A 72,089-nucleotide genomic window follows, 5' to 3' on the forward strand; every position below is an offset into this window, starting at 1 on the left:
CTCCTCTTAGCCAGGGGCATTCCAAAGCTAACTCGAAAAACTAGTTTAGGCCATGATAGAAAGGTGGGGTTGGACATGACTCATTTACACCCTCCTCCCTTTTAGAATTCAGGCACAACTGACCAGGATTAATAACAAAACGCAGACCCTAAGACTGACAAAACAGACACTTTGTAGCAACAAGATACCAAATTCCAGCCTGATGTTTAGTATAGCATCACATAACAGGTACCAGGCCCTGAAAGAAAGCAAAGTATTTTACCCCAAAATTTTATGACCTACTATCAGACAAGATAGGTAGAATTTTCCTTTTGGTTTACAGTTTAATCCACCAATGAGGAACCCATGGATAAGGAGGGCCAATTGTATATTGTAATTTCACAAAATGTATTTATTTGACATATTTTGAAATGGCCCTGCAAAGCTGTCTCTTGTGGGAAAACAAACATTCTGCAGAGAATCCCTTTCCCTTTCCAAGTCCTTTGCTGATCCGGGAGATATTTAACTAAGAGTCTGGCTCCTGTTAGGGTTGGATAAGAGACATTTACCATCTATTCTCTGAAGCCTGCTACCTGGAGGCTTCATCTACATAATGTCCCTTATCTTGACTGCCAGCATTTCTTTCTGCTGACTTTAACTCTTGAGGCAGACCTTAACCTTTTCAACTAATTGCCAATCAGGAAATCTTTGAATCCACCCATGACCTGTGGATCATGTAATCCACAGTGCTGCCTTTAATCTCAGCACTTTGAGAGGCCAAGGCAGAGGGTCACTTGGGGCCAGGAACTTGAGACTGTCCTGGGCAACATAGTGAGAACTTATCTACAAAAAATAGAAAAATTGACTGAGCATGGTGGCGCACACCTGTGGTCCCAGCTACTTGAGAGGCTGAGGTGGGAGGATTGCTTGAGTTCATGAGGTTGAGGCTGCAGTGAACCATGATCGTGCCAGCCTGCTGGGTGACAGAGCAAGACCCTATCTCAAAAAAAAAAAAAAGAAAGAAAGGAAGGAAGGAAGGAAGAAAGGAAGGAAGGAAGGAAGGAAGGAAGGAAGGAAGGAAGGAAGGAAGGAAGGAAGGAAGGAAGGAAGGAAGGGTGGGCTTGGTGTCTCATGCTTGTATTTCAGAACTTTGGGAAGGCCAAGGTGGGAGGATCCCTTGAGTCCAAGAAACTAACCTGGTGTGGTAAGACTCCATCTCTTAAAAAAAAAAAAGTAGTAAAAGTACTTTTAATAGATTATGGATGTGTGTATACAATTATACAAATATATTATCTCAGGCTTCACAACAGGGTAAAGTTTCTGTAAGTTGTCCTTACTGAGATTGGACATAACTTAAATTCCAGAACAGGAGTAATGTGAGGTTGGATACCCAGAAGCATAAGAGGCTGAACGCTATGCCTCTGTAGTCCTAGTTTTGAGGGAGGATTGCGCAGGAGTTTGAGTCCAGCCTGGGCAACACAGAGAGACCATGTCTCAAAAAAAAAAAAAAAGAAAAAAAAGAGAGAGAGAGTTGTGTTGGGATCCTACAGCCTGTTATCATTCTATGGAGGGAAAAGATTATACCAGATTTCATGGGTTAATTCAATCAAAGCCATAGAAGTAGAAAATCAAAGACAGAGTGGGCTGGGCACTGTGGATCTCCATCAATTCCTCTTGCAGACAGGACCTCTTTTGAAAGTCCCAAACTGCATATATGGGCCCTCATTGTCTGACCTTTGGTGACATGCCCCTGACACAGATAATAACTCGACTAGCGTCAACATATGTGAGTTCTAACCAGCTGTGTGTCCATGGCCAACTTACTTTGCCTTTATTGAATATTTTCTCATCTTTATAAGGGCAATAAACATGTCTATCCCTTTAAGACTGTTCTATTGATCAAATAAGAACATATATGTGAGTAAAAAGTACTTTGCAGAGATATTCGACTGAAAGGAAAGTGAATTCCAGTTCTTTTGAAATGAGTGCCAGTTTAGCAGAAAATAATAAAGTAACACTGGGTGTGTTTGGCATCATTTGGGGATTAACGAAAGTGAATTTTTGGGTCAGCTAACCTCTTGAAATGCCAGTGTAAGAAAATTATACTGTACACAACTGACCGTATACTACATGAGAATGTCCCAAATGGTCCCAAGGCAGGCACTTCATCCTCCTCCTCCATTCCTTGGAGCCAATTACCAATTAAGTTATATTCAAATTCAGAATTTTGCATTATTGTGAGGTTTTATTGTGTATGTACTTCTGTGTTTATTCCTTGAATAGGTGAAAATAATTTAAAATGCTAGGGGTCTCGGTTATTATAAATACAGTTGGGGTCGGGGACGGTGGCTCAAGCCTGTGATCCCAGCACTTTGGGAGGCCAAGATGGGTGGATCACCTGAGGTCGGGAGTTCAAGACGAGCCTGACCAACACAGAGAAACCCTGTCTCTGCTAAAAATACAAAATTAGCTGGATATGGTGGCACATGTCTGTAATCTCAGCTACTTGGGAGGCTGAGGCAGAAGAATCGCTTGAACCTGGGAGGCAGAGGTTGCGGTGAGCCGAGATCACGCCATTGCACTCTAGACTGGGCAACAAGAACAAAATTCTATCCAAAAAAAAAAAAAAATACAGTTGGGATATGGAATAGGATGTTCTGTCTCTACTGTGCACGACCCAGACCATTAAGTATTTTTTTTTTTTTTTTTTAAGACAGAGTCTTGCTGCTCTGTCACCCAGGCTGAAGTTCAGTGGTGCCATCATAGCTCACTGCAGCCTCGAATTTCTGGGCTCAAGGGATCCTCCTATCTCAGCTTCCCTAGTGGCCGGGATAACAAATGCGCACCACCATGCCTGGCCTATTGTTGTTGTTGTTGTAGAGACAGGGTCTCGCTCTGTTGCCCAGGCTGGTCTTGAACTCCTAGCCTCAAGTGATCCTCCTGCCTTGTCCTCCCAAAGTGTGGGATTACGCATGTGAGCCGTCGTGCCCAGCCCACTTTCCCTTTTTTGTCTGTGAATCTTCTTCCACCACAAGTGCTGGAGCCTTTCTGAACCTATTCAGATTCAGGGGCTGCTCAATTCTTGAATTATTCTTTGCTCAATTGAATTCTATTTAATTTAATTTAATTTGTCTAAGGTTTTTGTTTTCTTTTTTCTTTTTTTTAGACAGGGTCTTGCTCTGTCACACAGGCTGGAGTGCAGTGGCAAGATCACAACCCACTGCAGCCTTGACCTCCCAGCTCAAGTCATCCTCCTGCCTCAGCCTCTTAGGACCAAGGTGTGCATCACCATGCCTGGCTAATTTTTTTGATTTTTTGTAGAGATGGGATCCACTTCATTGCCCAGGCTGGTCTCAAACTCCTGGGCTCAAGCAATTCTTCTGCCTTGTCCTCCCAAAGTGCTAGGATTATAGGTGTGAGCCGCTGCACTTAGCCTAGGTTTTCTTTTTGCAGTTGTTACAGTGATGACCCCAATGAGTCATGTGTCTGTATCCATGCTCCCTTCCCATGTAACTTCCCTGCTCCTCCCATCAAGAGTAGAGGCTACTACGCCACCTCTTGTATCGAGGCTGCTTTGTGACTTGCTGTGACTAATGTAATATAGTGGAAATGACACTGTGTGACCTCTGAGGTTAGACCTTATAAGGTCTTGTACCTTTGCTTCTACTCTCTTGAGACACTGCTGCCTCACGAACAAGCCTCGGCTTGCCTCTTTGAGGATGAAAGGCCACATGGAAAGAGGCATAGCTGTCCTGGTCATTTCAGCTACCTCAGCTGAAGTCCTGGACATGGGAGTGAGGAGGCTGTGGCCCAGCCACCCTCCAGTTGTCCCATCCACTGACTGTAGCTACATGGAGAGAAAGTGCCCAGTGGATCTCAGCCCAATTGCAGAACTGTGAACAAATAAATGGTTTGTTGTTTGAAGTAACTAAGTGTTGGGATGATTTGTTATGGAGCAAAAGGTAACTGGAACAGGAAGTTAGAAAGATACTTCTTTCCTGTCAGCCTTCATGGTGCTTGTGTTACAACCCAAAATGCTTCCTAGAGTTATCTTTGTTTTGATATGGACAGGAGACAGGGAAATACTGGGTAGAAGAGGGTGGTTCTCTGGCAAAAGGCCCCACCCTTAAGCCTGGATACTCGCCACCATAAATGAGGACAGGCCTTTCTGTTTTTGTGCCCAAAAAGTTGCCTTTTGGCCTGCCATGCCCCACTATCCTGTACCCATATAAACCCCAAACCCCTGGTTCCAGGAGAAGATGAGCAGACAAATAGAAGAGCAAAAGAGCGGCAGAGAGGGAGAGAAGAGAAGGAGCGTTCAGAGAAGTTCAGCTGGGGATGGTCAGAGAATTGGCTGCTAGATTGCCAAACTACAGAGGAAGATCATCTTCCCACTCTATCCCCTTTCCAGCTCCCCATCCATCTTGCTGAGAGCCACCTCCACCACCCAATAAAACCCCTGGATTCACTGTCCTTCAAGTCCATGTGTGACCTGATTCTTCTGGAATGCTGGACAAGAGTTCAGGATACAGAAAGCTGTCACACTGGTTCCCTACCCTTGCAAAAAGGCAGAGAGTCCACTGACCTGCCAAACACTTAAGCCGTCCGCAATGGCAAGGCTAAAAGAGCATACTGTAACACACGAGTGTCACTCACTTGGGCTCCAGGAGTTGCAGGCTCCCACCTCTGGATGCTGCTGTGGGGCTGGAGCCCAGTGCCCTAGCTCCTGCACCTGTCCATCTGCCTGCTCCCTCTCCCGTAAGGAGTTTGACCAGTGACAGCGACTGAACAGATGAGCCACATCCCTGTTGCACGTCCTGCGAGGGGGGTCAGGGAACTCTCCATTTCAGTTTCATACAGAACACATGATGAAGGTTTTGTTTTCCTTGTTCTTCTGTTATGCTTGGTGGTCCCTAGAGCCTGGGCTCTTTGCATTGGAGGGGAGGTTTGGCTGCCATCTGCTGCCATCCAGCCTTTCTGTTTTTCAGAGACTATGCTTGACTTCCCCACCAGAACATGCCCACAGTGACAATGGTGGCTCTTGTCCCTTGGAGCTGAGGGGTTCTTACTCTGAAGATGGCTGATAGATCTCAAATGGTTCTTAGGAACTAGAGGAACTGAGACATAGCCAAATATACCTTCCCAGATACTGATGAATTCCTCAAATATTCTCAGTTTTGCTCTGTACACTGAAATTTCTTTCCTTCGATGTAAACTGAAGAAAAATGGACTGATGGTAAGGCTCAAGTGATTCTCTTCTGTGCAAGATATTTTATCTTCCTCTTCTTTTTTTTTTTTTGCACTGTTCAGAGGCCTTTGTGGATTAAGTCAGGTTACTTGGCTATATTCTGATTAGCTAAGATTGTTAGATAAGGGATGACCTCCAGATAAATTGTTTGCTGTGTAAGAAGGCTCTATTTTAAAACCAGAATTTTTTGTGGTCTTGTCACTCGATGATGGAGATGAATGAGATTTCGTCCTCATGTAACTGGGTAGGAAATGGCTTTATTAGATAAACCTTGGCATACCCTTGTTTTAGAGTAGGAATAAAGGTATAAATCATCATGTAAAAATTATATGAATTTTAATCTTATTTACTATTATACTTGTAAATTTGCCACTAAAATATTAATCAGGGAAAGACATAAATGCAGCTAGTAGTAAAACAAAAAGGTAGTTTTGTTCTTTTATTATTGAGATGGTAATAATAGATTAGAAAGAACACTCTGAAAATATAGATAATAAAACATTTTAAAAAGAAAATAAAAATCACTCAATCGCACCTCCAGAGATAGTCATTGTTAATATTTTAAAATACATCCTTCTAGTTTTTTTTTTGTTTTTTTTTTGTTTTTTTTTGTTTTTTGAGACAGGGTCTTGCTCTGTCGCCCAGGTTGGAGTGCAGTGGCGTGATCATGGCTCACTGCAGCCTCAACTTCCAGGGTTCAAGTGATCCTCTCACCTCAGCCTCCTGAGTAGCTGGGATTACAGATGTGCACCACCACACCCAGTTTTTTTTTTTTTTTTTAAGTGGAGACAGGATCTCATTTTGTTGCCCAGGCTGGTTTCAGACTCCTGGACTCAAGTGATCCTCCTGCCTCACCTCCCAAAGTGCTAGGATTACAAAGAGCCACCATGCCCAGCCTGTCCTTCTAGATTTTTAATGTACATATACTCACTTTGAGGAGTGTCTTCAAAAGATGGAATGCATGCTATTTCCCCCCTTCCAGCACATATTTTACTCCACTTATTAGGTTAAAAGTCACAAAGAAAGTAACTGTGTCTACTTCATTTTAGACAATTACATAAGTTTTGCAGTAGTATACTGTTCCTACCTTGGGGAAGAGGGTAAAATAGCTGTCTGGGTTCCATCATTCTGCAGTGGAACCTGCACACCAAGCAAACACTTGTTAATTCATTTAAGCCAGGAGGACATTAAAAAAAAAGAAACTGGCTGGGAGTGGTGGCTCACACCTCTAATCCCAGCACTTTGGGAGGCTGAGGCTGGCGGATGGCTTGAGGCCAGGAGTTCGAGACCAGCCTGGCCAACATGGTGAAACCCCATCCCTACTAAAAATACAAAAATTAGCTGGTTGTGGTGGCGTGTGCCTGTAACCCCAGCTACTTGGGAGGCTGAGGCAGGAAAATCACTTGAACCCAGGAGGCGAAGGTTGCGGTGAGCCGAGATTGCGCCACTGGGGCGACAGAGTGAGACTCTGTCTTAAAAAAACAAAAAAACCCCCCCAAAACCCAGACCTACTGGTAGACATCAAGTCAACAAACCAGCTTGTCAGTTGGCTATGTTGTTCCTTTTCCAACTATAGACCACATGGGTATTGGTTAGTGTTCTGAAAGTGGTGAGTACTACGCATAAAGAATCACATTTTCTCAGCCTGAGGCATGTGTGCTTCAAGGCAGTCACAATGTATTGGAATCCAAAATGAAATGAAGAAAGTGAGTAAGCTGCTCTAATAAACAGACGGCTTTCATTCAGTGTAGCCATTAATCTTGTCCCGATCATTTACTGGAATGTGGTAGATTGCAATGTTTCCTTAATCTATTAATGAACTATCACCACAAAATATGTCACCAAAGTGAAATAATTGTTGATGTGTTCATGAAAACCATTGGATAGACGAGAACCCTCCCCTCCATGGAATTAGGCAAACGAAGAACTTATTTGAGAAGGAAGAAGGGATTGTTGTAACCCCTCTGGAGCAGTTTTTAGGACCACAGAACAAAAGCCCAAAGCTTGTAAATGACCTGAAGAATTATAGGAGTCTTTCTAATTAGGCACTTTATAATGAAAATCTGAGTTTTAGAAAAGCAATTTTAAAGGGATAATTCTTCGTTTGACAAATGATTCACAATAGAATTTTAAAGGATTAATCATCTAGTAAATTTATTTTTTATTATTTTTATTCTTTTATTTAAAACTTTTTTATTTCTAATTTTTGTGGGTACATAGGAAGTGCATAATTATCTAGTAAATTTAACATAGCATTTAGATTTTAAAATTCTATCTGTCTGTAACATAATGTGCACATGTCTTAAGTATAAAGTAAAATGAACTGCTATGATATGCAAAAGTTTCAAACGGGCTCGGTGTGATGGTTCAGACTGGTGAATCCCAGCACTTTGGGGGCCAAGGTGAGAGGATCCCTTGAGCCCAGGAGTTCAAGACCATCCTGGGCAACATAGCAAGACCCCATCTCTACAGAAACAAAACAACACAAAGCAAACACACACACACACACACACACACACACACACACACACACACACACACACGGTTTAAATGGCGGAAACAGGTTGGATTGGCGGGCATCTGAAGTCCCTGAGTTTCATCTGTTGGGTCCAGAGTACTTTTTGTATGCTGATTAACAAAAGAGAGGCTGGGCTTCAGCTATATTTCCTCTTTAATTTCACATTTCATACATAGATGGGACCACAGAACAGGCTTAGTAAATCCCTGCTGATGAATTGGCAGATCACAATGATCAGAAGCACAAGTCCTGGAGTTTGACTGCCAAGCTCAAGCCCTGGCTTCTCACTCTATTATCTGCATATCCTTGGACAAGTTATTTCATTTCTCTGGATCTAGTTTCCTTCCTTTCTTCCTTCCTTCCTTCCTTCCTTCCCTCTTTTCCTTCCTTCCTTCCCTCCTTCCTTTCCTTCCTCCCTTCCTCCCTCCCTTCCTTCCTTCCTTCCTTCTTTCCTTCCTCACTTCCTTCCTTCCCTCCTTCCTTTCCTTCCTTCTTTCCTTTTCTTTCTTTCTCTCCCCTTCCTTCCTTCCTTCCTTCCTTCCTTCCTTCCTTCCTTCCTTCCTTCCTTCCTTCCTTCCTTCCTTCCTTCCTTCCTTCCTTCCTGAGACAAGGTCTCACTCTGTTGCCCAGGCCAGAGTGCAGTGGTGAGATCACGGCTCACTGTAGCTTCAACGTCCTGGACTCAAGTGGTCCTCCCACCTCAGTCCTCCAGTAGCTGAGACAACCACCATGCCTGGCTAATTTTTTATGTTTTGTAGAGACAGGGTCTCGCAGGGTTGTCCAAGCACTTCAGCCTCCCAAAGTGCTGGGATTACAGGCATGGGCCACTGTACCCGGCCTCTCTGGGTCTAGGTTTTCTTATCAGTAAAGTTGAAGCTAGGAGTATTGACTGTCTAGAGTAGCTGTGAGAATTAAATCAGATTATCCACATGCCATGATCAGTGAGCTGCCTTATGCATAATAAGCACTCAATGGTAGCAGTGATTACTGCTTTTTTTTTTTTTTTTGGAGACCAAGTCTCCGTCACCCAGGGTGGAGTGCAGTGGCACGATCTCAGCTCACTGTAACCTTCGCCTCCTGGGTTCAAGCAATTATCCTGCCTCAGCCTCTTGAGTAGCTGGGATTATAGGCACCTGCCACCATGCCTGGCTAATTTTTGTATTATTATTATTTTTTTGGTAGAGACCGGGTTTCACCACGTTGGCCAGGCTGGTCTCGAACTCCTGACCTCAAATGACCCACCTGCCTCGGCCTCCCAGTGCTGAGATTACAGGCGTGAACCACCATGCCCAGCCAGATTACTGCATTATTCTTAATAATAAAAACAAGGACCATCCAGGACCTTTTCCTCTTTATGTGTTATCACAGGTGATATTCAAATATTTATCATGGCCCAGGCACCAACCGATCAGAATGAACACACACAACCTGGGTAGCTGCATGGTACCCTCTGACAAGAAATGCCCCTTGAGTAATCTCACTACAACACAATACGATGGGAGGCTCTATAGCTCCATGGTTCTTGGACAGGGATGTGTGGATACCTTTTGTCTTATTTTAGGGAGGCATTAATGACTACTGGAAGTAGAATAGAAATTACTTGTTGTGGGACTATCACCGGCTGTGACATCTTGAATGAACTACACATCATCTCTGTGGCTCACTTGCCACAGTGCTTAATATTCACACTTCAGGCAAAGTTGTTATGGGGATCAACAAGGATCAGAAATGTAAAAGCCCTTTGAAAAAGAGTAAACCATTATACAAGTGCAGGAGATTTGCAAAACCTCCTTCCAGAAAACACATTCCAGGGGGAAATCGCTGCAATCTACATGCCTCTTCCATTTTCTTGTAACATTTCATACTAAACCTGTCTATGAGATTTAAAACATCACATTACATTTCTCCATTTTTATATTGGCAAAGTCAATCAGAATGAAAGGTTTTCAGAAAGTAGAATTAACTTCTTCCTATTAATGAGAAATGATAAACTGGGGATCATTTCCCTGATATTTTGCTTCTCTCTAAAATGTAGGTACTACTTTATAGAAATTTAGGTTAATTAAAATATTATAAATTATGCCTATAAACTAGAAACTCTTTATATTCTTCAGTAAGTTTTTTCTTCAGCCTGACCTAAACTTTTTTCACATGTGAATGGCGAATGTCTAATCCCACTCAGGTTATTAAACACAGTATTGAATTGTTTTATAGAGTTGGTAATTTTTAAACATTGCAGCAGCGTGGCAAACGGTTATAACTGGTGGTGCACATCTATTTTCAATTTGTGGCATTTGTGCCTTTTCAATAATGTTGGCCTTTTTCCTCTTCTGACTCAATTTCCTTTCTGTTTCTTATTCATTTTATAGATTGTTTCAATCTGTCTCACTTCTGAGCCAACATTTTTGAGATTAGGATCCCATTTGGGATCCTTTACTCACCCATATCTTGCACTCACATGCTTTTCCAAACACACGCACACACATGCACACACATGCACACAGAGCTAATTACACAAAGGCTCAGAGCAAACATTTAATCCCACGTAACCCACAAGTAGTGAAAGTGCTACTAGGAGATAATGAAACAGTTTTCATAAACTAATCACAAAATCTGCTTCTTTACAGTGACATCTCATTTAGATCTCCTCTATTTAGATTTACAGGGGTGCAAAAACTGTTTCTGCCAATACATGTAATTGTAGAATGAAATTAGTCTTTTACAGGCCCTAACTCTGCCCAGAGGGTGACATCCCACATATATAAAAACAACATAAAGCAATTGATGGAATGGCGGGGCACGATGGCTCAAATCTGTAATCCTAACACTTTGGAAGGCCGAGGCAGGAGGATCCGTTGAGCCCAGGAGTTCGAGACCAGCCTGGGCAACATGGTGAGACCTTCTCTCTACAACAAAATTTTAAAAATTAGCCAGATGTGGTGGCTTGCACTTGTGGTCCCACCTCCTCAGGAAGCTGAGGTGGGAGGATCACTTGAGCCTGGGAGGTCAAGGCTACAGTGAGCTGTGATTGCACCACTGCACTCCAGCCTGGGCAACAGAGCAAGACTCTCTCAAATAAATAAATAAATAAAAATAAAGCAATTGATAATGTTTAGGATACATTACCCTAAAATATGGCACTTTGGCATACTGAGTATTTTAAGCTGAAGGAACTTGAGAAAGCACCAGAAGCAGAAAGCTCTCCCTGACCTTTCCCTGCCGTTGTCAGTTGAAGCAGAGTGTAAGACCCTCAGGTGAGAGGTGCCCTGCCTACACCGAGAGGAAAGGGACATCCTGATCTCTGAAGACACAGGGTCACAGGGAAGAATCGGAACAAACAGGCCTGGCTTAGTTTCCCGCAGTTTATTACCATTAGATCATTCTCTTTTTGCCTGCTTATATTTCTCCACAACTGTCCACTCTTCTTCAAACCTACTATAACAAACACTCAGGTTGACTCTTTTATTGGGTCTTCATTTGTTTGTTTGTTTATTTGTTTGTTTTGAGACAGAGTCTCCCTCTATTGCCCAGACTGGAGTGCAGTGGCTTCATCTGGGCTCACTGTAATCTCTGCCTTCTGGGTTCAAGTGATTCTCCTATCTCAGCCTCCTGAGTGGCTGGGGTTACAGGTGCGTACTACCACGCCCGGCCGGCCGGGTCTTCATTTCTGAAGGCTCCTTTGCCATGTAAAACTTACATTAAATCGGTCCGGCGCAGTGGCTCACGCCTGTAATCCCAGCACTTTGGGAGGCTGAGGCAGGTGGATCACGAGTTCAGGAGATTGAGACCATCCTGGCTGACACAGTGAAACCCTGTCTCTACTAAAAAAATACAAAAAATAGCCAGGCGTGGTGGCATACACCTGTAGTCCCAGCTACTCGGGAGTTTGAGGCAGGAGAATTGCTTGAACCTGGGAGGCGGAGGTTGCGATGAGGCGAGATCGCGCCACTGCACTCTAGCCTAGACGACAGAGCGAGACTCTGTCTCAAAAAAAATAAAACCAAAAAACCCCAAACTTATATTAAATCAATTTGTATGTATGCTTTTCTCTTGTTAATCTGTCTTTTGTTATGGGGGTCTTAGCCATGTGTGTGGAAAAGACAGTTTTCCTCCCCTACAAAATAAAATAAGAATACTTTAATTTTCACAATGAACCCCAATTTTGAGATTCCCTTTTTTCTCCTTCTCTTTTATTTTGAGACAGAGTCTCTCTCTGTTGCCCAGGCTAGAGTGCTGTGGCACGATCATGGTTCACTGCAGCCTCAAACTGCTGGCTTTAGGCAATCCTTCTGCCTTAGCCTCCTGGGTAGCTGGGACTATAGGCATGCACCACCACACCTGGCTAATTTTTACATTTTTTGTAGAGATAGGGTCTTGTCACTATGTTGTCCAGGCTGGTCTTGAACTGCTGGACTCAAGCAATCCTTCTGCCTTGGCTTCCCAAAGTGCTGGGATTACAGGAGTAAGCCACCATGCCTGGCCTCTTTTTCTCTTTAGCACCATTGCTTTTTTTTTTTTTTTTTTTAAAAAAGATAGAGTCTTGCTCTGTCACCAGACTGGAGTGCAGTGGTGTGATCTCGGCTCACTGCATCCTCTGCCTCTTGGGTTCTAGTGATTCTCCTGCCTCAGCCTCCCAAGTACTACGATTACAGGCGCTTGCCACCATGACCATCTAATTTTTGTATTTTTAGTGGAGATGGGGTTTCGCCATGTTGGCCATAGTAGTCTCGATCTCTTGACGTCGTGATCCACCCGCTTCAGCCTCCCAAAGTGCTGGGATTACAGGCGTGAGCCACCGTGCCTGGCCTAGCACCATTGCTTTTCTGTGCCCAAGGTGCACACTTCATTTTTTGTTTGAGAGGTAGTCTTACTTTGTCACCCAGAGTGGAGTGCAGTGGTGCAATTTCAGTTCACTGTAACCTCCACTTTTTGGGTTGAAGCGATTCTCCTGCCTCAGCCTCCCAAGTAGCTGGGATTACAGGTACTTGCCACCACACCCAGTTCATTTTTATATTTTTAGTAGAGACAGGATTTCACCATGTTGGCCAGGGTGGTCTCAAACTCCTGACCTGAAGTGATCTACTTGCCTTAGCCTCCCAAAGTGCTGGGATTACAGTTGTGAGCCACTGCGCCCAGCCCCAAGGTGCACATTTGATCCCCCTCTTGAGTCATTAAACCCCACGTGTGCATTCACAGCCAGGCAGGTGCAGTGATTCACTTCATTTCTTCCTAGGTTCCAGGCCTCACACCATTTTTTGCTAGTGTCCGGGAGGTATCTACTCAACTGCACTTTCTCCTCTCCTCCTTTTTTTTTTTTTTTTTTTTTTTTTTTGAGGCGGAGTTTCGCTCTGTCTCCCAGGCTGGAGTGCAGTGGCCGGATCTCAGCTCACTGCAAGCTCCGCCTCCCGGGTTTACGCCATTCTCCTGCCTCAGCCTCCCGCGTAGCTGGGACTACAGGCGCCCGCCACCTCGCCTGGCTAGTTTTTTTTGTATTTTTTAGTAGAGACGGGGTTTCACCATGTTAGCCAGGATGGTCTCGATCTCCTGACCTCGTGATCCGCCCGTCTCGGCCTCCCAAAGTGCTGGGATTACAGGCTTGAGCCACCGCGCCCGGCCAGTCCTCTCCTCCTTTTTTCTTCTCCTCACCACTCAAGGCTCTTAGCTCAGATACTTCTTCTTCCTGTGCTTCCCATCTCCTTGCTGTTGGGGTTGAGGCCTTTCGGATTTGTGCAGAAGGAAATGATTCTGCGCGAGTGCAGCAGGGAGGAGACCCCGAGGGCTGTGGTTTCATCTGTGCTGCTCACTTCCGCCTCCTAATGATGGGGTGGGCTGAAGATTCACTGGTGCTTTCATTTGTTTATCCATTCATTCGTTTATTCATTTGAAGGTGTCCAGAATATGTTACAATAGCCTAAAGGTTATTTTGAGCTGAAGACATTTGGGAATCAACAGCTGCAAGAAGAGGCTTTTGGCCGGGTACGGTGGCTCATGCCTGTAATACCAGCACTTTGGGAAGCCGAGATGGGAGGATCAGTTGAGGTCAGGGGTTCAAGATCAGCCTGGGCAACATAGTGAGATCCCATCTCTACTAAAAATTTAAAAATTAGCTGGGTGTGGTGGCACAAATTTGTGGTCCCAGCTACTCAGGAGGCTGAGGATGGAGGCAGGAGGAACACTTGAGCCTGGGAGGATGAGGCTGCAATGAGCCATGATCACATCACTGCACTCCAGCCTAGGCTACAGAGCAAGACCCTGTCCTTCCCACCCACCCCAAAACCCCAAAAAAGAGGCTTTTTTTTTTTTTTCAAAACCAGGGAAGACTGACTCTTATCACTGAAGAGAGAAGTCAGCACACATTAGCACCTGGATGAGAAATTACCTAAACAGACAGATACTGTCACCAAACTATTGCTTTATTTATTTATTTATTTATTTATTTATTTTTTGAGGGGGGGTCTCATTCTGTCGCCCAGGCTGGAGTGCAGCGGCACGATTTCTGCTCACTGTGACCTCCGCCTCCCAGGTTCAAGTGATCCTCCTGTCTCAGCCTCCTGAGAAGCTGGGACTACAGGCATGTGCCACCACGTCCTGATAAAAATTTTTGTATTTTTAGTAGAGATGGGGTTTCTCCATGTTGGCCAGGTTGGTCTCGAACTCCTGAGCTCAAGTGATCCACCCACCTCGACCTGGGATTACAGGTGTGAGCCACTGTGCTCAGCCAGCTTTAGATGAATGTTTGTGTCTCCCTCCAAAATTCATATGTTGAAACCCTAACACCCAATATGAGGATATTTGGAGATGGAGCCTTTGGGAGGTGATTAGGTCGAGGGCAGAGACCTCAAAAATGGGATTATGCCCATCTAGTAGAAGCCCCCGAGAGATTCCTTGCCTCTTCCACCATGGGGGTACACAGTGAAAAGCTGACCCTCTGTGAGCCAGAAAGTGGGCCCTCGCCAGACACCAAATCTGCCTGCGTGTAGATTTTTGGGCTTGTCAACCTCCAGAACTGTAACAAGTAAATTTCAATTGTTTGCAATTTTGTTATAGCAGCCCAGATGGATTTAGACAGCTATCATATCTCCTATCTATTCTCCTAAGGCCCATTGGTTTTTCCTAAAAATCACTTGTTCACCCAGAAGTACCCCTCTGCCCCTCCCCATCCCCTATTAAGATGGTATATAAGCCCCAAATTCTAATCATCTCCTTGAATCACATTTCTTTGTGAGCTCCCATGTGTACGTATATGTGTAATAAAATCTGTTTTTCTTTTCCTCTGGCTAAACTTTTGTCTGTTTAATTTACAGGTGCCCTAATAAAGAACCTAAGAGAGTAGAGAAAGTTTTTCCTCCCTGACATATTCATTTATACATGTATTTGTCTTATCTGTCATTCAATGAATGCAGTTTTTTTTCCTGAGTTGAAAAGAATGACAAAAGTTTTCTTTAGCTGTTACAATTATTTACATATTTTTTTTAAAAAGCAGAGAAAAAAACCTACATATAATCTGAATGCTTTTCTTTAAAAAAATTAGTTTATTTGTTTTGTTTTTAAAGTTCTGGGGTACATGTGCAGGACGTGCAGGTTTGTTACATAGGTAAATGTGTGCCATGGTGGTTTGCTGCACCTATCAACCCATCACCTAGGTATTAAGCCCAGCATGAATTAGCTATTTATTCTGATGTTCTCCCTGGTCCCCGCCCTAATGTGTGTTGTTTCCCTCCCTGTGTCCATGTGTTCTCATTATTTAGCTCCCATTTATAAGTGAGAACATGTAGAGTTTTTTTTTTGTTGTTGTTCGTGTGTTAGTTTGCTAAGGATAATGGCTTCCAGCTTCATCCATGTTCCTGCAAAGGACATGATCCCATTCCTTTTTATGGCTGCATAGTATTCCATGGTGTATGCATACCACATTTTTTTATCCAGTCTATCATTGATGGGCATTTGGGTTGATTCCTTGTTTTTGCTATTGTGAATAGTGCTGCAATGAACATACACATGCATGTATCTTTAGAATAGAATGATTTATATTCCTGTGGGTATATACCCAGTAATGGGATTGCTGGGTCAAATGGTGTTTCCGGTTCTAAATCTCTGAGGAATCGCCACACTGTCTCGCACAATGGTTTAGCTAAATTACATTCCCACCAATAGTATAAAAGGGTTCCTATTTCTCCACAACCTCGCCAGTATCTGTTGTTTCTTGACTTTGTAATAATTGCCATTCTGACTGGCCTGAGATGGTATCTCATTGTGGTTTTGATTGGCATTTCTCTAATGATCAGTGATGTTGAGCTTTTTCTCAGTGAATACAGTTTTTAAGGGAAGGCTTTGCTCCAGGTGATGTGCAAAGTGTTGCAGGGAATGAGTGAGGGGAAGTTGTCCAGGACACTGTCCTTTCCTTTGAGGAGCAAACATATCTAAACAATCACATCATAAGGTGTGATCAGCGTGAGTGAGGGGTGAACATTGGAGAGGCAAGTCACTTTGTTTTTTTTTTTTTTTTGAGACGGAGTCTCGCTCTGTCCCCTAGGCTGGAGTGCAGTGGCACGATCTCGGCTCACTGCAAACTCTGTCTCCCGGGTTCACGCCATTCTCCTCCCTCAGCGTCCGGACTAGTTGGGACTACAGGTGCCCGCCACAGCGCCTGGTTAATTTTTTGTATGTTTAGTAGAGACGGGGTTTCACCGTGGTCTCAATCTCCTGACTTTGTGATCCGCCCACCTCGGCCTCCCAAAGTGCTGGGATTACAGGCGTGAGCCACTGCGCTCGGCCAAGGCAAGTCACTTTGTTAGGAGAGTAAGCGCTATCTTTTCCTTCATCCAAGAACACCTTGAAAGGCTGGTCCCTGGGAACCCCTAAGAAGTTCTAATTCTTTCTTAAATTTTTATTTTTTATTTTTATTCATTTATTTATTTTTGAGACAGAGTCTCCCTCTGTCACCCAGGCTGGAGTGCAGTGGCGCAATCTCTGCTCACTGCAAGCTCCGCCTCCCGGCTTCAGGCCTTTCGCCTGCCTCAGCCTCCTGAGTAGCTGGGACTGCAGGCGCCTGCAACCACGCCCGGCTAATTTTTTGTATTTTTAGTACAGACGGGGTTTCACTGTGTTAGCCAGGATGGTCTCGATCTTCTGACCTCGTGATCCGTCCGCCTCGACCTCCCAGAAGTGCTGGGCTTTCAGGCGTGAGCCATCGCACCCGGCCAATTTTTATTTTTTATATTTTGAGACAGGGTCTTACTCTGCTGGAGTGCAGTGGTATGATCACAGCTGACGGCAGCCTTGTCCTCCTGGGTTCAAGAGACCCACCTCACCTCAGCCTCCCGAGTAGTTGGAACTATAGGCCTGTGCCACCATGCCTGGCTAATTTTTCTATTTTTTGTAGAGATGGGATCTCGCCATGTTGCCCAGGCTGGTCTTGAACTCCTGAGCTCGAGCAATCCGCCCACCTCTGCCTCCTAAAGTGCTGGGATTGTAGGCTTGAGTCACCGCGCCTGGCCAGAAGTTCTTATTCTGACAGAGGAGGGACAGAAGGAGCAAGGGGAGCCCCGAGGAAACAATGCCAGTGTTCGCTGGGTTGCTCTGAAGTGAGTCTAAATTCAGATCTTTCTGGCCAACTGAATTTCCAACTGTTTCAAGTTTTTGAAACAGGAGGGTTTTCAGATGTGCAAAAACGATTTGCTTACTCTTACCTTCTCCTCCTTAATGGGCATTTTTCCTTTAAATGCTATACAGATGACAGAAGTATTCCCACTCCGAGGGTAAATTGGAAAGTACATGTCATAGTTCGAGACGCGTTTGATGTTGAGTTTCGCTTTTGGATGCTCGGCTTCATGAGCTTATATATCTAGGCCCTTCTAAATCAGAAACGGATCCTTAACACAGGGTAGCAGCCTCGCCGGCGAGATTCAGGAAGGGAGGCACAGAGGTTCCATTTGGCTTCCTTTATTGTTCTACGGATGGCATGAAAGATTTCCTACAAAAGAGAAATCAGAAACCAGAATAAGTCACCCTGTTTGTTATCTCTGGTCAGGCAAATAGCATTTAAAAAATTCTTTTTCAACATTAGATTTGCATCGCATGTGTTGGAGTATCTTATGAAGACCAAACAAATGGTTCGTGAGGAACTAGGTGAAAATAGTTTCTCATGAGATTTGCTTTGTTTATACTCCTAGGGTGGAGTGTTAGAAAACTGGAGCCAGATAAAGAAAACAAAGGCAGATTTTAGGGCTTATAGAAGTTCAGTTGGGTGTTGTTTTTTGTTTTCTGTATTTTTTTTTTGAGGTAAAGTCTGGTTCTGTTATCCAGGATGGAGGGCAGTGGTGCAATCTTGACTCACTGCATCTTCGACCTCCCAGTCTCAAGCGATACTCCCACCTCAGCCTCTCAAGTAGCTGGGACTACAGGCACACACCACCGCACCCAGCTAATTTTTGTATTTTTATGTAGAGATGGGGTTTCACTATGTTGCCCAGGATGGTCTCAAGCAATTTGGCTACCTCGGCCTCCTAAAATACTAGGGTTATCAACAAAACCAAACCCAAAAAAACCAAAAAAACCCAAAACCAAAACAAAAAAACTTGAGGAAAATACAGTAGTCCCTCCTTCTCTGCAGTTTCGCTTTCCAAGGTTTCAGTTACCCGAGGTCAACTGTGGTCTGAAAATACTAAACGGCAAATTCCAGAAATAAACAATTCGTAAGTTTTAAACTGCGTGCTGTTCTGAATAGCATGATGAAATCTTGCCTGGGTCCCTGCTCTGTCCCATCCTGTTCCAATCATCGCTTTGTCTAGCATATCCACATTGTGGATGCTAGCTGTCTGCTAGTCAATCACATATTCTGCTCCTGATATCCGACCATCAACATGGTCATGGCTGTGTGATCCAAGATCACCTGAAGCAGATCATCCTTTCTCTGACATATTATCAGAAGGTCAGTAGTTGCCTAGCATGACATCACAGTGCCTATGTCATTCACCTCACTGCATCTCACCAGGTAGGCAGTGTATCATCTCACATCATCACGAGAAGAATGGTGGGTATAGAACAGTAAGATATTTTGAGAGAGAGAACACATTTATGTAACTTTTATTGTAGTATATTGTTAGAATTATTCTATTTTATTATTAGCTATTATTGTAGCTTTTTTCTTTTTTTCTTTTGAGATGGAGTCTTGCTCTGTGGCTCAGGCTGGAGACGGAGCACAGTGGTGTGATCTCTGGTCACTGCAACCTCTGCTTTCTGGGTTCAAGCAACTCTCTTGCCTCAGCCTCCCCAAGTAGCTAGGATTACAGGTGCCTGCCACTATGCCCGGCTTTTTTTTGTTTTGTTTTGTTTTTGTATTTTTAGTAGAGACGGGGTTTCACCATGTTGGCCAGGCTGGTCTTGAACTCCTGACCTCAAGTGATCCATCTGCCTTGGCCTCCCAAAGTGCTGTGATTACAGGTGTGAGCCACCAGGCTTTGCCCTATTAGCTATTATTAATCTCTTACTGTGCCTAATTTATAAATTAAACATCATAGATTTATATGTATAGGGAAAAAAACATAGTATATATACATAGGGTTCAGTACAATCCATGGTTTCAGACTTCCATTGGGGGTCTTGGAATGTATCCTACAAAGATAAGCAGGGGGCTGTTGTACCATAATTAGAACTAAGTGAACCACACATTCTTTCCCTGAAGGAGATAAGGTCCCTCAATATCAGAGACAGTTTAGAAAGGATAACCCAGGACATCGAGTACCTTTCAGGTTTACCATTTATTCCTTTTCTTAACTTTTTTTTTTTTTTTTTTTTTTGGTGAGTGGGAGAGGTTTGGTTTAGGCCTGAATAACTGATCTTTATCTATCTAGACATCAAATGCTTATTTTCTTGGTTGCAATTTCATCACCTAAAATGTCTCTGTATATATAAACATTGCTCTTCTTTAATAGAAAGCTGATGAACTTCGAAATTCATTTGAAATATGTATTCAATATAAACCACTCTTCATTTCTTGCAAAAGTAGAGTAATACAGCAGCCTCTTTTTTTTTTTTCAAAATTATTTTCTATTCTCTCATCTCATTTTTCATAGCACCCCTGTTCAGACTGAATGGGAATATTGATAAACATGAAACATGCTCAACTTCTCTAATAATCAAAGAAATACATATTAAAATGAGATGCCACTGTTTCTTCTATGACTGGGACTGAAATGAAAGGTATTCATCATATCCATTGTTAGTGAGAAAGCCGGACAGAGAAAGATCAGAGAGAGCGCCACCCCCATTCCCCACAGCTTTCCAGCTCTGGCCCTGCTCTGTGGCTGCCCCTCAAGTCTGAAAATCACCTCATATTCTTACAATAAATCCCTTCTCTTCTCTTGCTGCCATTTTTCTCTACTTATTTGCAAGTAAAGAGAATTAACTAATTAATGAATTTTTTTTTGGCTTTCATTTCAACCTGTTTTCTCTCTCTCTCTCTCTCTCTTTTTTTTTTTTTTTTTTTTTGGAGACAGGGTCTAGCTCTGTCGCCCGGGCTGAAGTGCAATAGCGCGATCTCGGCTCACTGCAACCTCCACCTCCCAGGTTCAAATGACTCTCCTGTCTCAGCTTCCTGAGTAGCTGGGATTACAGGTGCCTGCCATCATGCCCGGCTAATTTCTGTATTTTTTGTAGAGATGGGGGGAGGGCTTCACTCTGTTGGCCAGGCTGGTCTCAAACTCCTGACCTCAAGCGATCTGCTCTGCTCAGCCTCCCAAAGTGCTGGGATTACAGGCGTGAGCCACCGTGCCCAGCCATGCTTTCTCTTTATAGCATTTGTTACTTCTACAAATTGATCACTTGGAGTTTCTTGCCTTGACTATATTAAGGATATCTAATGGCTTCCTAATTTTTCTCCCCTGGATTCTGCATTGGATCATTTTCAGTTGTAGGCCTTTTCTGTGAACTTGTGTGTATTTTTCCCTTTTCCTTTGTCTAAGTGTGATTGTGCAGGCCTCACCTTTTTTCCTCTTCCCTTTTCTGAGCTTCAAGCAAAAGGTAAATCTGTTCACACTTGATGATTGCTAACAGACTAAAGAATTCATTGCCCTTGGCTCTATTCATTATATACTTCTTACAGCCATAGCTGGGGGCAGATTGATGTGCTCAGCCCCCTACTCATGCCCTAAAACAGATTCATTTGAGGGCTCTTGCGGTACTCAGGTAGGAGGACTTCCTAACAGGGCCCCCTGACACACCCTTTGATTCTTTGAACCATCAGCTGTAACCCTCAGTGTGAACTCTAATCCCCAGGGAGGACCACAATCTCCAGGGTAGATTGCAATCTCCATGACAGACTGCAGCAGGATCCTTCTGTTCTCTAACTCAGGGGTCTCCAACCCCTTGGCTATGGATGGGTACTGGTCCATGGCCTCTTGGGTACCAGGCTGGATAGCAGAAGGTGAGCTGTGGGTGAGCGACCATTACCACCTGATATGGTTTGCCTGTGTCCCCACCCAAATCTCATCTTGAATTGTAGCTCCCGTAATTCCCACATATTGTGGGAGGGACCTGAATGGCGTGAACCTGGGAGGTGGAGCTTGTAGTGAGCCAAGATTGCGCCACTGCACTCCAACCTGGGCGACAGAGTGAGACTCTGTCTCAAAAAAAAAAAAAAAAGAAAAAGAAAAAGTAACGTCTTTTCCTCACCCATCACAAGGTTCATGACTGAAACTCCCATAACAAAAGGCATTAACAAGAGAAAAGCATATAAACTTAATATAAGTTTTTTTTTTTTTTTAAGGTGGAGTTTCACTCTTGTTACCCAGGCTGGAGTGCAACCTCTGCTTCCCAGGTTCAAGCGATTCTCCTGCCTCAGCCTCCCAACTAGCTGGCATTACAGGTGTCTGCCACCATGCCTGGCTAATTTTTTGTATTTTTAGTAGAGGTGGGGTTTCACCATGTTAGCCAGGCTGGTCTCAAACTCCTGACCTCAGGTGAGCCACCCGCCTCGGCCTCCCGAAGTGCTGGGATTACAGGTGTAAGTCACCACACCCAGGTAAACTTAATGTAAGTTTTATGTGACACAGGAGTCTTGAAATGAAGACCCAAATAAACAGGGAAAACTGGTTTTTCTTTTTGTTTTTAGAGATGAGGTCTTGCTATGTTGCCCAGGCTGGAGTGTAGTAGCTATTCACAGGCATGATCATGGCACACTGCAGCCTTGAACTCCTGGGCTCAAGTGATTCTCCTGCCTCAGCCTCTCAGTAGGTGGGACTACAGGTACACACCACCGCACCTGGCAAAACTGTATTTTTATGCTTAGGTTTGCTGAAGAGTGGATATAATATGGACAGAAGACAGGGAAATACTGGGTAGAAGAGGGCAGTTCCCGGCAAAGGCCCCACCCTCAAGCCTGGAGGCCCATGGCCCTAAATGGGGACAGCCATTCGTGTTTTTGCACCCACAACATTGCCTTTTGGTCCACCATGCCCTTTATTCTGAACCCACATAAACCCTAAACCCCAGGCTCCAGAAGCAGATGAGCAGATGAAGAGATGGGACAAGCAGATGAATGGCAAAATGATGCAGCAGAGGAAGAGGGAAGAAGAGGAATATCTGAATGCCGAGGGGAGTTTTGCTGGGGGTGGCCAGAGAGGAATTCGGCTGCTGGACAGCCACGCTCCAAGGGAAGATCATCTTCCCACTCTATCCCCCGCCTCTAGTTCCCCATCCATTCTGCTGAGAGCCACCTCCACCACTCAATAAAACCCTGCATTACCCTTCAAGCCCGTGTGTGACCCGATTCTTCCAGGATGCTGGGCAAGAGTTTGAGATACAAAAAGCTGTCACATTGACCTTCTGCCCCTGTGAGAAGGCAGAGGGTCCATCAAACTGGTTAACATTTAATTCATCTGTGGATGACAGGGCAAAAAGGGCACGCTATAACACATGCCCACTTGGGCTCCTGCATCTGTCCGTCTGTGTACTCCCCCTACCCTGAGAGGTTTGACCAGCAGCAGGACTGAACAGGTGAGCCACGCCTCTGTCGCACATCCTACGAGGGGGATCAGGGAACTCTCCCATTTCAGATAGTTGTGTAGAAGTATAACTGAATCCAAGCTTGTAACACTTGCTGCACAGCAGCCAATAAGTCAAGAGACAAAGCATTGGGGCAAGGAAAACAACTTCATTCTGAGAGCCAGCAAACCGAGAAGATGACCAACTAGTGTTCAAAACAACCATCTTGGCAGGGCATGGTGGCTCACACCTGTAATCCCAGCACTTTGGGAGGCTGAGGCAGGCGGATCACTTGAGACCAGGAGTTTGAGCCAGCCTGGCCAACATGATGAAACGCTGTCTCTACTAAAAATACAAAAATTAGCTGGGTATTGTGGCAGATGCCTGTAATCCCAGCTACTTGGGAGGCTGAGACTGAAGAATTGTTTAAGCCCAGGAGGTGGAGTTTGCAGTGAGCTGAGATTGCACCAATGCACTCCAGCCTTAGTGACAGACCGAGACTCTGTCTCAGAGAGAAAAAAAAAAAAGAACCATTTTAAGTCAGTACAAATTTCAGGCTCTTTTTATGTTAAGGGCAGGGGCAAGAAAAGGGGGTTTGTGATCAAGAGAAGTATCTGATGACCACAGACATCTGGGCACCAGCAAGGGTCCGAGGAGGCTGGGAAACCTTTGTGCTGGGTCAGGTCACAATGTTTCCATGAGTTTTTAAAGTAACTTTTTTTTTTTTTTTTTTCTGAGATGGAGTTTCACTCTTATTGCCCAGGCTGGAGTGCAGTGGCGTGATCTCAGCTCACCGCAACCTCTGCCTCCCAGGTTCAAGGGAATCCCCTACCCGAGCCTCCTGAGTAGCTGGGATTATAGGCACGCACCACCGTGCCCGGCTAATTTTTCTGTATTTTTAGTAGAGATGGAGTTTCTCCCTGTTGGTCAGGCTGGTCTCAAACTCCCGACCTCAGGTGATCCACCCACCTCGGCCTCCCAAAGTGCTGGGATTACAGGCATGAGCCACAGTGCCCAGCCTAACATGTCTATCCTCCTTATTTCCTCTTGGGTTAGTTTTGGGAAAGGGACTGTAATCATTTTTTTCTAAAGCTAAACTATAAACTAAATTCCTCCGATACTTAGATGGTATACATGCAAAGTTAAGCAGAAGCTTTTGAACCTAAAGCCTATGACCATGGTGGAGGGGGTAGACAGAGATAAAATGGAGTCAGTCATGCTAAGACTCCATCCACTGTTACAGAAGTATGATTGCGGCTGGGTGCGGTGGTTCACGCCTGTAATCCCAGCACTTTGGGAGGCCGAGATGGGCAGATCACCTGAGGTCAGGAGTTCGAGACCAGCCTGGCCAATATGGTGAAAGCCCGTCTCTACTAAAAATACAGAAATTAGCCGGGCGTGGTGGTGGGTGCCTGTAATCTCAGCTACTCAGGAGGCTGAGGCAGAAGAATCGTTTGAACCTGGGAGGTGGAGGTTGCAGTGAGCCAAGATTGCGCCACTGCACTCCAGCCTGGGTGACAGAGCAAGACTCTGTCTCAAAAAAAAAAAAAAAAAAAAAAAAGGAAGTATGATTGGACAAAGAAGGTATGATCTAACGGTAATAGACTAGGGGAAAATTAGTAAGGCTTGTTTGCTGAGATTCTTCTTTGTTTCTCTGTCTTCTTCATTTCATCTGAATATAGGAAGGACCCTTCTGGAATGACCTATTTTGGGAAGTTCAGAGAATTCTTTTACGACCTGCTTCAGGAGAGAAGGGCAGAAGGTCAGAGAGATCTTCTTGCTTCTGCTGTTTTCTCATATGCCCAAGTATCATATTTTGGGGGAGCATGTCCTGAACCCCATTACTTTCATAGTACTTAGTTGGGATAGACCCCTGCAACAAAAGGCAGGTTAACAAGGGAAAAACAAACAGAAGCTTATTAACATATATACCTAATGTATACACAGATGACATCCAGAGAGATGAGTACAATCTCAAAGAGGTGGCTTTGAATTCAGGATTAAATACCATTATCTGCAGAAACAATGCAGGAGAAGGCTTATGGGGATGTGATCAGAAAAATTATGGTAAATAAGAGAAGAGTTTGTTATGCAGATTTAGGTGGATGCCTCCAGTTAATACAGAATGTCTGGGCTCCTGGCTAAACTTCATCCTCAAGCCTGGAACCTCAATTCAACCCTAAGTGAAAACAGCTGACCCTGATACAGAATGGCTGGGCTCTTGGCTAAATTCCACCCTTAAGCCGGGAAACTTGGCCCCATTTTTCACCCAAATGATTGCCTTTTTGGTTCACCTTTCCCCCTATCCTCTGCCCATAAAAACCAGAGCAGCTGGCAGAAAAAAAAAAAAAGAAGGCCGGGTGCGGTGGCTCACGCCTGTAATCCCAGCACTTTGGGAGGCCAAGACGGGTGGATCACGAGGTCAGGAGATTGAGACCATCCTGGCTAAAACAGTGAAATCCCCTCTCTACTAAAAATAAAAAAATTAGCTGGGCATTGTGGCGGGCGCCTGTAATCCCAGCTACTCAGGAGGTTGAGGCAGGAGAATGGCGTGAACCCGGGAGGCGGAGCTTGCAGTGCGCCGAGATCGCGCCACTGCACTCCAGCCTGGGCGACAGAGCAAGACTCTGTCTCAAAAAAAAAAAATTAAAAAAAAGAAAAGAAAAGAAAAGACAACACAAGCAGCTGACCAGCAGGAATACAAACTGCTGAGCCTCGGGGATGCAAGCGGCTGAGTGGTGAGTAGAGAAGCAACTGAGTAACTACGGATAAATGTGGCTAACTTCAGACAGTGCAGTTTTGGAGGGGAGACCGGGCAGGGACAGCTGGGTTTCAGGCAAAGATCACCTTCTTCCCGCACTGTCTCCTTTCCAGCTCCCCTTCCACTGAGAGCCACTTTCACTACTCAATAAAGTCCTCCGCATTCATCATCTTTCAAACAGTTCGTGTGACCTGATTCTTCCTGGACACTGAACAAGAACTCAGATGTCAAAAAGGGCAAAAGGGCAGGTGCGGGAGGCTCTCACCCTCACCATTCACTGAGCTGTTAATACTTAGCTGTCCATGGACTGCAGGCTTGGTGAAACCAGCCACTCTACTTCCTGCCCACGAAGGGGGTCAAGGTCAAGGGAATAATACCATCTCACAGTGATAAGAGTCTCTTGTGATTAAGAGTTATCCTTTTCTTCCTGGCACAGGAAGATGTCCTTAAAAGTGGAGATTCCCTTTACAGATGTAAATTTCTCTTACAAAAGGGTAACCTGTACAGTTTTCAGAACATCTCTTGGGTTTGCAGTTTCTCAAACTCATCCTTATGCCAAAGAGGCATTTTTTTTGGTAGCATATTTTGGTCTTCTACAGTCATATTTTGGGGTGCATATTTTTGGTCCCCTACAACCTATAGAATTTTTCCTGTGGAGTTTAAGCCTCACAGGATGCAGGGCCTCACTGCTCCCCAGCCTTCTTTCCTTCCCTGAGTTTTCTGGCAGAGAGATGGGCTACACGTGGGGATCTTACTCTGGCTGTTTCACAGTTTATTATTCAGTATTTTGGTAGCCACACACCCTCCGTCTCTGAGACAGGAAGTAGACTCAGAGGGAGGTATAACATGTCTTATGACTTTTTTCAGTCTGGCTCTGGTTAGATTTTTCTTAACTCAGCTCCACTGGCAATAACAACGGGTGGAAATTTCTAACAGGTTTTGGCATGAGATTGTCTCTCAGTCTGACTTTTCAGTAGGAGAAAGGAAGCTGATGAGGAATCCAGTTCTCCTTTGAACAGTGACCTAGCAATGTCTTCCCCCGACACGAAATCTACCTTCCTCTCTATGGGTTTCAGTAGTCTGTACGATCTGGCCTAATCCCGAAATTCACACCCTCTACTGCCAGCAGGCTGGCCTCCTTTGCTGTTTCTTTTCATGCCACTTGCTTCCTGGCAGGTCCCCTTTCTCTGTTTAGCTATATTCTTCCATGTGTAAACCAAAAATAAAATACTAAGTCCTCCAACTGACTAAATGGACTCCCCTTTTGGCCAAGGGGATCCCAAAGAAATGTAAAAAACTAGTTCAGGCCATGATGGGAAGGGGAGTTGGACATGTCTCATTACACCTTCTCCCTTTTGGAGTTTAAACATAATTGTCCAGGATTAACATTAAAATAGAGATCATAAGACTGACAAAACAGACTCTTTGTAGCAATAAGGTAACAAATTCCAACCTGACTCTGGTATAGCATCATAAGACAGATAACAAGCCTTAGAGGAAATCAAAGTATTTTATTTCAAATGAGACAGGCTAGTTCCCTTGACCTTAACCCCCTTCAAGGGTGGGAACTGGAGTGACTCCTTTCATGCAGCCTGCTCCTGACCACTCCTTGTGAGAGGGAGCATGTGAGCAAGCAAATGTGGGAACTGGAGGGAATGAACGCTAGAACTGGCTGGTCACTCCTCTCTGGCAGGAGCAGGCTCTGTGTGACCCCTTGCAGCATCCAAGCCCCTGCCCTCTCGGCACCTGAGTTCTTGTCTGCTGTCCAGGAAAAATTAGGTCACTGGAATGGATCGAACGGTGGTGTATGGGGAGGGTTTTATTGGGCAATGGATGTGACTCTCAGTGGAATGAGGAGTTGGAAAGGGGCTGGTGTGGGGAGAAGGTGATCTTTCCCTGAAGCCATACTGTGTGAAGTTAGCTGTGTCTATCCGTAGTCTCCAACACTCAGCAGCTTGCATCCCCACTGGTCAGTCATGTGTGTTGCTCTGCCAGCTGAAGTCTTTTTATGGGCACAGGACAGGGGCATGGCAGGCCAAAAAAAGCAACATTTGTGAGGAAAAATTGGGTCAGCTGTTTTCACTTAGGGCCATGGTTTCAGGTTTAAGGGTGGATTTAGCCAGGAGCCCAGCCATTGGGTATCACAAGTATACTTCTTTTCTTCTTCTTCTTCTTCTTCTTCTTCTTCTTCTTCTTCTTCTTCTTCTTCTTCTTCTTCTTCTTCTTCTTCTTCTTCCTCTTCCTCTTCCTCTTCCTCTTCCTCTTCCTCTTCCTCTTCCTCTTCCTCTTCTTCTTCTTCTTCTTCCTCTTCTTCTTCCTCTTCTTCTTCCTCTTCTTCTTCCTCTTCTTCTTCCTCTTCTTCCACTTCTTCTTCTTCCTCTTCTTCTTCTTCTTCTTCTTCCTCTTCCTCTTCCTCCTCCTCCTATTCCTCTTCTTCTTCTTCTTCCTCTTCTTCTTCTTCTTCTTCCTCTTCTTCTTCTTCTTCTTCTTCTTCCTCTTCCTCTTCCTCTTCCTCCTCCTCCTATTCCTCTTCTTCTTCTTCTTTTTTTTTTGAGACAAAGTTTCACTCTGTTGCCCAGGTTGGGGTGCAGTGGCACAATATTGGCTCACTACAACTTCTGCCCCTTGGGTTCAAACGATTTTCCTACCTCAGCCTCCTGAGTAGCTGGGATTACAGATGCACACCACCATTCCCAGCTAATTTTTGTGTTTTTAGTGGAAATGGGGTTTCACCATGTTGGCTGGGCTGGTCTTGAATTTCTGACCTCAAGTGATCCACCCACCTCGGCCTCCCAAAGTGTTGGGATTACAGGAGTGAGCCGCCGTGCCTGGCTCAAAAGTATATTTCTTTGAAAAATTTTGGAATGGCTCTGCAAAACCATCTCTTGTGGGGTAAATTCACATTCTGTAGAGAATCTCCTTCCTTTATTAGGTCTTTTCCTGATTGAAGGGAGATTTAGCTGAGACTCTGACACCTTTTAAGATCCAAAAGGAGACATTTACCATCTATTCTCTCTGAAGCCTGCTACTTAGAGGTTTCAGGTACATAATAAGAACCTTGGCTTCCACAACCTCTCTTATCTTAACTTAAGCATTTCTTTACGACTTCAATTCCTTTTTTTTTTTTTGAGATGGAGTCTTGCCTTGTCAGCCAGGCTGGAGTGCAATGGCACAGTCTTGGCTCACTGCAACCTCTTCCTCCTGGGTTCAAGCGATTCTCCTGCCTCAGTCTCCTGAGTAGCTGGGATTTCAGGTGCGTGCCACCATGCCTGGCTAATTTTTTGTATCTTTAGTAGTGATGGGGTTTCGCCATGTCGGCCAGGCTGGTCTCGAATTCCTGACCTCATGATCCGCTGGCCTCGGCCTCCCAAAGTACTGGGATTACAGGCGTGAGCCACTGCACCTGGCCTTCTGACTTCAGCTCTTTAGGCAATACTTAACTCTTTCAACCAATGGCCAGTCAGAAAGTCTTTGAATCCAGGCCGGGCGCGGTGGCTCAAGCCTGTAATCCCAGCACTTTGGGAGGCCGAGACAGGCGGATCACGAGGTCAGGAGATCGAGACCATCCTGGCTAACACGGTGAAACCCCGTCTCTACAAAAAAAAATACAAAAAACTAGCCAGGCGAGGTGGCGGGCGCCTGTAGTCCCAGCTACTCGGGAGGCTGAGGCAGGAGAATGGCGTGAACCCAGGAGGCGGAGCTTGCAGTGAGCTGAGATCCGGCCACTGCACTCCAGCCTGGGTGACAGAGCGAGACTCCGTCTCAAAAAAAAAAAAAAAGAAAGTCTTTGAATCCTACTATGACCTGTAGGTATTTCCTCTTCAAATGACCTGCCTTCCTGGGCCATGTATTGATGTACGTTTTTGCCTGTACCTTCTGTCTCCCTAAAATGTATAAAACCAAGCTATAATCCCACCACCTTGGGCACATGTTCTTAGAACCTCATGGTACTGTGACCCAGGTTATAGTCATTCATATCTGGCTCAGAATAAACTTCTTTAAATTACAGATTTTGACTTTTTAAAATCAACACATGTAATGCCAGATCTAGTTCCATCTCCTTCATGGAGCCTTTTTATAATCCCAGCCCACACTGAGGCCCTCGGCTCTCATTCATTCATTCATTCACTGATGTGGGGGCCAAGGTCCATGGCACTCCCTAAAGGTTCGCTGAAAAAAAAAAATCACTGACATGGGGGAGATTGAGTAATGGGAGAAAAGGCAGACAAATTTATTTAATGTGTATACACAGGAGCATTCAGAATGAAGACTTAACCCACCAGTGAGGTACAAAAGTTTATATACCATCTTATGGCTACAGAAAGAGTGGGGGCTTGGATCCTGGAGGTAAAAAGAAATATAGGCAGAAAGAAATTTAGGCAGATAGTGAGGGCAACAGATTCCTCAGCAGGGTGTCCCTTACAACAAAAAGCAGTCCCCAAAATCATTTCTAACAAAGAGCAGCCTAAAAAATTGAGCAGGAAACATGAATAAGGGAGGTGGAAGCTTGCATGGGAGAATGCCAGCAGCTGTGCCAATAGAAAAGGGCTACCTGGGGGCCAGGTATGTCCAACACGGAGACTCCATCTTCCCTTTGTTTTGTCACCACGTGTTCAGTAAAGGAATGGGCAACATGGTGCAGCTCAGGCACAGGACCTGCCTGCATAATAAAATATTAGGGTGGGGCTACCAGAAATTCATGCCCTATGCAAATGGCACACCTAGTCTAACTAGTTTTTTGCACCCTATGTAAATCAGACATCACCTCCTCACCGGCTCATCTGTAAACCCCCCTGCATTTCACTGCAGATCTGGCATTTTCTGGGAACCGCCCTCTGCAGCAGAGAGCTATTCTCTTTCTTTCGCTTATTATACTTTCGATCTCAACCTTACTCTTTGTGTGTCTGTGTCCTCGTTCTCCGTGGCCATGGGACAAGGAACTTGGGGTGTTACTCCAGACAACGAGGCCGTTTCACAGATAAAACAGATGATGGAAGAGGGTAGAAGTGGAATTCTGTTGAGGGGATTACTAGGGAGAATAAATGGATTTGGGAACAGAGATTAACTTGTAAATACTTCTCTTCAACAGTGATAGGGTGGTTCAGGTGTGGGTACATTCTCGGGCTTACAGGGAGGGGAAGAAAAAACAATTGTTCTTCTCGATGGGCCTGGATCTTAGGCAGATAAAGGAACTTTAACTCTGTGGAAGAGATGGTGGTGGTGGTGGCTGGGGAGGCCAGACAGACCTTGAGACTTCTTCTTTAGTATGTCAACGTGATGTATTTTGGGGTATTTGGTTTCTGAGTCCCAACACTGAACAAGTTGCTAGATGTTTATGCTTGTCAGTCACCATGTTTAGTGAGAACCTCAGAGTAAATAAGGCAGGCTGGTCCTTGCCTTCATGGGACTGAGACTGTTGAAGGAGTCCTAGACATGACACATACGAAAGTCACATCATAATAGATTCTTTAGTCCTCCTTGTAATCCTTGTTTATTAATTAGGGTAATCTTTTTTGCAACCCATAAAATCCAGTTCTGGGATATGAGCCAAAACACATATTTCCTGGGAAGGCCCCGCGGCTCCTCACAGAACTGAAGGGAGAACCGGAACCCTGGCTTCCAGTTGGCAGCGAGAGAGACCCTCCAGGGATTTCAGCCGCAGAAGCATTTAGACTTTCTCTTCAGGGCACCACCTCTGCTTCAATAACTGCTACTTTCTGTATCCATGCCAAGTTTCAAGTCCCAGGAGAAAATTGGAATGTTTAAGCTTGAGTCAGGTGATTGCCTCTAGAAATGAGGCACCTGTCTGGATGCAGGCAGGGAGAGGTTGGTGTGGGAGCTGGGGCCACGGAGGGCCTTTCCCACAGTGGGGAGATTGTGGCGTGGAGCCGTTCTCCTGCAGATGCTGTGCGGCGCTGCCCAGATTTCTCCTTCAAAGATGGAGAACTTATATCCCCGGCTGCTGGGTGTGCTGTCAGCTGGGTGGGAGCCATCAGTGTTCAGTGGTGGCCTGGGAATGGCCTCTGCCCAAGGAGTCACCTTTTGTCCCATGTCACGCTCCTGTCTGGGCATTCAGTGACTGGCAGGAATGTATGGAGCTGTCTACAGGCCCAGCGTGGGACACTTTTAAAGGGACATCCCAACTTCAGAGCCTCCCTACAGGCCGCTCAGCTCCATCTGGCCGATCCTGAGTTCTTCCCTTTCCCGACAGGTGTTGGCCCTGAGAGCCCTCCCTGGTAAATTCCTGTGCCCTGATCTCCTCTCCAGAGTTGGCTTCCTGAGGAACCCAACCAGCAACACACCCCAGTGGCATCTGTAACACCTTGTGATGCTCACACAATTATACTCCTTTTTTTTTTTAGAGACAGTATCTTGCTCTGTCACCCAGGTTGGAGTGCACTGGTGCCATCATAACTCACTGCAGCCTCGAACTCCTGGGCTCAAGTGATCCATCTGTCTCAGCCTCCCAAAGTGCTGGGATTACAGGCAGGAGTCACCACTCCTGGTTTGTAATTCTACTCTTTATTATATATTATCTGGCATCGTTTATTAATTATTTCACATATTCCTTATGCTTCCTGTTATGGTCTGAATGTTTGTGTCTCCCCAAAACTTGTGTATTGAAATCCTAACCCCAAAGGTGATAGTATTAGGATATTAGGAGGTGGGGCCTTTGGGAGGTGATTAGGTCATGAGAGTGGGGCCCTCATGAATGGTGTGAGTGCCCTTTTAAAAGAGAGCCCGGAGAGCTTGCTGGCCCCTTCCCCTATGTGAGGACACAGTGAGTAGGCTCTATCTAGGAACCAGAAAGAGGGCTCTCTCCAGACACCGAATCTGCCAACACCTCAGTCTGGGACTCCCCAACTCCAGAACCATGAGAAATGAATCCCTGGGCCAGGCACAGTGGCTCACACCTGTACTCATAGCACTTTGGGAGGCGGAGGTAGGAGGATCACTTGAACCCAGGAGTTTGAGGCCCACCTGGGCAACATAGCAAGACCTTTCTCTACAAAAAAGTAAAAAATTAGCCAACTGGTGGTGCACATCTGTAGTCCCAGAGATCCAGCTGGCTGAGGTGGGAGGATTGCATGAGCCCAGGAGTTCAAGGCTTCAGTGAGCTGTGACTGAACCACTCTATTCCACTCTAGGCAACAGAGTGAAACCCCGTCTCAAAAAAAAAAAAAAAAAAAAAGAAGAAGAAGAAATAGACCAGGCTCAATGACTCACACCTGCAATCCCAGCACTTTGGGAGGTCAAAGTGGGAGGATCACTTGAGCCTAGAAGTTTGAGATCAGCCTGGGTAATATGATTAAGACCCCCATCGCAACAAAAATTAAAAAGCTAGCTGGGTGTGGTAGCACGTGACTGTGATCCCAGCCACTTGGGAGGATGAGGAGGGTCATTGTAGCCTGGGAGTTTGAGACTGCAGTGAGCCGTGATTATGCCACTGCACCCTAACCTGGGTGACAGAGTGAGACTCTTTCTAAATAAATAAATAAATAAATAGGCCAGGTGCAGTGGTTCATGCCTGTAATTCCAGCACTTTGGGAGGATCACTTGAGGTCAGGAGTTCAAGACCAGCCTGGTAAACATGGTAAAACCCTGTTTCCACTAAAAGTACAAAAATTAGCCAGGTATTGTGGTGGATGCCTGTAATCCCAGCTACTCGGGAGGCTGAGGCAGGAGAATCACTTGAACCCGGGAGGCAGAGGTTGCAGTAAGCCGAGATTGCGCCACTACACTCCAGCCTGGGTGACAGAGTGAGACTCTGTCTCAAAAATAAAAGTAAAAATAAAAATAAATGAATAAATAAATAAATACACGTCTGTTGTTTATAAATTATCCTGTCTACGGTATTTTGTTATGGTGGCCTGAATGGGCTAAGGCACTTTCCAAGCTAGAGTACAGACGTTCTACATATAGAAACCTCAGCTTCTCTGACCTGTAGCCCTCAACCCTGGTTGTAGCAGGAGGCACATAAGTGTCACTCAGAATTACGTGTTTACTGATGAACTGTCTCCACTTGAAGGGCAAAGCTATGCTGAGTCTAACACAACAGAATGTTGCCATTTTAGATGAATCAGAGATTTAATATAAGACCCTTTTTTTTTTTTTTTAAAGCGGAGTCTCCCTCTGTTGCCAGGCTGGAGTGCAGTGGCGCGATCTCTGCTCACTGCAACCTCCAACTCCCTGATTCAAGTTATTCTCCTGCCTCAGCCTCCTGAGTAACTGGGATTACAGGCATGCACCACCACACCCAGCTAATTTTTGTATTTTTAGTAGAGAGGAGGTTATACCATGTTGGCCAGGATGGTCTCGATCTCCTGACCTCATGATCCACCTGCCTCAGCCTCCCAAAGTGCTGGGATTATGGACGTGAGCCACCGTGCCCAGCGAAGACTTCTTTTGAAGGGGTTTCTAGTCAATAGATTGCTTTTTTTTTTTTTTTTTTTGACGCGGAGTCTCGCTCTGTCGCCCAGGCTGGCGTGCGGTGGCGCGACCTCGGCTCACTGCAAGCTCCGCCTCCCGGGTTTACGCCATTCTCTGGCCTCAGCCTCCCGAGTAGCTGGGATTACAGGCGCCCACGACACACCCGGCTAATTTTTTTGTATTTTTAGTAGAGACGGGGTTTCACCATGTTAGCCAGGATGGTCTCCATCTCTTGACCTTGTGATCCGCCCGCCTCGGCCTCCCAAAGTGCTGAGATTACAGGCGTGAGCACGGCGTCCGGCCTAAATAGATTTCTTTTTTCATTTGTTCTTTAGCTGGCTCATTGCTTTTAGAGACTAGAAACTACTGATTAGGGAGAGTAGACCTCTCTGCCATAACCTCTTTTTTCCCTCTGCAGTCCAGGTTTTCCTTGACTTCCATCTCTAGGGATGCAGCCACAGAACCTTACAAAACATGCTTAAGTGCACGGGTTTAAGAGACGTTTTCGGCCAGGCGCGGTGGCTCAAGCCTGTAATCCCAGCACTTTGGGAGGCCGAGACGGGTGGATCACGAGGTCAGGAGATCGAGACCATCCTGGCGAACACGGTGAAACCCCGTCTCTACTAAAAAAATACAAAAAACTAGGGGGGCGAGGTGGCGGGCGCCTGTAGTCCCAGCTACACAGGAGGCTGAGGCAGGAGAATGGCGTAAACCCGGGAGGCGGAGCTTGCAGTGAGCTGAGATCCGGCCACTGCGCTCCAGCCCCGGCGACAGAGCGAGACTCCGTCTCAAAAAAAAAAAAAAAGAGACGTTTTCATTCTTTATGAGTGCATGCGTGTGTGGGGTTGGGGGGCTTTCCGTGCCAAACTGTGACATCATATGTCTCCATGCCTATATTTGGGAGCCGGCTGGGTCCACAATAGCCATATGCTGAGAAGAATGGAAAGCTGATGATGGGCTCACAGGCTTTGATCTGTTAAATAAATATTTTTTCAAGAAGAGGAGCTTTAGGAATAAACCATTTCAGCCAGCACCTTTGTGATCATCCCAATTCTAAAATAGAGAGAGATTCCTTGTACCTAGAGAAAGTTCAGTTTTAAACATTGAATAAAAACATAGTTTTCTAGTTCTTGGCTCAGTCTCTTAATCACTTTTACCTCCACCGCATTCAGAGCTGATGCTTGCAAAGGGAAGTTGTTACCCTCTACCCATTGGTTTCCGTCTGATTCTGATCAGTAGTAATATTTCATAGAGCTGCCCATGACACCAGCACATTTTCCCCACCCCGGACACATGTGTTGTTTCCTTTCATTTTGGAAAAATTGTGCTGTGAGCACAGCAAGGAGAATAACTTCTATGTCGTTCCTCTTATAAAGAATGTGCTTTTATAACATGTTTTTTAATTGATAAAGAGGTAAGGGTAATAAATGAGCATTTGATCCAAGTTTCAGCAAAGGACTCTTTATTGGAGTACAGACTCTAAAAAGTTTTTTTAGGCAAGTACCCAGAGGCAATTTTTAGAGCCATGAGGCTGAATAAGAAGACGATGATTCTGAATGAATTCCACCACTCCTTAGACATAAATTAAGTCTCCTTCCAAGTGGAGTGGCTAGTGGGCTGAGAGGACAGATTTTAAAACAGTTGAATCCAAACATAAGCTGGATTTGCATTTTTTAAAGCCTATAGTTTGCTTTTCACATTTTCTCTCTTCCCCAGGGACTCTGGCATTGTATGGTCTGAGCTGCTTTCTTACAAAGGTACCTTAGGTTCATTTTACGAGGTGTGGAATAGAGAACCAGCCTGGCGCTTTGACTGGCTGAACTTTCCATCCTGCTTTAAACAACCTGCTAAAAGTCAGTGTGATTTACAGCAGTAGTTATAACTACCCTTTTACTTAGCCAGGAATATTCTCATGCTATCAAAAAATAGAGGCACATTTGGAACCACTGTCATTCCTATCTCTTGATTAATCATCTCGGTGATTCATTCATTAAACAAGTTTATGCAGCTAAGGGGCCTTCTTTGGTGAGGTAGGATGAAAGATAATCACTTGTCCTAGTTACATCCAGTACAATCTTTATTTTTTTATTTTTAGATTTTTTAAAATTTTATTTTTCCATAAGTTACTGGGTTTTTTTTTGAGACGAAGTTTCGCTCTTGTTGCCCAGGCTGGAGTGCAGTGGCATGATCTCAGCTCACGGCAACCTCCACCTCCCAGGTTCAAGCAATTCTCCTGCTTTGGCCTCCTGAGTAGCTGGGATTACAGACACCCACCACCATGCCTGACTAATTTTTTGCATTTTTGGTAGAGATGCGTTTTCGCCATGTTGGCCAGGCTGGTCTCAAACTCCTGGCCTCAAGCAATCCACCCGTCTCAGCTGCCCAGGCCAGGCTGGGATTACAGGTGTGAGCCATCACACCTGGCCACATCCAACGCAATCTTAAAGAGAGGGAGGGTCTACTGAACAGATAGAAGGGGCGAAAATGCTTGATTAGTTTCTCTCTCTCTTTTTTTTTTTTTTTGAGAAGTAATCTTGCTCTGTTGTCCAGGCTGGAGTGCAATGGTGTGATCTCGGCTCACTGTAAGCTCCAGGTTCAAGTGATTCTCCTGCCTCAGCCTCCCGAGTAGCTGGAATTACAGGTGCCCGTCACCATGCCAGGCTAATTTTTTTTTTTTTTTGAGATGGAGTCTCGCTCTGTTGCCCAGGCTGGGGTGCAGTGGCCGGATCTCAGCTCACTGCAAGCTCCGCCTCCCGGGTTTACGCCATTCTCCTGCCTCAGCCTCCCAAGTAGCTGGGACTACAGGCGCCCGCCACCTCGCCCGGCTAGTTTTTTGTATTTTTTAGTAGAGGCTGGGTTTCACCGGGTTAGCCAGGATGGTCTCGATCTCCTGACCTTGTGATCCGCCCGTCTCGGCCTCCCAAAGTGCTGGGATTACAGGCTTGAGCCACCGCGCCCGGCCTGTATTTTTTAGTAGAGATGGAGTTTCACCATGTTGGTCAGGCTGGTCTCGAACTCCTGTCCTCAGGTGATCTGCCCGCTTCGGCCTCCCAAAGTGCTGGGATTACAGGCGTGAGCCGCCATGCCTGGCCTGCTTGATTATTTTCGTGAATTATTTCCATGTGTCCCATGACCATGTGGCAGGTGCTAGTGTCTGTAACATTCACTGGAGTCCTTTTCATGCTGGTGTTTTACGTTGTGTGAATCCATGCAGTTGAAATGAAAATTGCACACATACAAATACACACCCTATACCCCTCTACTCTCCAAAAAGACTCCTCAAATGTTTCCAAAAATTTAGGATGCCAGGTATGTATTTGTAAAAGGCCACCCGAGATGATCATAAGTAGTGTTATTGAACCCAGTTGAGGTCTGCTTGCCTGGCACGATAAGACCAGATATCCACACCGAGGTTTGCAGTGGGAAGAAGGAAGGTGTTTATCTGCAGGTTACCAAGCAAGGACGATCAGGCAGCTTATGCTTAAGTCCTGACCGTGCAGATAAGGGTTTTTGAAGACAGGGGTGGCTGGGCACAGTTGTTCACGCCTGTAATCCCAGCACTTTGGGAGGCTGAGGCGGGTGGATCACTTGAGGCCAGGAGTTTGAGACCAGCCTGGGCAACATGGCAAAACCCCGTCTGTACTAAAAATACAAAAATTAGCCAGGTGTGGTGGTGCACGCCTGTAATCCCAGCTACTCAGGTGACTGAGGCAGGAGAATAGCTTGAACCTGGGAGGCAGAGGCTGCAGTGAGCTGAGATGGTGCCACTGCACTCCAGCCTGGGCAACAGAGGGAGATTCTGTCTCAAAAGAAAAAAAATATATTATCTTTAGTTTCCATAGGGAACCAAACATCCCATGATTCTAGCTTCCTTGGCTATTGTTTTAAGTTACTATTCCCTTCTTGCTTATCAAGTTGTTTATTTATTTCTCAGGGCTGGCTAGGTACCTGGAATTTCCCTTGAAAGGAGCTCAAGATTTTCTTTCTTTCCATGCTTGTAGAGGCCTGCAGGCCACTAACAGGCCTGTGTTCTATCTTATTACTAATATCTTTTAAATTGCATGGTGCCTTTTTTTTATAGGAGCTCAAAAAGCTTCCTTCATATCTACTATGTGCTTGGAAACATAAAAACTCCTATTTTGTGTAGAGGTGAAAGCCATGTGCGTATAAGCTTTTGAGACAGTGACACATAAAAACGTTGTACCCTTGGGATAACTTCCTGCTATAGATAGAAGAAACGCTGCCCAGCTGGGCGCAGTGGCTCACACCTGAAATCCCAGCACTTTGGGAGGCCAAGGCAGGCGGATCACGAGGTCAGGAGTCCGAGACCAGCCTGGCCAAAATGGTGAAACCCCATCTCTACTAAAAATACAAAAATTAGCTGGGTGTGGTGGCGGGTGCCTGTAGTCCCAGCTACTCGGGAGGCTGAGGCAGGAGAATCGCTTGAACCCAGGAGGCAGAGGTTGCAGTGAGCCAAGATTGTGCCATTGCACTCCAGCCTGGGCAACAAGAGCAAGACTCCATCTCAAAAAAAAAAAAAAAAAGTATGCAGCCCATTATATGTAATTTTTTGCCAAAGCTGAGATTTCCTGCTTTTCTCAGACACCAAGCAAGATGAGAGTAAAGTTACAGTTAGTTAGTCAGGTTAGACTCTTCTCTCATTTATTTTTTAAATAGGGAAATATTTAGAAAAAGTGTTAGAGACCAACTCCTTGAGTGTCAGGGCCTTTGAATTGAGAACTTTTGTAATTGCCCAACAGGTTCCTTGCCTGTTTCCCAGATAGAGCCAATGTTTGAAGACAGGGGAATTGCAATAGAGAAAGAGTTTAATTCACACAGAGCTGGCTAAGTGGAAGACTGGAGTTTTATTACTCAAATCAGTCTCCCTGAAAATTTGGAGACTGGGGTTTTTAAAGGATAATTTGGCAGGGAGGGGACCAGTGAGTGGGGAGTGCTAATTGGCTGGTTTGGAGATAAAAATTATAGGGGTTTGAAGTGGATTCTTCTTACCGGCTTGTGTTCCTGGGCGGCATTGCAGAACTGGTTGAGCCAGTTTACTGGTCTGGGTGGTGCCAGCCGGTGCATCAGAATGCAGGGCCTAGAAAACACCTTAAGCACCGATCTTAGGTTTTGCAATAGTGATGTTATCCCTAGGAGCAATTGGGGAGGTTCAGAATCTTGTGGCTGGATGACTTTTTTTTTTTTTTTTTTTTTTTTTTTTTAAGAAGACAAGGTTCTTTGTTTATTGGGCTAAACAGGGCAATAAATTGTGGCTTATACCTCACTTCTTAGATCTGCTTCTAGAATAAGGAGTTTATTGACAGTTATCACCACATTGGCAGAGGTTTTGCAAAAATGAAGGGCTAAATCTTTTAGGAAACGTTTTCTTAATTTTTAATCTGACATAAAAAGTTGAAGAAGTAATCTAAAAAATACAAGGTTTAAGGAATAGTGGTTCTTCCTAGAGACTATAAAGAGCCATAATCCAAATTATAGTGAAAAAAGAGTTTCAATTTCCATTGAAAATACTATAAGATACACAGCTTTGAGAATTATATTTTTCTAATTGTAACATTTTGAATTTCATTTCAGTGAAATCTGCTGTCCTAAGACAAGCATGAGCAATTAATCCTAGGTCTCCACACCTTAAGACACACCATGTAATCCCCGAGCCATTATTCCTTGTGGCATGACCAGGTCAAACCAATCCTTGACATCCTCAAATTTCACCTTAATGAGGCTGACACTTTTCAGCTTATCGACTGGCAGCTCCTTTAGGTATTCTAGACGGCTAAAGAAGAAACCTTTGGCACAGCTCCAGCCTTGAGAGGTTCTGTAATGAGCCTGTGACCTTCCAGTAATATCTTCCCTTGTTTTTCCTGAAATGGCCTGGACTTTACTATTGTCACGACACTGCTCAGCCTCCTGTCCCCGGGAAAAACCTTATTGTAGCGAAGTCCAGACTCTTCCCAGGTGCTGGGAGTGTGGGATGGGGACACCTCAAGCGACTGTTTCTCTCATTGCTCATGGGCACTGGCCTCAGATGCCGCCTTGCCCGGCTGCTTCCCAGGAGCGTGCTTCCGTTCCTCCACCTCTCCAGAAGGAAACGCCACTTTCCCTGGGCTCTGGCGCAGCGCCCAGACCCAGGGCCTCCCGTCAAGGTCCCAAGTCTGGACCACCTGCAGCAACAGTGGCACAACAAACTGCGTGGGTTTCACCAGCGCCACCATCTTCCCTGAGTCCCGGCTGCATGACTCTTAAACTAAACCATAATTTATAATCTTGTGGCTAATTTGTTAGTCTTACAAAAGGAGTCTGGTCCCCAGGCAAGAAGGGGATTTGCTTCAGGAAAGGTCTGTTATCACCTTCGTTTCGAAGTTAAACTCTAAACTAAGTTCCTCCCAAAGTTAGTTTGGCCTACGACCAAGAATGAACAGGGGGAGCTTGGAGTTGGTCAGGTCAGATCTCTTTCACTGTCACAATTTTCTTTTCTTTTCTTTTCCTTTTTTTTTTTTTTTTTTTGAGACGGAGTCTTGCTCTGTCGCCCAGGCTGGAGTGCAGTGGCGTGACCTCGGCTCACTGCAACCTCCGCCTCCCAGGTTCACACCATTCTCCTGCCTCTGCCTCCCGAGTAGCTGGGACTACAGGCATCCGCCACTACGCCCGGCTAATTTTTTGTATTTTTCGTAGAGATGGGGTTTCACTGTGTTAGCCAGTATGATTTCCATCTCCTAACCTCGTGATCCGCCCATTTAGGTCTCCCAAAGTGCTAGGATTACAGGCGTGAGCCACCGCGCCTGGCCATAATTTTCTCACTGTTATGATTTTTACTTTGCTCTGTTTCACTTTGCTCTGTTAACAGAAAAACCAGACTCTTAAATATTTTAAAGAGGTTTATTGTGAACCAATAGGAGTGACTGTGGCCTGGGGAAGACACAACCCAAGAAGCCTTGAGTATGTGGTCCTGGGACAACTGAATTACAGTTTGGTTTACACATTTCAGACATGCAGGAGTTACAGGCAAAGGCATACATCAATACATGCAAGGCATACATTAGTTCAGCCCCAAAAGGCAGGATATCTTGAAGGAGGGGTCTTAGAGGTTATAGGTGAATTCAGAGATTCTTCTTTTTTTTTGAGATAGGGTCTCACTCTGTCACCCAGGCTGGAGTGCAGTGGCGCCATCACGGCTCACTGCAACCTCCGCCTCCCTTGCTCAAGCAGTCCTCCTGCCTCAGCCTCGTAAGTAGCTGGGATTACAGTCATGCGCCACCATAGCCAACTAATTTTTTGTATTTTTTTTTTTGTGGAGATAGGGTTTTGCCATTTTGTCCAGGCTGGTATCAAACTTCTGACCTTAAGCGATCTATCCCCCTCAGCCTCCCAAAGTACAAGGATTACAGGCATGAGCCACTGTGCCTAGCCCAGAGATTATTTAATTTGCAATTAGTTAAAGGAATAAGCCTCTGCCTAAAACTTGGAGCCGGCACAAAGAAATGCTTCAGATGAGGGTGCTGTGTCAGAATCAGCCACAATATCCTGGGTTAAAAATGACCTATTTAGGGCCAGGCACGGTGGCTCATTCCTGTAATCCCAGCACTTTGGGTGGCCAAGGCAGGTGAATTGTTTGAGCTGAGGAGTTCGAGACCAGCCTAGGCAACGTGACAAAACCCCATCTCTGCAAAAAAATGCAAAAATTAGCCAGGTGTTGTGGTGTACACTTGTAGTCACAGCTACTTGGGAGGCTGACGTGGAAGAATTGATTGGGCCTGGGAGGTGGAGGTTGCAGTGAGCTGAGATTGTGCCACTGCACTCCAGCCTGGGTGATGGAGTGAGACTCTGTCTCAAAAAAATAAAAAATGACCTGTTTAGCAAGATTGATGGACTGCAGATGAGACTTCACCCTTGCCTTGCATTGCTTTAAGCTCTGTTTATAATTTGGTATCTTATTGGCCACAAAGAGTCTATTCTGTCAGTCTTAAGATCTCTATTTTAACATTAATGCTGGGTAGTTGTTGATTCTAAACTTCAAAAAGGAAGGAGTATAATAAAGAGTGTTAGACCTCCCACCCAGTCATGGCCAGTAATTTAGTTTCTAACGTTTCTATGGAATCTCCTTGACTAAGAAGGGGTTCATTTACAGCTTCAACTAGACCAGCATGACTAGGGCGATCGATTTTTGTGGTATGGAATTTTTATCATGTAACAGGGACTCGTATACTATTAAGGGCTGGCCTATTCTTTGTTTCCAAAGATCAAAACAGTTCCTAGTCCTAGCAAAAACTAGTTTTTTTTTTTTTAGAGGGTCTCACTCTGTTGTCCAGGCTGGAGTATAGTAGAGAGATCTCGGCTCACTACAACCTCGACCTCCTGGGCTCAAGTGATTCTCCCACCTCAGCCTCTCGAGTACCTGGGAACACAGGTGCCTGCCACCATGCTTAGCTAATTTTTGTATTTTTTTGTACAGACAGGGTTTTGCCATATTTCCCAGGCTGGTCTTGAACTCCTGAGCTCAAGAGATCCATCCACCTCAGCCTCCCAAAGTACTGGGATTACAGGCGTGCATCACTGTGCCTGGCCCCCAAAACCTAGTTCTTGATTTAATGATAATGTGTCTGTTGCTCATCCTTCACCTGTAGCAAAATTTCAGAGAAGGGAGCTGAGACCTTATTTAAGGATGGCGTGCAAATTTTTGAAGTATTCCATGTTTTTAGCCAGACTAGATATGTAACGTGCTGTAGATAGATTCTATACCCTCCTTCCACCATGCTCATTAGAAAAAACGTTTCAGCCTGCTGGAATGCTCTTCTTGTTCTTCCTGTCAAAACCCTAAGATGCATCTCACTTGCCTGTGCTCTGATTCAGGCTTCCCTGATCACCTCACCCATGGAGTGACCTCTTCTCTGAACCTTTGTTGCATTTTAATCCTTGTTTTATGGCATTTCATTTAGCATGTCCTCTTCTGTACTATTTCTATTTGTGTTTGTGTTCTAATAGATTATATCTGAAGAGGATCAGCATATGCCACACCCAAATATGCTTTTTTTTTTTTTCCTTTTAAGACGGAGTCTCACCCTGTCGCCCAAGGTGGAGTGCAGTGGTGTGATCTCAGCTCGCTGTAACCTCTGCCTCCAGGGTTCAAGCAATTCTCCTGCTTCAGCCTCCTGAGTAGCTGGGATTACAGGCATCTGCCACCATGCCCACTTAATTTTTGTATTTTTAGGAGAGATGGGTTTTCACCAGGCTGGTCTCGAACTCCTGACTTCAAGTGATCTGCCCACCTCGGCCTCCCAAAGTGCTAGGATTATAGGTGTGAGCCACCGTGCCTGGCCCATTGGCATAAAAGTTATTTTGAGCTGAAGGCATTTGAATTACTAAATCCTTTATTTTCCTAAAATCAGAGCCTCCCCAAAGAACCCAACTGTTATAAATCCCCTTCCCAGGAGCAACACTGATTTTTTCTTCTCAGGGAAGAAAGAAGTCAGCATCACACCCCAATAGATATCCTCACAAGGCTATCATATCTCCATCTATTCCCCTATGAATTTATTGATCTTTCAGAAAAAGTCCTTTGTGTTTCCCGAAGTGCTTTTTCTCCCCATCTCCTAAGAAGTAAGTTGTTCTCCCAGAAGTGCCTCAGTGCTCCCCCACATTCCCCATTCAGATGGCATAAAAGCCCCCAATTCTGCTTTCTTCAGTCCCATTTTTCTGTGAACTCCCAGGTATGTATATTTGTGAATAAAAATCTGTCTTTTCTCTTGTTGATCTGTCTTTTGGCAGCTTAATTTGCAGGCCCCTATGTACTGAACCTAAGAGAGTGGAGAAAATATGTTTTCTCCTTGACATAACTTTCTTGTTGGGGAAAGAGGAGGTAGTATATCTAGTATGTATATTTGGACAGACAGACAGACCTGAGTGTTTTAAAATTCTTGCATTATCTGTCTCCACCACCAAGAAGAAAAAAAAAAAAAAAAAAAAAAAAAAAAGCCAGACATGGTGGCACACACCTGTAGTCCTAGCTACTTGGGAGGCTGAGGCAGGAGGATCCCTCAAGCCCAGGAAGTTGACGCTGCATGAGCCATTTTTGTGCTACTGCACTCCAGCCTGGGTGACAGAGCAAGACCTTGTCTTTAAAAAAACAAAAATAATAAATAAATACATACATACATTCTTGCATTGCCAATTTTCTTGGACAAATTACTCAGCCTGTCTGAATCTCCTTCACTTCCTCTATAAAATGGGGATAGTAACTTTACTTCTTAGGGTTGCCGTGGGAGTTAAATCAGATAGTGTATATAGGCTGGGTGCAGTGGCTCACACCTGTAATCCCAGAACCTTGGGAGGCTGAGGCGAGTGGATCACTTGAGGTCAGGGGTTCGAGACCAGCCTGGCCAACATGGTGAAACCCTGTCTCTACTAAAAATACAAAAATTAGCTGGGTACGGTGACGGGCACCTGTAATCCCAGCTACTCAGGAGGCTGAGGTGGGAGAATTGCTTGAACCAGGGAGGTGGAGGTTGCAGTGAGCTGAGATCGCACCACCGCACTCAAGCTTGGGGAACAGAGCGAGACTCCGTCTCAAAAAAAAAAAAAAAAAAAAAAAAAAAAAAAGTTTTTGTTTTATCTCCTCTACTAGATCCCAAGTTTCTTGAATTTAGGGACTTGTCTATATGTGTGTATTTCCTACAGGGTATAAAGTAACTGATTAATAAATATTTGCTCAGTGAATTAATGATTCTTTTGCTATATTTTGCCCTGCATGTACTAAACTCATTAGCTAATTTATTTTGTGTTGGAGAAACCTGGCTTAGTTTTTATTTTTATTTATTTATTTTTTTGAGACAGGGTCTCACTTTGTCACCCAGGCTGGAGTGCAGTGGCGCTATCATGACTCACTGTAGCCTCGACCTTACCAGGCTCAGGTGATCCTCCCACCACAGCTTCCTGAGTAGCTGGGTCTACAGGCACCCCCACCAGGTCTGGCTAATTTTTGCATTTTTAGTAGAGACGGGGTTTCACCATGTTGCCCAGGCTGGTCTTGAACTCCTGGGCTCAAGCGATCTACCCACCTGGGCCTCCCAAAGTGCTGGGATTACAGGCGTGAGCCACTGTGCCTGGTCCCTGGCTTAGTTGCTTAATAACTGTTCCTGACAGCAAGGGAGGCATAGCTACCTTTACTGAGGTAAAAATCTGCCCTTAACAGGAAATCATTAGCAGAGCCAGCAACGGAATTCGGGAGCACAGGCCAACAGTTATACACATTTAATCTCACTTTTTACGAATGTGAATTGCTGAGGGCATTGGATAGGATGGCGGAAAAAGCTCAAACTGCAGACCATTTCAGGCAGCGGCATTAGTGGGGACATGTTGGGCTCAGATGAGGAATTAGTGACAGAAAAGATACAAAAGGTTATCTAGCCTCTCCCCCTTCGGGCGCAAGCACGGGGCTTCTGGGGGTTTCGTGCTTTTTATGTTTCAAAATAGGAACGGGATGAGAAAGAAGAGGATTTATAGGGTGAATTTGCATGAGAATAGGGAACTGGAGAGAAGAGTAATGTCAGAGAAATTTGTATGTCCTCTAAAGGCCACCGGGGTGTGTGAGAAGTATTATGCAGAAGCAGAGAGAAGAACAAAGAGACGACCAAAATAATTGTCCATGTACTACATTCTTTTTTTTTTCTGATCTAGAAAAATGACAGATTCCTCCTTAACAGTTGGCTGCCGGGAAAAACCTTTGATTTAATCCATCTCCTTTTTCTTCTAGAGTACTCGTTGAAAAGTATTTCTAAGTAATTGTAACACGCAACACACTCGTGTAGCTTATTAAGGGAGCACGCTATAGGGCAGGGGATATTCCTTACCTGGTCCATCCCCTCGGGGCACCAGAATCTGGACTCTCATTGTCAGTTAAGGTTTTTCTCTGAATACGGCTGTAACAGTACCTGGAGGGATTCATTAGCTTGCAACTTTACAGAGATAATAAAGGCATTAATTAAGAATGCCAAAACCCACACGTGCAAGGAGACCTAGATCCAATTTACTGTGCACTCAATGCAAGCACCATTTTCTGTATAACAGCTACAAATACCTTCCAGGGTGGTTCTGCTATTAATTTATAATCCGTCTCTGCTGGGGACTTGGCGAAACCTTTAGCCGTGCGTGCCTGAGGGAAGGGTCTTCGCTGTGTGTGTATTCTCCTCTTTTGTTAGTCAGGTCCTGTGTTTTGTCCGCTGACCTTTTCAGAATGTCCCAGGCTGCTCTTACCCTGCACCAGTTTGTACTGGAATGGTGGCTTCATCCTATCAGGACCCTTTCTTTTTCTACTACGAATTGAACAGCTCATACTGCAGATGAAGTGGCGTCGTTAGTCTGGGGAACTACCTGACGTTTGTCGTCTCGCGCTAAGGAAATCAAAGATGCAGACACACGCAAGGAGTGGGTTTAGGAGCAGAAGTGTAATAGGTGAAAGAAAGAAGAGAGAGCTTCCTCGTGCAGAGGAAGGGGGCCTGAGAGGGTTTCTGGGTTTGGGGTGAGATGCAGTTGGTTTTATAGAGGGGCTTGAGGAGGCGGTGTCTGATTTACGTAGAACGCAGTGGATTGGCTGGGCCAGATGTTTCATTTACATAGGCGCGAGGTGGCTGGCCATCCCACCGTAATTTTATACTGTGCAGATGGGGTCTTTATCTGGTCAGTGTGCCATGACACCTGCACCCGTGGCAAAAAAAAAAAAAAAAAAAAAAAAAAAGAAAGTGAAGAGGAAACCTCCATGTTGAGTATACCTGACTTTCAGGTATCCCTTTTCTATGGGCACAGCTGCCGGCATTTACCTATGCAAGCTTCCAGCTTGCTTATTTTTGCTTGCAGCTTGATGTTTTAGGCTGCTTTTTGTTAGAAAAGAAACAATTTGGGGCTGTTTTTTTGTTTTTTGTTTTTGAGACGGAGTCTTGCCCTGTCACCCCAGGCTGGAGCACAGTGGCATGATCTCAGCTTACTGCAACCTCTGCCTCCCTGATTCAAGCGATTGTCCTGCCTCAGTCTCCCAAGTAGTTGGGACTACAGGTGTGCATCACCACCATTGGCTAATTTTTATATTTTTGGTAGAGACGGGGTTTCGCCATGTTGGCCAGGCTGGTCTCGAACTTCTGACCTCAGGTGATCTGTCTGCCTCAGCCTCCTGAAGTGCTGGGATTACAGGCCTGAGCCACTGTGTCTGACCTGTAAATGTTTCTTATTAGACTTACAGTGTTTGTTCTGTCAGTCTCAGAGTCTGTGTTGGTGTTAATGCCAGTCAGCTTGGCCTGAATTTCAAAAGGGAGGAGGGTATAATGAGGCATGTTGCTCCCCTTTCCCATCATGGCCTGAACCAGTTTTTCAGGTTAATTTTGGAATGCCCTTGGCCAAGAGAATGGGTCCATTCAGGTAGTTGGAGGAGGTTTAGAATTTTATTTTTGGTTTACGGGGGAACCCTGCAAGGCCTGTGTGTTCAGATTCTTCTTGGCCTGTCTGTAGCATTCCTTCCTCCCAGGTACAGGGCAGGACCCCCTGGAATGCGGGTCTTATTACACACAATCGTACAAGATAGGTCAAAAAAGTTCTTTATGGCCAGCTCCTGCATGAAAAGCAGGATAGAGTTAGAGTAATATTTCTAGGTTTTATGTCTCACTTTGGGGAAAATGAGATCTATGACTTGCCTTGGGGAAGAAGAATTCTAGTTTCTATGATTTGCTTTGAAGGAGAAAGAAGGCTGGGAGACAGGAAGATGGCAGAAGGTCAGAAAGACCTTCAAACCATCCCAACAGGGTTGACAAGTGTTGCGTACTGGATTATGGACAGAAACACAGTCATAATTAAGCATTCACCAGGCTGCGCTCTGGTTCACTTCCTTGTTGCTAAAAATCACATAGCACTAGTTACTGACTGTTTGCATCCCTGTTGTCCCTATAGACAGGATCTCTGACATTAGGGTCATAGGACTAAGCATTGATTTGTATCTTCATTGTTCCTAGTTCCTATAGACCAGATCTCTGATATTAGAATCATAAGCCTTTTGTTTTAGGATCACTTAAGGTGTTTTTAGACCCTGAATTCCAGCAACCAGTTTGGAGACCCCCACAGGGGAATGAGATGAGTGTGATGATACAACTTCTTCATCTCCCACTTCTTCATCACCCTGCACTCTTCCGCCAGTCAGTGATCTCCACGCTTCAGCCCACTCCAAAACCCTTGAAAACTCCAGCTCCAAACTCCTCTGGAGGACAGATTCGAGGTTTCCTTTTGTCTCCTAGTTCTGTGAACCTACTATTAAATCTTTCTCTGCTGCAATCTGGCGTCTTGGTGTATTGATTTGCTTTGTGTATTGGGCAACAAACCTATAATGGTTACAGCCTTGGTTCTGAGGCTGCTTCTGAGGCTTTCTGAACTTTTAGTTCAAAGTACTCAGCATGCCAAAACACTACACTTTGTGGGTATCCTTTTCTGAGCCCCAAAAAGAGCATTTGATCAATGGTTGTTGAGAGAGTGTCTCTCTCACAGAGGGGCACAGAGGAGAACACTATATACTTGCTTATTTTGGCAGAAAGAGAAACTTCCAGTCTGAGTTGGACTTGAAGAAATTTTCCATTAGGCAAATTCCTGGATACTGTTATAAATTGATTTAGCTTTAACTGCAGTCACTAAGAGTTCTTCTGTTTCATCATTTTATGCTCATTATTTTTATAATATTATAGTTTTTGAAGAGGAAGGGGCATTTAAAAAGACCACATGAAATAAAAAATTGGGGAGAATTATCCAGCTAATTCAGGACAAAAATCATGTGCATTGCAACATAAGGCAACACTGAATATAATGCTACTTACATTTTCCCTAATGAGACTGTCTGTTTTTGCCAACTTGGACATACAATTTTAGAGGTACAGAGGAAAATAGTGTAAGATCTACTCTTAATATTTAATTTTTTTTTTTTTTTTGAGACGAAGTCTCACTCTGTTGCCCAGGCTGGAGTGTTATGGTGTAATCTAGGCTCACTGCAACCTTCGCCTCTTGGGTTCAAGTGATTCTCCTGCCTCAGCCTCCTGAGTAGCTGGGATTACAGGTGCGTGCCACCATGGTCAGCTAATTTTTATATTTTTAGTAGAGACAGGGTTTCGTGTTGGCCAGGTTGGTCTCGAACTCCTGACCTCAGGCGATCCACCCACCTTGGCCTCCCAAAGGGCTGGGATTACAGGTGTGAGCCATCGCGCCTGGCCAATATTTAATTATTATTTAATTACACATGTACATTGTAAATAAAAAAATGCTTTTCTTTTCTTTTTAGAGAAAAGGTCTTGCTATGTTGCTTAGGCTGGTTTTGAACTCCTGAACTTAAGCAATCTGCCTGCCTCAGCCACCCAAAACGCTGGGATTACAGTTACAAGCCTGCACCTGGCCTAAATTGTAATTTTTGATGTCAAATGTAAAATGCGTTACTTTAAAAATATGGGATGACAGCACTTTGGTAGACCAAGGCGAGCAGATCACCTAAGGTCAGGAGTTAGAGATCAGCCTGACCAAAATGGTGAAACCCTGTGTCTACTAAAAATACAAAGAAATTTAGCCAGGTGTGGTGTTGCATGCTTGTAGTCCCAGGTACTCAGGTACTCAGAAGGCTGAGGCAGGAGAATTGCTTGAACCCGGGGAGTGGAGCTTGCAGTGAGTGGAGATCATGCCACTGCATTCCAGCCTAGGTGATAGAGTAAGACTTCAACTCAAAAAGAAAAAAAAAATGGGATGGAAAAATTTTAATTCATACTCATACATACATCTTTGGCATCTGTTTCTTTCATCATTACCATGGTAGGGGAGAAAAAAATAATATCTTTTCTTCTTGCATGCAAGGTTCATTGCTGAAATCCCTATAACGAAAGACAGATTAACAAGAGAAAAGCATACAAATTTATTAATAGGAGTTTTACTTGACACAGGAGCCTTCATAAATGAAGTGCCAAAGAAACAGAGGAAACTATTTTTTTTTTTTTTGAGATGGAGTCTCGCTCTGTCACCCAGGCTGGAGTGCAGTGGTATGATCTCGGCCTACCACAGCCTCCCCCTCCTGGGTTCAAGCAATTCTCCTGCCTCAGCCTCCTGAGTAGCTGGGATTACAGGTGTGTGCCACCATGCCAAGCTAATTTTTGTATTTTTAGTAGAGACAGGGTTTCACTATGTTGGCCAGGCTGGTCTCAAACTCCTGATCTCATGATCCACCCACCTTGGCCTCCCGAAGTGCTGGGATTACAGGCGTGAGCCACCGCACCCAGCCCAGAGGAAGCTATTTTTATGTGTAGGTTCAATGAAGAGTGGACGGTCATAGGGAAGTATATGGTTAGACAGAAGGGCTGTGATCTAATGATAGTAAATTGGCAGGAACTTAGCAAGCCTGTTTGTTCAGATTCTTCTTGGCCTTCCTTTGTCTCCCAGGATAAGGATGTTCTTTTCCTGCAGCAATAGGAAGGATTCCTCTGAAATGACATGTTCTAGGGGAGAAGGGCAAGAGGAAGGTGAGAGGAGCCTTCTTGCTTCTGCTGTTTTCTCCAATGCCAACGTGCCATATATTGGGGCAGCATGTCCTGAACTCCATCACCAGACTCACAGTTTTTCTGAACACTTTGTATTTGTGTTTAAATTATTTGAGATACAGCACTTTTTGAATCTGTGAATGCTGTGGTCACTGGAAATTCTACCCCAAGTCACAAGTAGCCATTCACGTAAGGTTAAGGCCAATGGATTTTTTATTTCTCCTTATTGGCTTCCTGATTCATCTGTGCTCTTCACAGCCTAATTACTTTTGGTGATTTTGGAAAGGCTTGATTAAAATGACATCCTGCACTTACAATTTTCATACCTCCAGATATGGTTAATGAATAACAATATGCCCTTTAAATAGTCAATTTCATTAGATTATAAGCATCCAAGCTAGTATTAAGTTGGGCTAATATGTCTTCCTCAAACAATATTTTGTAGTTCAAAATAAAATAATGGAGAGCATACTGTACAATACGAAAGACTTTGTGAGGACTGAAATATAAGACTTTCCCTCTTTTCTGGGGAATGATTTTGGAAACACCCAGCACTGAATTTGAGTATAACAAGCATTTCCTACTGGGTAACTTGGGGAATTCACTGTAATCTAGATTATTGTCTTCAATAATCAAGTCATTGGATTGTTCTTTAGTTCTCAACCTTACCTTAAGCAACCATTAGCCAGCAAATATTTAATGTGTCACCTGTAATCCCAGTACTTTGGGAGGCCAGGGTGGGTGGATCACTTGAGGTCAGGAGTTGGAGATCAGCTGGCCAATGTGGTGAAACCCCATCTCTACTAAAAATACAAAAATAAGCTGGAAGTGGTAGTGGGAACCTGTAATCCCAGCTACTCAGGAGGCTGAGGCAGGAGAATTGCTTGAGCCAGGGAGATGGAGGTTGCAGTGAGCCGAGATCATGCCACTGCACTCCAGCCTGGGTGATCCAAAAAAAAAAAAAAGTAAACTATTCAGTGAGTGATTTTCAAAAAAGTATTTGTCATTTGAAAAACATTGATGAACATTTGTAACCTGCAAAAAATGAATTTGAAACTAGTGAGAATTTGCATTCTCTAATTGTTGCCTTCCCTACCCATTCTTCCTCATCTTCCGAATCTCATCACTTCCTAACATGCATGTTACAAAAGATGCATGGCCGGGTGCGGTGGCTCACGCCTGTAATCCCAGCACTTTGGAAGGCCGAGGCGGGCAGGTCATGAGTTCAGGAGTCTGAGATCATAGTGGCCAACATAGTGAAACTCTATCTGTACTAAAAAAGATACAAAAAATTAGCCGGGCATGGTGGTGGGCACCTGTAATCCCAGCTACTTGGGAGGCTGAGGCAGGAGAATCGCTTGAACCTGGGAGGTGGAGGTTGTAGTGAGCAGAGATTGCGCCATTGCATTCCAGCCTGGGTGACAGTGCAAGACTTCATCTCAAAAAAAAAAGAAGAAAAAAAAAATAAGCCACATGTGGTGGCAGGTGCCTGTAATCCCAGCTATTTAGGAGGCTGAGGCAGGAGAATCACTTGAACCTGGGTGGCAGATGTTGCAGTGACCCGAGATCATGCCACTGCACTCCAGCCTGGGAAACAGAGTAAGACTCTGTCTCAAACAAACAAACAAAGATGTAATGAAGTATGGGACTTAGTCCCTGAACTTTCATTCTGAGCTAAGTCCCATACTTCATTGATTCCAAGACTTACTCCCTCCCACCCCTTCCGCCATTTGAACTTCTCTGAAATCAAGATTCATAATTACAATTGATGGCATCTTACAATTCTGTTGGCCAGGTCATACTTGTGATATGGTTACAGGAATCTGGTCATAGCTATTTATATTGTTGTCACTTGAATTGCGTTATATGCATTTAATTGCCATTTACAGTATCTTCACAATATCACGGCATGATTTGGCATTGAAACAAAAAGCTATTGTATTTGTAGAAATGCATGGAAAAAATCCAGAGTGAGAGGTAATGAAAATCTTTGATTAAATAAGTCTAAAATTCCTCTTTTCATAAGTATAGAATGATTCTAAGTAGTAAGAAGGCATTGTGTCAGAGTTTAACTGACATCATTTTTGTTTTTTTAGTGGTATATAATGGAGTATCTAAAAATCAGTGGCATCTTAGATTCAATGAAATATGGTAGTATTTGCATTGGATTGGAAAGTCGGATCTCATGTCCTTGGTAAAGTTCTTGCTGTGATGTGCTTAATGTCTTCCTAGCATCTAAGATCACATTTAAAGGAAATTATCTGCAATCTGTTTATTACACACTTTGTCCAAGTTCAGACTGCAGTTCTTCAATCATACTCTACTTCAAAGTATCACAGGGGGAACTGAAAAATCTGGTGAACATGTTGCAATGACAGGAAGTATTAAAATCATAAAGGTGCAGGAGAATTTGAGATTATAGGAACACCATAGCTAAATATGGTCCGTATTGCAGAGTCTTCTCAAAAAAGAAGTCTTTTATGGCTTCATAAGGAATTGTTTAGAGACTTACAAATAATTTTTTTTTTTTTTTTTTTTTTTGTGAGACGGAGTCTCGCTCTGTCACCCAGGCTAGAGTGCAGTGGCTGGATCTCAGCTCACTGCAAGCTCCGCCTCCCGGGTTCATGCCATTCTCCTGCCTCAGCCTCCCGAGCAGCTGGGACTACAGGCGCCCGCCACCTTGCCTGGCTAGTTTTTTTTTGTATTTTTTAGTAGAGACGGGGTTTCACCGTGTTAGCCAGGATGGTCTCGATCTCTTGACCTCGTGATCCACCCGTCTCGGCCTCCCAAAGTGCTGGGATTACAGGCTTGAGCCACCGCGCCCGGCCGCTTGAGCCACCGCGCCCGGCCAATAAAATCTGGGTCTCTCACTTACTCATCAGATGCACATTTGTTGAAAAACTACTATATGGAGGACTCAGTGTTCATTCATACCTAATATTTAGTGAGCCTGCTCTGTGCTAGGTATTGTGCTGCGTTCTAAGTATAAATAGTAAAAGGAGAGCCACAGTCTTTCTGGACCTTATTTTCTATTGGGGAAGACAGGTCAATAGCAGCAAAAGATATTTCTAAGTTTTATAGATTGTGTAGTCCATTTGTGCTGCTGTAACAAAATACAGCACAGACTGGGTAACTTACAAAAATCAGAAGTTTGCCTCTCACAGCTCTGGAGGCTGGGAAGTCCAAGATCAAGGCGCCAGCAGGACTAGAGTGTGGTGAGGTCCGCTCTTTGCTTCCAAGATGGTGCCTTGTTTCTGCATCCTCCAGAGGGGACGAACACTGTCCTTACACGGCAGAAAGGACTGAAGGGCAAGAGGTTGCTCCCTTTAGTCTCAACCCCTTTTCTAAGGATGCTAATACCATTCATGAGGGAGAGCCCTCAAGACTTAATCACATTGCAGAGACCACACCTCTTAGATGCACTGGGAATTAAGTTTCAGCATAAATTTTGGAGGAGGCATCATCATCCAAACCATAGCATAAATATTTCACTCTAATGAGTCTGAAAGCCTTCTTTGACCACTGCCCTGTAGAGTCAACCACGAATGAGGAGACTCAGTCAAGGTCCTGGCAGGAAACACATGGCACATCCAAACTGGGTATTTTGCAGAGTTTTAATTAAAGGGACTATTTACAAAGCTGTGGGCAGGATGTAGGAAAACCACAAGGATCATTTAGTACCTGGGGAGCCAGTAATAGACATGGGGAGTGGGGTAGGGTGGGTTGGAATTGGGATGAGGGAGTGGGATCCCCTCTGTCAGGCCTGAAGAGAACCTGAAGCCTCAGTAGAAAAAGTCAGAGGAAAAAAAAATCACAGAAACCAAGGAAAGAAAGTTTTTATTTCTTTTCTTTCTGTTTCTTTTTTATTTATTTCTTTATTTTTTTTATTTGAGATAGGGTCTTGCTCTGTTTTCCAGGTTGGGGTGCAGTGGTACAATCACGGTTCACTGCAGCCTGAACCTCTGGGGCTCAAGCAATCCTCCTACCTCAGCCTTTCAAGTAGCTAGAACTACAGGCATGGACCACCATGCCTGGCTAATTTTAGAATATTTTATACTGACAGAGTCTGGCCATGTTGCCAGGGCTGATCTTGAACTCCTGGGCTCAAGCAATCCTCTAGCCTCAGCCTCCCAAAATGCTGGAATTACAGGCATGAGCTACTGCACCTGGCAAAAAATTTTTCAAGTATTTAGAGCACTTTGATGTGATTGAGAAAGAGAGCTCTGGATTCAAATGGGCCAAGGTTTTGGGGTTTCAATTTTAGTTCTTCTACTTATTAGTCCGTTGAGACTGCTGAGTCTCCCCAGTTATCTATTTTCATCTTTTTCCTTTTAGTAAAATCACATCCTGGATTTTTTGCTGACCATATAGTTCCTCAGCTACAGACTACCCTGCCCAGCTAACTCTGGACATGTGACCACATTTGGACCAGTGGAGTGTGGGCAGAGGTAACTTGTGCAATTTCTGCGTCATCTTTGTCAATTCTCCCCACCATCGTTTTTTGGAGATAGGATCCTGCTGTGTCACTCAAGGTGGAGTGCAATGGTATGATCATAGCTCTCTGCAGCCTCGATCTGCTGGGCTCAAGTGATCCTTCTGCCTCAGCCTCCCAAGTAGTTGGGACTACAGGTGTGTGCTACCCTGCCTGGCTAATTTTTCTGTAGCGATGGGGATCTCGCTATGTTTCCCAGGCTGGTCTCAAACTCCTGGCCTGAAGTGATCCTCCTGCCTTAGCCTCCCAAAATGTGGGGATTACAGGTGTGACCCACTGCTCCTGGCCTAATTCCTGCTTCTAGTTCTCTCTTGCCCTTTCTGCTGACTGGGCAGTGGGAATAATTGGAGCCTGTTTGGAAGCCACATGTTGAGGAAAGCAAATCCACCTCTCACACTTCTGGGCTGTCTGAGAAATAAACCTCTATCTTATTTAAACCACAATACACATGGGCTTTTCGTTAGAGCAGCTTAGCTGATCTTCTATCTGTCTGGTGACAGAGTGAGACTCTGCCTCAAAAAAAAAAAAAAAAAAAAGTTACAAAGAATGTTTTTGTGCATAAACAATTTATCAATTTTATATATCTTTAGGCTAGTGTCCCAGAAATAGAATAATCATTAGGTCAAAGGGTAAGTTCTTGATTTTGTATGTACGTGTCCTATTGTAAAATACAGTTTTCTGCATTTAACGTTTTGTTTATTTAATTATGGTAAAACCTATGAAATATTATTAGTTAATTTATTACATATGCTTCTTAAATATTTAATAAAATGTTTAACTTAATGTTTTAAGAAAGGTTGAACTTGTTCTCCAATTATGAAATATTTTCTTTTCCTTTTTGAGACAGGGTCTTGCTCTGTCCTTCAGGCTGGAGTACAGTGGCGAGATCATAGCTCACTGCAGGCTTGGCCTACTAGGTGCGAGTGATCCCCCTGCCTCAGTCTCCTGTGTAGCTGGGATGACAGGTGCCACCATGCCTGGCTAAGTTTTCGCATTTTTCGTAGAGATGGAGTTTCACTATGTTGTCCAGGCTGGTCTCAGACTCCCTGGGCTCAAGCAGTCCTCCTGCCTTGGCCTACCAAAGTGCTGGGATTACAGCCGTGAGCCACCACACTCAGTCTGGGATCTTTCCTATTCTCCAAGTTTATTGTCCTTTTTCACACAGAGTCATACTCCAGAGACAGGATTCAAGCTGTTGCTTAGATCACAATTTACTGGGTGCCATCAGTTTTGTTCTGGGTATCCTCCTTAGGAAGAGTCTAGAATTTTTGAATTTTGTTTCCTAAACTCAGATTTCTAGACATTTCTCTACATTTTGAATGGAATTTCCCAAAACTGATCTCTACATGCACATCTGTTATTCACTTGCATATTAGTTAAATTTATATAGATGCTTGGGCCAAGATGTCAGGAGGGAAACAATAGTTATACAGTTAATTCATTTCTTGCACATCAGAATAGAATTTCTAGTTAGTAATGCCTAACCAACCCCTTAAGTTTATACATCCAGGTACCTTCTCAAGGCTTCAAACTCAACCTACTCCAGACTCAAGAGCACTGAACTGAGAGCAAATGTTCCAGTCTGATATCTTTAGCTGAATGACTTTAAGCAAGATGCGTTACATCTCTGTGGCTCACTTTAAAACAACAAAAAACAACCAACCTAGATGAAATCCATGGTTCTTACACTCAGCAGCAGAAACTTTTTTCCCCCATACAAACTACGTATAAAAATGATAAAACAAGATTAGTCATTTAATTGGAGATAAAACATTAACATTTTCTACAATTTTTAGTTCTGTGTTATTTAATTACCATTATCATTAAAAATCATTTTGGATGGCTGGGCATGGTGGCTCATGCCTATAATCCCAGCACTTTGGGAGGCCGAGGTGGGTGAATCACCTGAGGTCGGGAGTTCAAGACCAGCCTGACCAACATGGAGAAACCCCATCTCTACTAAAAGTACAAAATTAGCCGGGCGTGGAAATCCCAGCTACTCGGGAGGCTGAGGCAGGAGAATCACTTGAATCCGGGAGGCGGAGGTTGCGGTGAGCCGAGATCACGCCATTGCACTCCAGCCTGGGCAACAAGAGCGAAACTCTGAATCAAAATAAAAAATAAAAAATAAAAAAAATCACTTTGGACAATATATGCTTTTGCAGCCCTCAGCTGTTCTGGTGTCATTTTGTTTTCTTACAGCTGCTAAATGGACATTTGATTATTGAGTCCTCTGCCCTAGGACTCTGCTCCAGGGAAGAACTGAGATGACAAATCTTTAGAGAGCCGTCTCTTTCTAGAACCTTGTGGCTTTCAGCTCCTGTTTGTTGATGAAGACAATTGGGAGTGTGGGATTAAACACCACCCTCCCATTCAGGGGATGTATACACAGAGAGATGTGGCTTTTTGCTCCCAGGGTAGCCACCCTCTAAGCTGCCTTGTGGGGTAATTGGCTTGGTGAGTTTAGGAGTGTAAAATGATTTGCTTAATAGTTACTTTTGAGAGAGCACAAAGGATGGTGAAGGAACTGTAACTTACTTTAAAGTTTTTGTTAGTTCTTTGTCAGATATGTATATTGTAAATATTCTCTCCTAATCTCTGTCTTGCCTCTTTGTTTTCTTTTCTTCTTTTTGAGACAGCTCTGTTGCCCAGCCTGTAGTGCAGTCATGTTATCACGGCTTACTGCAGCCTTGACCTCTTGGGCTCAATCAATCCTCCTGCCTCAGCCTCCCAAGTAGCTGGGACCACAGGCCCACACCACCACACCTGGTTAATTTTTAAATTTTTTGTAGAGATGAGGTCTTGCTATGTTGCCCAGGCTGGTCTCAAACTCCAAGACTCAAGCAATCCTCCCACCTGGGCCTCTCAAAGTGCTGGGATTACAGGTGTGAGCCACTGCATCTAGCCTTCATTTTCTTAATGGTGTCTTTTGCTGAGCAGAAGTTTCAATGCTGATGAAACCTATTTTAACTTTTTTTTTCCTCCTTTCATGGCAACTGCTTTCTCTGATCCACATAAGAAATGTTAACGTTCTCCAAAGTCATCAGAACATTCTCCCATGTTTTCTTCTAGAAGCTTTGCAGAATGATCTTTGATGTTTAGGTCTATGATTCATGTCAAATCAATTTTTGCATGGGTTTTGTGATCTGAGTAGAGGTTTATTTTTAAAGATACAAGTAGTCAGTTGTTACAGAACCTTTTATTGATACGTGTATCTCTATTGAATTGTTTTTGCACCTTGGCTAAAAATTAGCTGTACAGTGTGTCTACTTTTGGACTTAATACCTTATCTTAAACACCACTATAGAAAAGTAATATAATTTCTCCAACAGTATTCTCCTTTTTCAAAATTGTTAGTTTTTCTAAGTTCTTTGTATTTGTATCTACATTTTAGAATCATCTTACCTGTTTCTACAAAAATGCCTTCTGAGGTTTTGATTGAGATTGCATTGAATCAACAGATCAATTTGTAAAGTGCTAGCAATATAATAACAGTATTGAATCTCCTTTTTTTTCCTCATTTGTTTCTGCTGAAATTACTGACCTTCAGTACTGAGTCTTCTAATCCATGAATGTGGCATATTTACTGGGCTATTCTTTAGTTTTCATTTCTTTCTTTTTTTTTGTTTTTTAAGACAGGGTCTCCATCTGTCACCCAGGCTGGAACGCAGAGGCATCATTATAGTTCACTACAGCCTCAGTCTCCCGGGCTTAAGCTATCCTCCTGCCTCCGTCTCCTGAATGGCTGTGACTACCTGCTTGAGCTCAGTTATGTATATACTACTTCCATTTGATGATGGAATGCTACTGCGCACGCCCCACTGTATGGCTGGATGGGTCAGAAAGCACCCAGTTTACATATGATAAGCAGTTCAAGTGGCACGGTGACTTGATGACCCATAATCAACATTCAGTTTCCACCAAAGCCCAGTAACAGGCCAAGAGCTGTCTCTCAAAAGAGGAGTAGTTATCTGCAGAAGATGACAAGGCCTTGCTCCAAAATCCTGGAGGCCTCCTCTGTGATTCACCTACGGGGGCCTGCCAAAGGCTCTAAACAGCATTCCTATCTGCCACTGACACCTCAAGCACCATTGGATCTGCTGGGTCATATGGCCCAAGTGGCGGGGCAGCTTGCATAGCAGCCTGGACCTGTTGAAGTACCTTCTCCTGTTCTGGACCCCACTCAAAACTGGCAGACTTTCGGGTCGTTTGATAAATGGGCTGGAGTAACACACCCAAATGAGGAATGTGTTGCCTCCAAAATCCAGATAGGCCCTCTAGGGGTTGTGCCTCTTTCTTGGTCGTAGGAGGGGCCAAATGCAGCAACTTATCCTTCACCTTAGAAAGAATATCTCAACAGGTTCCACACCACTGGACCCCTAGAAATTTTACTGAGATAGAAGGTCCCTGAATTTTAGTTGGATTTATTTCCCATCCTCTGGCACGCAAATGTCTCACCAATAAGCCCAGTGTATTTGCTAATTCTCACTCACTCTCTCCAATCAGCATAATGTTATTAATGTAATGGACCAGTGTGATATCTTGTGGAAGGGAAAAGCCATCAAGGTCTCTCCGAACAAGATTAAGTATAACACAAAACCAGAGAGTTGATACACCCCTGAGGTGGGGCAGTAAAGGTATATTGCTGGCCTTGCCAGCTGAAGGCAAATTGCTTCTAGTGGGCCTTATGGACAGGAATGGAGAAAAAGCATTTGCCAAATCAATGGCTGCATACCAGGTCCCAGGAGATGTGTTGATTTACTCAAGCCCTGAAACCACATCTGGTACAGCAGCTGCAATTGGAGTCACCACTTGGTTAAGCTTATGACAACCCACTGTCATTCTCCAAGACCCATCTGTCTTTGCATGGGCCAAATAGGAGACTTGAATGGGGATTTGATGGGAGTCAGCACCCCTGTGTCTTTTAAGTCCTTGATGGTGACACTAATCTCTGCAATCCCGCCAGGAATGCAATATTGTTTTTGATTTACTATTTTTCTAGGTAGAGGCAGCTCTAATGGTTTCCATTTGGCCTTTCCCTCCATAATAGCCCTCGCCCTACCAGTCATGGAGCCAGTGTGGGGGTTCTGCCAGCTGCTAAGTATGTCTTTGCCAATTGTGCATTCTGGTACTGGGGAAATGACTGCAGGATGGGTCCTAAAGCTGATGAACCTGGAGTTTGATGTTCGAGGGCAGGAAGCATCCAGGACAGGAGAAAGATGGAGGTCAGGAGACTAAACTAGTCTAGTCTTTCCTTGTTCTTCTGCCTGCTTTTATTCTGGCTGAGCTGGCAGCTGATTAGATGGAGCCCACCCAGATTGAGGGTGGGTCTGGTATTCCCTGTCCACTGCTCAAATGTTCATCTCCTTTGGCAACACCCTCACAGACACACCCAGGAACAACACTTTGCATCCTTCAATCCAGTCAAGTTGACAGTCAATGTTAGTCATCATATATAGACATATATATAATTTTAATGTTTATTCATTTTTTTTGTGGAGGGCTAGTGCAATACCAGTCATTCCATCATGGCTGGGAGTGGAAGTAGACAAACTATTTTATTATAGACAAAATTTATAGTTAGCTTTCCCTACTTTTTTTTTTTTTTTTTTTTTTTTTGAGATGGAGTCTAGCTCTGTCGCCCAGGCTGGAGTGCAGTGGTGTGATCTCCGCTCACTGCAAGCTCCGCCTCCCGGGTTCACGCCATTCTCCTGCCTCAGCCTCCCGAGTAGTTGGGACTACAGGCGCCCGCCACCTCGCCCGGAAGATTTTTTTTGTATTTTTAGTAGAGACGGGGTTTCATCATGTTAGCCAGGATGGTCTTGATCTCCTGACCTCGTGATCCGCCCGTCTCGGCCTCCCAAAGTGCTGGGATTACAGGCTTGAGCCACTGCACCTGGCAGCTTTCCCTACTTTTTGAGTCATTATGTATCCTGATATAATGGCAATATTAGTCATCTGCTGCTATATGACAAATCGCTCCAAAATTTAGCAGTTTAAAACAGCTTTTTATTTTACTTTTTTTTTTTTTTTAAAGACAGGGTCTCAGTCACCCAGGCTGAGTGTAATTACTGCTCACTGCAACCTCGAACTCCTGAGCTCAAGTAATCTTCCCACTTCAGCATCCTGAGGAGCTGGGTCTGCAGGCAGGCACCACCATGCCCAACTAGAGATGGAGTCTTACCATGTTGCCCAGGCTGGTCTTGAACTCCTGGACTCAAGTGATCCTCCCACCTTGGCCTCCCAAAGTACTGGGATTACAGGTATGAGCCATCAGATTTGGCCTTCTTTTCTTTTCTTTTTTTTTTTTTAGATGGAGTTTCACTCTTGTTGCCCAGGCTGGAGTGCAATGGTGTGATATTGGCTCACTGCAACCTCCACCTCCTGGGTTCAAGCCATTCTCCTGTCTCAGCCTCCCAAGTAGCTGGGATTACAGGCATGCACCACCATACCTGGCTAATTTTGTATTTTTAGTAGAGACAGGGTTTCATCATGTTGGTCAGACTGGTCTCAGACTCCTGATCTCAAATGATCCGTTTGCCTTGGCCTCCCAAAGTGCTGGTATAACAGGCGTGGGCCACCACGCCCGGCTTATTTTACTTTTTAATCTCACTGCAATTGTGGGCCAGGGATTCAGGAGTGGCTTAGATGAGTGGCTCTGGCTCAGGGTCTCTCATGTGACTGTAGTCAGGATGTTGGTGAGGGCTGCAGTCATCTGAATGCTTAGCTGGGGCTGGGGGTCTGCTTCCAAGATGGCTCACTGGGGTGGTTCCTGGCAGGGCCTCCATTCCTCGCTGGGTGTTGGCAGGAAGGCTCTCTTCCTCACCATGCAGCTTGTGTTCTCATGCGGGCCAACTTTCCCCAGAGCAAGCAATCTGAGAGAGAGGTAGGAGGGAGCTGCAGCACCTTTTATGGTCTACCTTCCAGAGTCACACCCATCACTTCCACTTTATTCTGTGCATTAGACGCTAATTGCTAAGTCCAGGCCACACCCAAGGGGAGGGAAGTGAGGCTCCACCTCTTAAAGGGAGGAGTCTCAAAAAATGTGTGAATATATTTAAAAATCACTGCAGCTTTTTAATATTGTCCCAACAAGGCTGTGCAAGAAACAATCAGGAAACCTCAGCAGCATAAAACTGTAAGTGTTTATAATTCATGCATCTGAGGGTTCCCTGGACAGCTCTCCTGACCTCAGCAGGGCTCATTCACATCTTTGAGGATGGCTTTATTTAAGCAAGGACAACCGGCTTACATCAGGTGGGATAACTTCTGATACCGATTTAATTTTGGTTTGAGGTTTATGTCACCAGTATAATTACTATTTTAAATAATACATTACTGAAAACACATGAGCAAATTTGTTTCTAGACATGCTAAAAATGTATTGAAAGTCCCATTTCATTCAGAATGAAATAATAATTTCACATGTGACTTGTAAAATCAATTGTCTTAATATTTTAAATTTATGCATGAGGTGATAATACTGGTGTTGTTATGTTTGTTGTTTTATGTGATTAATTTACAAATATCCGATTTTCCTTTCCACTAAATTTTACAAATAATCTGAATATATTCATTGCCATATATATATTATATGTATATTTTTATATATATTTTTTGGGTTTTTTTGGAGACAGAGTTTTGCTTTGTTGTCCAGGCTGGAGTGCAGTGGCGTGATCTCGGCTCACTGCAACCTCCGTCTCCCGGGTTCAAGCGATCCTTTTGTCTCAACCCCCCAGTAGCTGGGGTTACAGCCACGTGCCACCATGCCCAGCTAATTTTTATATTTTTAGTAGAGATGGGGTTTTGCCCTGTTGGCCAGGCTGGTCTCGAACTCCTGACCTCAGGTGATCCACTCACCTTATTCTCCCAAAGTGCTATGGCTTAATGAATAAAATATTCATCACTATTTTTTCCTTTTTTCCCTCCCTCTCTCCCTCCCTCCCTCTCCCTCCCTCCCTCCCTCTCTCCCTCCCTCCCTCCCTCCCTCCTTCCTTCCTTCCTTCCTTCCTTCCTTCCTTCCTTCCTTCCTTCCTTCCTTCCTTCCTTCCCTCCCTCCTTTCCGAGATGGAGTCTTGCTCTCTGTCACCCAGGCTGGAGTGCAGTGGCACGATGTGGGCTCACTGCAACCTCCGCCTCCCGGGTTCAAGCTATTCTCTGCCTCAGTCTCCGAAGTAGCTGGGATTACAATTTTTGTATTTTTAGTAGAGACGGGTTTCACCATTTTGGCCAGGCTGGTCCTGAACTCCTGACCTCGTGATCCACCTGCCTCGGCCTCTCAAAGTGCTGGGATTACAGGCGTGAGCCACTGCATCAGGCTAGCTTGCTTTCTCTTTCTTTCTTTCTTTCTTTCTTTCTTTCTTTCTTTCTTTCTTTCTTTCTTTCTTTCTTTCTTTTCTTTTTCTTTCTCTCTCTCGTTCTTCCTTCCTTTCCTTTCCTTTCCTTTCTTTCTTTCTCTCTCTCTCTCTCCCTCCCTTCTTTCTTTCTTTCTTTCTTTCTTTCTTTCTTTCTTTCTTTCTTTCTTTCTTTCTTTCTTTCTTTCTTTCTCTCTCTCTCTCTTTCTTTCTTCTTTTTCTTCTTTCTTTCTTCCTTTCTCTCTCTCTCTTTCTCTCTTTCTTGACAGAGCCTTGCTCTGTCACCCAGGCTGGAGTACAGTGGTGCAATCACAGCTAACTATAACCTTGAACTTCCGGGCTCAAGGGATGCTTCCACCTTAGACTCCCAAGTAGCTGGGACCGTAGGCATGCACCACCACCTGGCTGATTTTTAAAGTTTTAGTAAAGGTGAGGTCTTGCTATGTTTTCCAGGATGGTTTTGAACTCTTGGGCTCAAGTGATCCTCCCACTTGGCCTCCCAAAGTTTTGCGATTATAGTTGTGAGCCACTGCGCCTGGCTGATCTAATACTCTTTCGTCCCATGTAAATGACATATGAGATATCCTGTAGCTGTATAATTAGATCACGCATGTCAAAAAGGGAGTTCTCGGCCAGGCGTGGTGGCTCATGCCTGTAATCCCAGTACTTTGGGAGACTGAGGCGGGCAGATCACCTGAGGTCAGGAGTTCGAGACCAGCCTGTCCAACATGGTGAAACCCTGTCTATACTAAAAATACAAAAATTAGCTAGGCGTGGTGACAGTTGCCTGTGATCCCAGCTACTCTGGAGGCTGAGGCAGGAACATTGCTTGAACCTGGGAGGCAGAGGTTGTAGTGAGCTGACATCACACCACTGCACTCCAGCCTGGGTGACAGAGCGAGACTCCGTCTCAAACAAACAACAACAACAAAATAAAAAAATAAAAAGGGAATTTTTTCAGGGGAGGAGGCAGTGATGGGCTATTCTTCAGAAGCAGTAACTTCCTTCATATGTTTTTTTTTTTTTGAAATGGAGTCTCGCTCTTGTTGCCCAGGCTGGAGTGTAGTGGCACGATCTTGGCTCACTGCAACCTCCGCCTCCTGGGTTCAAACAATTCTCCTGCCTCAGCCTCCCGAATAGCTGGGATTATAGGCACCCGCCACCACGTCTGGCGTTTTAGTAGAGACAGGGTTTCACCATGTTGGCCAGGCTGGTCTCGAACTCCTGATATCAAGTGATCTGCCTGCCTTGGCCTCCCAAAGTGCTGGGATTGCAGGTGTGAGCCACCGTGCCTGGTATCTTTTTTTTTTTTTTTTTTTTGCTTCCTACATATCTTCATGAATGAACAAGGGGATCATAAAGCATCAGAAACTGAGGTTTCTTTTATTGCAGGTAAGAAACTGAGGTCTGAGAATCCAGATGTCCTGAGTGAGTAAAGGGAAAGTTTTCACTTCCTCCTGTGGAAGGCTGTCACCCCCCAGCTCCATCCTAGGCTGAGGAAGTCTGCATTCTTCTCTCACGGAGCTGGAGAAACTTCCAAGGTCAGAAAGGAAATAGTTAAGTTATGAAACAATCTGAGAGTGGAACTAGGATGGTGTGAATGCCCTGCTAGAAAGTGTTAAAAACAGCCTGGTTGGCCAGAAATAGAGAAAGGCCTCCTGCTCTGAGTGACAGTTTAGATAAGATTTGTGCTTCTTAAACTATCTCTGGTGAAGAGAAATATTGAAAAATTCCCAGTCCATTGAGAACAGATACATTGTAAAATGGAGTAAAAAATGAATGATCAGAAAATTAATTTATAAAGCAAAGACATACAGAACACAAGTCTAAGTTGTTTTTTATTATTAGATTCAGCAGACATAAACTTAATCTACCAGACTGTCATAAATGTTTCTAAATGTGTATTCTCAATTTCTGGACTTACTTTGTTGTGGTTCAGTAACAAATAGTTTATAGACTGGCCCTGAGTGAAGGTGACTTCTTATAGTTCTAACATTCTCTGTTTTTACTTGAAGCCTTGAATTTATAGAGGAATTCCTCATCTATATGTTTTTTTTTTTTTTTTTTTTTTTTTTTTTTTGAGACGGAGTCTCGCTCTGTCACCCAGGCTAGAGTGCAGTGGCCGGATCTCAGCTCACTGCAAGCTCCGCCTCCCGGGTTTACGCCATTCTCCTGCCTCAGCCTCCCGTGTAGCTGGGACTACAGGGGCCCGCCACCTCGCCCGGCTAGTTTTTTGTATTTTTTAGTAGAGACGGGGTTTCACTGTGTTAGCCAGGATGGTCTCGATCTCCTGACCTCGTGATCCGCCCGTCTCGGCCTCCCAAAGTGCTGGGATTACAGGCTTGAGCCACCGCGCCCGGCCTCCTCATCTATATGTTAATTAATTAAGGACATGCATCATTTAACCAAATGTTTAGTTAAAGCCTATCATGTATGGGTTAAATGCATGCTATATAGGAAGTTGCATTAGAAATGGTCCCTTTTCTCAATACCATACAGTGTAGCGAGGGAGCTAACAGCCACGTATCTATGATGTGGGAGAGAAGGTCATGGCTGCCAGGAGAGCGCTGTGGGGGAGTTGCCAGGGAATCTGGAGCAAGGAGACTTCACTGATCTCAGTGGAGGAGTCAGGCAGGCTCTGTGGAGGATGTGGCCTTGAAGGCTACACATGGGAAAATGCAGGCCAGGGCACGCCATGGGTGGAATGAGTAAGTCTCAAAACCTTGACATGCTTCTTCCTCCTTCATGTCAAAAACATCTTTGAAAGGTACAGAAATATGAGGAAGCCCTACATACAGGAAAATTGAAGCACAAAGAAGCAATTGTGGCAAAGAGCAGGTCCTTGAACACTGGCCTATTTAAGTCTCAGTTTTAGTATCTGTGAGATGGGCCTAATAACACCTACCTTTTGAGATATTCAGAGGGCTAGATGTATATACATTACATTATTTTATAAAGGGAATTATATTTACATTACACAGTACTGGCACATTCTTTGATAATAGTAAGAGCGCAACAAGTCATGACAATTATTGTGTTGTTGCTAAGTAGTCGGTCCAGAATCATTTGCTCTGCAGGGGAGGAGAGGAGGGGTTCTGCTCGGGATTCCTTTCCTCCATCCTTTTGGCAACTGTACTTCTCTTTCTCTTCGGGAAACTGTCACTCTCCTGACTATGCAATTCTCATGGGTCTGCCTATTTGCTGGCCACAGGGAGCACCTGTGATCCAGATCTGGCTAATCACAGTGCCTCATTCCCTTCACCGCAGTGATTGGCCTAAGAACTGGCAGGAGATGCGATTTGGACCAATCAGAATCTTACATTGAGATTTGTATATGTGCATGTTGGGAGAAAAAAAATTACTTTATTTTTCCTTCCAGTTTGCAAAGCTGAGCTAAGAGCTGAGTTTGTCACAACCAAACCTAGAGATGGAGAAAAGGGGAAGTGGAGAGAGAACTGAAAATACTATTAGGTCTCTGAATCTACATCTCTTCTTTCTAGTTATTGGAAATAATGCATTCCAGCTTTTGGCTTCAACCAGAATGAGTTTTCTATCCCTGGTAACCCTGCCTAATGCAAGGACTCACTCAGATTTCCAGATTCTTATCTTAGTGTGTTGTCCTTTAGGTCAGCACTTTTCAAGAGCCATTCCCATCATTTATTCATTCGTCAAAATTATTTTGGACAGATTCCGGAGTGAAGTGGTCATGCTAAGAGAATAACAAACAAGCATGTGGCCAGTGTTATGAGGGCTTCAGATCCAGTCAGGGGTGCAAAATGAGAAAAAGCTAATCAAGAAAATAAAGCAACTGGGTGCAGTGGCTCACACTTGTAGTCCCAGCACTTTGGGAGGCCGAGGCAGGCAGATTGCTTGAGCCCATGAGCTCGAGACTATCCTGGGTAATATGGTGAAACCCTGTCTCTACAAAATAACACACACAAATTAGCCAGGCATTGGCTGGGCATAGTGGTTCATGCCTGTAATCCCAGCACTTTGGGAGGCTGAGGCAGGCAGATCACCTGAGGTCAGGAGTTCAAGACCAGCCTGACCAACATGGTGAAACCCCATCCCCATGAAAAATACAAAATTAGCTGGGTATTAAAAATACAAGAAATTAGCCAAGTGTGGTGGCAGGCACTTGTAATCCCAGCTATTCAGGAGGCTGAGGCAGGATAATTGCTTGAACCCAGGAGGAGGAGGTTGCAGTGAGCTGAGATTACCCCACTGCACTCCAGCCTGGGCGACAAGAGCAAAACTCTGTCTCAAAAAAAAAAAAAAAAAAAAAAAAGAAAAGAAAATAGTGTCATAGAAACTTCAAACATATTCAAACACAGTGAGAATAGTATAATAAATCACCTGCAGACATTGGCCAATTGCAATAGTTATCAATATTTTATCATTCTTGTTTTATCTACTCACCTTATCCTTCCTCATCATCCTCCCCACCCTCCCACTGAAATATTTTGAAGCAAATCCCAGACATCATATCATTTTACCCTGAAATACTTAATTATTATAGTTATTCTTCTTATTATTTATTTTTTTCTTTTGAGACAGAGTTTCACTCTTGTTGCCCAGGCTGGAATGCAATGGCACCATCTTGGCTCACTGCAATCTCCACCTCCTGGGTTCAAGCAATTCTCCTCCTCAGCCTCCCAAGTAGCTAGGATTACAGGCGTGTGCCACCACCATGCCCGTCTAATTTTGTATTTTTAGTAGATATGGGGTTTCACCATGTTGGTCAGGCTGGTCTGGAACTTCCGACCTCAAGTGATCTGCCCGCCTCGGCCTCCCAAAGTGCTGGGATTACAGGGATGAGCCACCGTGTCTGGTCTTATTATTATTGTTTTTTGATATAGGTTCTTGCTCTGTCACCCGGGCTGGAGTGCAGTGACGTGATCATGACTCACTGCAGCCTTGAACTTCTGGGCCCAAGCGATCCTCCCACCTCTGTCTCCTAGATAGCTGGGACCACAGGCATGCACCACCATGCCTGGTTAATTTTTTATAGAGACAGGGTATCAGTACGTTGTCCAGGCTGGTCTAGAACTCCTGGGTTCAAGCAATCTGCCTGCCTCGGTCTCCCAATGTGCTGGGATTACAGACTTGAGGCACTGTGCCTGGCTAAGTACTTAATTATTATTAGTAGTATTTTTTTGAGATGGAGTTTCACTCTTGTCGCCATGGCTGGAGTGCAATGGCGTGATCTTGGCTCACTGCAACCTCCACCTCCCAGGTTCAAGTGATTCTCCTGCCTCAGCCTCCCGAGTAGCTGGAATTACAGGCTACCACCACCATGGCCCACTAATTTTTGTATTTCTAGTAGAAATGGGGTTTTGCCATGTTGGCCAGGCTGGTCTTGAACTCCCAACCTCAGGTTATCTGCCTGCCTCAGCCTCCCAAAGTGCAGGATTACAGGTATGGGCCACTGGTCCAGGCCCCAAGTACTTAATTACTAGCTTTAAAAGGCAAAGGACTCTTTTCCCAATATAAGCACAGTAACATTATCATCCCTAAAAATCCCCCAATAATTTCTTAATATTACCTAATTCTCAGTCTATGTTCCATTTTCTCCAATTGTCTCACAAATGTCTTTGTGCAGATGGTTTGTTCGAATCCGGATATAAAGACAGTCCACACATGTAGTTGGTCATGTCTCCTGAGTCTCTTGCTGCCTACAATAATTCTCACTATCCCTTTTTAGAACTCTGTATTTGGTAAAGGAAGCTGGCCATTTGTCCTGTGGAATTTTCTGCATCCTGGATTTGGCTGATTGTGTTATCATGGTGTTGTTCAACAATGCTCCTAGGTTCCTTCTATTCCTGTAAACTGGTGATAATGAGGCCTGGAGGCTTGATGAGATTCTGATTTGGTTATTATTGTTATTACTTTTTTGATGGTGCAGCGGACGTCCCCATGCACCTCAAGAGACACTTAACGTCTGGCTTTCCACTTTCAGTGATGTCAAAGTTGATCAGTAAATTTTAGTAAAAACTGCTGTTTAGTTTTTTAGACCCCTCTCTAAGATTCTGACATGAGTCCATGGGGGCTGGGCTGCTGAACAAATCTAATTCACAGACCAGGCTGCACTCAGAATCACCCTTCCTCTGGGACCAGGGAGGCATTGTTACTGGGCCAAGCCAATGTCTGACCTTTGAGAGCTTCCCTTGGGTGGCAGAATTTCCCAAGAAGCTATTCAGGCCCTAAGGCAAATAAGATTCCTGCTGGCCTGTCCCACCAGTCTGTCAGGCGAGCTTGAATCTTTGAATGAAGTGAGGAAGTCCAAAGAGATTTGTCAGAATGTGTGATATTAGATTTCTTTAGCAAGAATGCTTGTCACTTTGCTACTTTCCAGTGGAAAAAATGTCCACCGATTCTGTCTAAAAATGCAAAAGAAAATGGAGAAGCAAGGCGATTTCACAGGAAAATAGTCAGCAATGGAAACTTACTATTAAACAACACAGGAGGACTTTTACTTTATGGTCTTGAATTATACAACTTGCCCTTTGAACTGGATAATTTGATTATGTAGTCAGCTCCCTTGGGCAATTCAGGTTTGCGCCCTAGATTATTACGACCCCTCTCACCCCCGATATATGAAGATAATTGTGTGAGCTTCAGACTGACAACCTCTAGTAGAATTTTGGCTGTAGTAGGTTTTAAAGGTAGGGAAATTGTTTTATATAGATGGATTGATGAATATGGTAATTTAGTTTTTAATTCATTTGACTCAGTTGATAAAAAGATTTCAGCTTCGGAAATTAATAAACTCATACATGTTTGTGTCTTTTATATATGATTTTGAGGTCCTTTGCCTGACATACTGTGCTGTGCCTTTTTTTTTTTTTTTTTTTTTAATTCCTTCTTAATGTCTTGTGCTTTGGGATGCTTCGTTTCTGTGTCTGCCCTGGGGCTTGTTCTGTGTCAGGTAACATGCTGACCTTCTTCCTGGCTTGATTTCCACATTCAGGAAGGCTTCTTTTTTCCCCCAAAACATTTGTTTTGTTCACAGATGGTATTATAAGGTTTAGAGAAGTGTGATGGAGTATTTCACATGGTTTTGCACATCGTTTCATAAAGTGAGTTTCTCAGATTTATGTATCCATCTTGGCCTTCTTTCTTTTTCTCTCTCCCTCCCTGAAAGCTGAACTAGACTGAGAGCCCCTTGGGGGAACTTTGTTTTATACATGGTTGTTTCCTAATTCCAAGCTCAGTGCCTGGCCCATGGCAGGTGGCCAATGAATACTATGGAAGGAGTTAATGAGTAAAAATGAACTTTGAGAATTTTCTTCTCTCTTTCTACCCTCAAATTCCCCAAACAGTGCACCCTTGTTTATACTGGGTTTTAGGAAACTAAGTATCAATGACAGCCCACTCCTTTTGCTTAGAAAGATTTAGAGACTTCTTTTTCTTAGGTAAACGCTCAGCTAGATTCAAATCACTAACTCCAATTTATAGGTCAAGTTAGAATCAGGACGGAACATTTTGGCTCAGGGTTATGGCTATGAAAAAATTTCCAAGGCCGAAGTCACAGACAATGTCACTGTATTCATTTCCAACAGCTTCTGTAACAAATTACTACAACAGAATCATTTACAACAGAAACTTATCCCCTCATAGATCTGGAGGCTGGAAGTCCAAAATCAGTGTTACTGGGCTGAAATCAAGGTGTGGGCAGGGCTGCACTCCCTTCAGAGGCTCTAGGGGAGGAATCTTGCCTTTCCAGCTTCTGGTGGCCTCTGGCAGTGCCTTATCAATCATATTTTGAAAGTGGGTAGACAGAAAAGAACATAAAATTTTAAGTTAGAAGTCAAGCACGGTGGCTCATGCCTGTCATCCTAACATTTTGGGAGGCTGAGATGGGTAGATCACTTGAAGCCGGGAGTTCAAGACCAGCCTGACCAACATGGCGAAACCCTGTCTCTACTAAAAATATAAAAAATTAGCTGGACATGGTGGTGCATGCCTGTAGTCCCAGCTACATGGGAAGCTGAGGTGGGTGGATTGCTTGAGCTGGGGTGGTGGAGGTTGCAGTGAGCTGATTTGACACCACTGCACTCCAGTCTGGGCAACAAAGTGAGAGTCTGTCTCCAAAAGAAAAAAAATAAAAATTAAGTTAGAAACATGCTGTTTAAAACTGGTGCTGTTTAAAACTGGTGCAGTGGCTCATGCCTATAATCCCAGCATTTTAGGAAGCTGAGGTGGGAGGATCGCTTGAGGCCAGGACTTGGAGACCAACTCGGACAACATAGTGAGACCTCCATCTCTACCAAAAAAAAAAAAAAAAATTAGCCAGGCATGGTGGTATGCACCTATAGTCCCAGCTACTCGGGAGGTTGGGATGGGAGGATCCCAACCCAGGAGATTGAGGCTGCAGTGAGCTATAATTGCAGCACCGTCCTGCAGCCTGGGTGACAGCAAGATGCTGTCTCTAAAAAAAAGAAAAAGGCTCTTTGTAGCATAAATTGCAACTATGGGTTAGCAGCCAGCCTCCCCTCCTTTCTTTTGATGTGGACACCCCTCTCCCTGAGGTTTAGCAGGTAGAGGCTAGAGTTCCCAGGTAGAGGCTACAGTGCCCAGCCTCTTTTCTAACAGATGAGGCTATCTAAGTTCTTATCACTGAGTTGTGAGTTGAAGTGAGGTGTGCAACTTCCACATCATTTTCTTAAAGAGAAATTGCTCGCCTTTGACTTCCTCCCCCATTCCCTTCCTTTGGTATGGTGAGCCAGTCTGACCATTCGGGCAAGGATCCCTCCCTACCAGGTGGTGGAACAATGA

Source organism: Macaca nemestrina, chromosome 9 (assembly GCF_043159975.1).
Source record: "Macaca nemestrina isolate mMacNem1 chromosome 9, mMacNem.hap1, whole genome shotgun sequence".
Classification (NCBI taxonomy): Eukaryota; Metazoa; Chordata; class Mammalia; order Primates; family Cercopithecidae; genus Macaca; species Macaca nemestrina.